General features: G+C 34.6%; 7 protein-coding genes across 14 annotated transcripts in view; 1 reads left to right on the top strand and 6 right to left on the bottom strand.

Moving 5' to 3' along the window:
- Window positions 1-10,043: 10,043 nt before the first annotated feature.
- Window positions 10,044-14,187, bottom strand: LOC113715514 (receptor-like protein EIX2). Its single transcript, XM_027239734.2, has 2 exons — window positions 11,204-14,187; window positions 10,044-10,258 (listed from the first exon to the last, which is right to left on the bottom strand). The coding sequence occupies exon 1, from the start codon at window positions 14,102-14,104 to the stop codon at window positions 11,204-11,206; it is 2,901 nt and encodes a 966-aa protein (XP_027095535.2). The 5' UTR covers window positions 14,105-14,187; the 3' UTR covers window positions 10,044-10,258.
- A 4,867-nt stretch (window positions 14,188-19,054) lies between these two features.
- Window positions 19,055-23,057, bottom strand: LOC113716386 (receptor-like protein EIX2). The gene is made up of 2 exons (XM_072070269.1): window positions 20,195-23,057; window positions 19,055-19,832 (listed from the first exon to the last, which is right to left on the bottom strand). Exon 1 carries the CDS (start codon window positions 23,027-23,029, stop codon window positions 20,195-20,197), a length of 2,835 nt encoding a protein of 944 aa, XP_071926370.1. The 5' UTR covers window positions 23,030-23,057; the 3' UTR covers window positions 19,055-19,832.
- Window positions 23,058-27,968: 4,911 nt separating this feature from the next.
- On the top strand, window positions 27,969-30,034 carry LOC113716995 (bi-functional coumaroyl CoA and feruloyl CoA ortho-hydroxylase F6H2-1-1-like). Its single transcript, XM_027241610.2, has 2 exons — window positions 27,969-28,592; window positions 29,289-30,034. The coding sequence occupies exons 1-2, from the start codon at window positions 28,096-28,098 to the stop codon at window positions 29,860-29,862; spliced, it is 1,071 nt and encodes a 356-aa protein (XP_027097411.1). The 5' UTR covers window positions 27,969-28,095; the 3' UTR covers window positions 29,863-30,034.
- A 258-nt stretch (window positions 30,035-30,292) lies between these two features.
- LOC113716993 (protein NRT1/ PTR FAMILY 5.5-like) lies at window positions 30,293-35,614 on the bottom strand. Of its 4 annotated transcripts, none has more exons than XR_011823305.1 (6): window positions 35,503-35,612; window positions 35,336-35,384; window positions 35,011-35,225; window positions 33,797-34,557; window positions 31,025-33,203; window positions 30,293-30,869 (listed from the first exon to the last, which is right to left on the bottom strand). XR_011823305.1 is itself a non-coding variant. In XM_072071361.1 (4 exons), the coding sequence occupies exons 1-4, from the start codon at window positions 35,355-35,357 to the stop codon at window positions 32,243-32,245; spliced, it is 1,959 nt and encodes a 652-aa protein (XP_071927462.1). In that variant the 5' UTR covers window positions 35,358-35,613; the 3' UTR covers window positions 30,293-32,242. The 4 variants fall into 4 exon arrangements, 1 of the variants encoding a protein (XP_071927462.1); XR_011823306.1 differs by having other exon boundaries at window positions 35,336-35,389; window positions 35,503-35,608; XR_011823307.1 differs by having other exon boundaries at window positions 33,797-34,374; window positions 35,336-35,614.
- Window positions 35,615-40,896: 5,282 nt separating this feature from the next.
- LOC113716994 (protein NRT1/ PTR FAMILY 5.5-like) lies at window positions 40,897-44,235 on the bottom strand. Its single transcript, XM_027241607.2, has 5 exons — window positions 44,058-44,235; window positions 43,889-43,945; window positions 43,539-43,753; window positions 42,348-43,138; window positions 40,897-41,850 (listed from the first exon to the last, which is right to left on the bottom strand). The coding sequence occupies exons 2-5, from the start codon at window positions 43,908-43,910 to the stop codon at window positions 40,947-40,949; spliced, it is 1,932 nt and encodes a 643-aa protein (XP_027097408.1). The 5' UTR covers window positions 43,911-43,945; window positions 44,058-44,235; the 3' UTR covers window positions 40,897-40,946.
- A 17,304-nt stretch (window positions 44,236-61,539) lies between these two features.
- Window positions 61,540-66,405, bottom strand: LOC113716546 (putative late blight resistance protein homolog R1B-16). Of its 2 annotated transcripts, none has more exons than XM_072070351.1 (3): window positions 65,822-66,405; window positions 62,930-65,120; window positions 61,540-61,807 (listed from the first exon to the last, which is right to left on the bottom strand). In XM_072070351.1, exons 1-2 carry the CDS (start codon window positions 66,272-66,274, stop codon window positions 62,961-62,963), a joined length of 2,613 nt encoding a protein of 870 aa, XP_071926452.1. In that variant the 5' UTR covers window positions 66,275-66,405; the 3' UTR covers window positions 61,540-61,807; window positions 62,930-62,960. The 2 variants fall into 2 exon arrangements, with proteins under 2 accessions (XP_071926452.1, XP_027096733.2); XM_027240932.2 differs by having other exon boundaries at window positions 61,540-61,810.
- A 4,889-nt stretch (window positions 66,406-71,294) lies between these two features.
- The window catches only part of LOC113715523 (putative late blight resistance protein homolog R1B-16), a 4,360-nt gene continuing 4,147 nt past the window's right edge, over window positions 71,295-71,507 (bottom strand). For all 4 annotated transcript variants that reach the window (XR_011823016.1, XR_003453996.2, XM_072070626.1 and 1 more), the window contains one exon: window positions 71,295-71,507. This exon is cut by the window's right edge and continues 88 nt beyond it. The gene's annotated coding sequence lies outside the window, so the exon portion shown is untranslated.

The following is a 71,507-nucleotide window of genomic DNA, read 5'->3' on the forward strand; positions in this document are numbered from 1 at the left end:
TAGACTAGCACTCACTGAAAGGCCTGATGTGAAGGTACTTAAAATGTTTTTTTGATATTTTTGCTAAAGCAAAAATAATCATGGAGTTTTTGAGAATGGCTTCTAGTGCATCACTAGACTACTGGCCATAGAAAAAATTAAAAAAATTACTTATGAGTAAATATACGCCTACACTATTTGGCAAAAATATATGGATGAGAAATTTTCTCATCGAAGATTAGTTCCATGTATTTGGACCACTAAGAGATTACTTGAAAAAATTCGAGAATATCATATCTTTGTTATTTTATTTGTGTTGAAAATATAAATCTCAAGCTTGAGTCAAGGATATGATACACATCGAGGGGGATAAGACAAAAGTTTAATATATGTTAAAAATCACCTATGAGGATACAACCACCTAGGGACTGGAGATCCCAAAAACTAGGTCGGAGACAAACGAATCATAGAGTGATTTGGTTGATTAATATGCACTACTTTGATTATGTTGTCCATCCCTATGATGTAAGTGCATTTGTGATCCTATAACGATAAGCGAGGTTGGGATTTTTATTCCCTTAATGAGTTCTATAGCCCTTATGGGTGGGATGTCTAAGTCACAGGAGCATCCTTGATAGACTCACCTATATGAGTGTGGAAGTAGGGCCGCTTCCTATAAGAATTTGGGCTGGTTCTCTAGAGCACTCATGAAAACCGGGATAAAGCACAAGGCCATAAATGTGCTGGTTTAGGAAACCTATTTGGGAACACTGAAAAGTTCATGTGTGTGATACGATTTCACGTGCCCTCAAATAGTCATCGTTTAAAGGCTAAGTCCACTTTGACTCTAGCACGGGAATTGTTGAGCACTAAGTGAAGGTTTAAAGGCATTGCCACCTTCATTATGCATGAATTTTTAATCTTTGCCCTATTAAGTGTTAAGTTTTGAATATTATTTTTTTATTAAAATAAGTGGGGGATTGTTGGATATTTTAATAAAAAATATCACATATTTATTTTGAATTCAAATAAAATAAATTACAAATTCTTTAAATAAATTTTCAGTTACAAATTGAAACATTTAAATGTGTAACTTATGAGATTTATGTCTTGTATTTGTAACTTATGTAATGATTAGGTTTTATGAATTCATTTAGTAATTTTTTACCGTTATACAATGAATCTAGACTTTTCAATTTGTAACTGAAATATGAGGTGTTAATTCGTATTAATGTTGGTATTTTAATATTCCTAATTTCTTAGCCTATATATAAGGCATCTATCAACTAAACCAAATAGATACTTTGCTCTCTCTGTACTACCTTATATTTTTCCTCCACTACTATAAGAGTTTATAGGGCAAAGAACAGTGTTAGTGTGAGGTTTCTGTCTTGCTCCAATAGTGTAGATTGTAGTAGACTACAGTGTGCAAAAGGGTAGGCTGTTGTATCCTGGAGGCGACGTGCTGAGACCTACTACATCGGAGGATACTCCGTAGAGGCGCGAATCGTCTTAAAGAGAGCGACCTAGTCCGCGCCTCAACCCATGCCAAATCAACATTTTTATGTTACAAATTATTTGCATTTTTTAATGCAAGATTAAGGTATGAATTTTTGTTAATTTATTTGTTAAATTTTATTAGAGAAATTATTGTGACTTATATGATTTATTTTTGGTTTAGAACCAACAGAAGTTCTCCAATAAACAACACTGGCTAAGGAGATTGCGGTAAGGTAATAAAATGATGCCTTGAGATTTGCCTGAATGAAACAATTAACCAAGCTTAGTTTATGAAGCCATTGAAAGATGTAGAGGCTTTCAATCATTAAGCAATTGGTGATGAAGACAATATGGAAATTTTGTGCTGCTACCATTTATTTTTTATTGCCTTTTAACAGTTGATAAATTTTATTTGAAATAAATATATCAAAGTTAAAAATATGTCAACACACTTTAATCAAAGTTTACAATAACTATCTTTTGTACTTTTTCAAAGTTAAAAAGTAAAAATGATATTTTAATCTTCTCAAAGCAAATAATTATTTGACTTGGTTGATCAAACCTGTAAACCTAGGAACCAGCTAGCCAACGGGCAAGTTGGATAAGTTGGTTTACAAATATTGAAGAAAAGTTCAACTACACTTTTTGCTCTGGAAGTTGACAAGAATCATGTTTATATGTAGAAGCATTTTGTAAATCCTAATGGTTAGAGTTGCATAATTTTCAAGCCTTGGAACCTCCACACACAACATTCAAAGCCTGTTAAATTAGGAAAATACTGATTCAACACATTATTGTGTTTATCGTTATGATAGAGTTGATTAAGCCAACATTGATATGTGTTTGGATCAAATTCAGTTGTGTCTTAATTTGTTACTATAGAATTATATCGCACAATTTATATGACTTTCCTGATGTTGATTATATTATCAATGTTTAATTGTTATGTGTACCCACGAACTATCACTAGTGCTTTTTATTTTTAGCTTTCGATGTATTATATATAATATAATACATTTATATATTTATTCATAAATATTTATAAATGTATTATAAATGCATAAATGTATATAAATATAAAAATATAAAAATTATAAATTATAAATTATAATATACATTTATATAAAATTCATTTATAATTTATACATTTATAATAATATACATTTATACATTTATAAATATATTTATATTATGTATTATATATAATATAATACATTTACATATTTTTATATAAATATATAAATATATTTATTTATAAATATTTATAAATGTATTATAAATGCATAAATGTATATAAATATAAAAATTAAAAATTAAAAATTATAATATACATTTATATAATATTCATTTATAATTTATACATTTATAATAATATACATTTATACATTTATAAATATATTTATATTATGTATTATATATAATATAATACATTTATATATTTTTATATAAATATATAAATATGTTTATTTATAAATGTATTACAAATGCATAAATGTATATAAATATAAAAATTATAAATTATAAATTATAATATACATTTATATAATATTCATTTATAATTTATACATTTGTAATAATATACATTTAAGCATTAAAGTATCTTACACCATCAGTTTGTAGCACATTGGTTATTTCAAATCTAACAAATTAGATAGATATTTTTTGCTTAAACGGACATAGTACCCATAAATGAATAAAAGTACTTCGATAAACAAAAGCAAATAAGGTGTGTTATAAAGGAAAAGTGATGGGTTGGATGGTTCAGAAGGAAGGAGTGCAAGTGAAAGGTCTCGAATTCGAGGCTTTCCACATATTTAAAAAATAAATGAAAAAAATAGGTTTCTTATTGTTGTTGCATTAAAAAACACTTAGAAAATTAAAATTGGCTCAACTTATTGATGTGGACAATTATGTGCCATGAATTGATAATTGTTAGGTCTGGCCCCAGGAAATTGACGAAAGGATTTTTGGCAACTCTAAAAGACAAATAACAAAGCAAAAATAAATAAAACAGGAACACAGGAATTTACGTGGTTCGATCCAATTGACCTACGTCTACCGGGCGAAGGGGTAACAGATTTACTATAATAGAAAGAGAGTACAAAAGAGAGAGTACAAAACCTTAGGAAATAATTCCCAGGTCCAAAAGGCATCTAAACTGAAAACACAAAAGAGCCTAAATAGCACTAAATGCTTAATGGTCCAAAGGCCCATGACTTGCTCTTTTGGTTTGATGCCAAACCAAAACTCCTCTCACATTGGGGCGCGGGCCCCCCCCCAAAACTCTCTTGCACTAGTGCACATCGCACTTGGGCTGGTGCCCTTAGCATACTTAAACTCACTTAAGTCCACTATATTTATAACTACCACAAGGAGAGATTTCTTTGTTAAACTCCCGATGTGGGATACAAAGACGCACTCAACAAATCTCCACCTTGGCGTGTATCCAATATCGACAAATAACAGACGAATAGCAAACAAGCTCCACTTTCTCCATAAAAGTTCCAATGGATCTCAATGAACCACAAAAAATCCCAACGAACCACAACGAGCCACCAACGAACCAATATGCAAAAGGCTCAACAGGTTCCAATGGGTTAAATCTCACAAAAGGTTCAACAGATCCCAGCGGGCTAAAAATCGCGAACATAGTAATCTTACTCCACCTTAATCTCAAAACCCTTAACGAGTTCCAACGGGTAAAATAACTCTTCTTCAAAATCCAACTGAACTCCAACGAAATTTTTTTCTTTCACTCTCTGTAGCATCCAAAATCTGTTATTGTCATCAAGAACCCAAAATCTGACCATGACCCAAAACTTGAAGCTGAATCTAGAATCTGAAGCTCTGATACCAGTTTGTTAGGTTTGGCCCCAGGAAATTGATGAAAGGATTTTTGGCAACCCCAAAAGACAAATAACAAAGCAAAAATAAATAAAACAAGAACGCATGAATTTACGTGGTTCAATCCAATTGACTTATGTCCACGGGCGAAGGGGTAGCAAATTTACTATAATAGAAAGAGAGTACAAAAGAGAGAGTACAAAACCTTAAGAAATAATTCCCAGGTCCAAAAGGCACCTAAACTGAAAATACAAAAGTGCCTAAATAGCACTAAATGCTTAATGGCCCAAAGGCCCATGACTTGCTCTTTTGATTTGATGCCAAACCAAAACTCCTCTCACATTGGGGCGCGGGCCCCCCAAAACTCTCTTGCACTGGTGCACATGGCATTTGGACTGGTGCCCTTAGCACACTTAAACTCACTTAAGTCCACTATATTTATAACTACCACAAGGAGAGATTTCTTTGTTAAACTCCAGATGTGGGATACGAAGACACTCAACAATAATTTAGAGAGAAAATTGCATGGTTTAAAGGTGCATATTGCAATTAGCCCTAACATTCAACCTGTCTTTTATATGGCTGTTATAAAATGCTGCAGAAAACTACACTAAAGGCTGTTAACCACGATGTATATAGTCTTCAAGGGAAATATATTAAATCAAATTGTCAAAACTAAATCCACAACCAGAAGGGATATAAGATCCTTCTTCGGCTCGTGGGTTGGAGTCAAACCCCAACTCCTACAGTAAAAAATAATCTAATGGGTGTGCTAATGTACCCGTTTGGTATATAATTTAATTGGATTCCCCAGCTCCCTACAGTAGGATGGAATAGATGTTGATTGTGGGGTTAGAAAATTAATGTCCTTCACATAACCTGGTTTAGTGTTCTAATACATTTTGTTAGGGTGCCAGAACCTGTAGTGATCTCCCAATCCGCTCATCAACTTGACAGCCTTCTCATCTTTCCGCATTTCGAGTCCCAAAAGAAGCAATTTAAAAGCATTGAAACCAGGAACCATAGCTGCTAAAAACCCTCCTTGATTACCAGAACTGTCAAAAATCATAATAAATTAAATTAAACGCCATTTCTATTCTCAAGCAAATAAGAATGGCTTCTTTTTCCCCCCCTCTACTTTGTTAGTACGTAAATTTAAATTACCTGAACACTGGCCAGAAAAGCATGAAAACTAGCCCCATGCTAATATGCAGAAGCTTCCCGTAAGTATTCTAGAAAGGAAAATTCCAAAGAATAATGAGAAAACATATCGTCTTGACACAAAAGAAATTTCCTTTGCTCTTTTCTCTTTTTCTCAATGCAAAAGTAGTACTTTAAAATGGCCCTTTCTTTATAAACTTTTGATACATTATAAGCTTTTCATCAGTTTAAAAATCTTTAATGTTCAATGATTGAAAGTGTGGCATGGATTCTCGTTTGTGAACAAGGCTTAGATTCTTGCCATTTCAATTCCTCCTCCTTCGCAACTCTTTTCAAAAATTAAAAATAAAAAGATTGCAATGCCCTGCGTACCCGATCAAGATGCCCCCTATTGTAAATCATTGTCCAGAATGGAGTGGTATAGAGGAGAATACAATTGGGTGCTCTGTAAACATGTTGACAGCCACCATGGCTGTGCTCATATTTTCATGGAAATTCTTGGACGTCTTTGATATATTCATGAAAGTATAGCTGAATTTATAACAGACACGTACCGGGCGAAGTAAAGAGTTGGCCATATGAACAGGGAAGTTGAGGTTGAGTGGTTTGGTGGCCGCCCCATATGAGTGGAGAATTGACCGTACGCTTATCCTTTTTTATTTTTTTAGTGAAAAACCCTACAAATTAAAAGGCAATGGCTGCCTAAAAATTGTTGAGTTCCTCTCCTTTTTTTCAAAGAAAATATAGACAATGATTCAAAGAAAATATACTAGAGAGGACAGTTCAGTTGAGTGGTAAGATGAAATGAATTGTAAGTAGGAGTCAAGCTAGGACCTCCACTAAAAAATAGGTTCAAAAAAAAAATACCATTGGCTTCTAGGGATAATTTGGAAACCTTTCCTTAGAATTCTCATAATACACCTAGACCCCTGAGATTTCCAAAATCTTACCTATTTCCCTGGTTAGTTTGATAAGAGAACATGGCCCAATTAAAGGTTACAAATTGACAATAGTATACTTGCAATCTTAATTAACTAATTAACCATAAAGCCCAAATATTTTCAACCAAAATATCTAATATTATGAAAGTCAAATTGAACACTCTTATCATATTATAAAAATTAGAGATTTATCATACTTTAGAAGATGTAGATCCATATATTTTAACACTAAACCGACCAATTCCAAAAATATATATTTTAGCAAATATACTTTAAATTGTATTCAAAGCAAAATAATCTTTTGATACATGTAGTTTGCATATAGCCTACACTTATGAAAAAAGGAAAGTTATAACTCACTCAATATTAAAAAGATTAATCTACAAATAATCTCTCAGAAAAACATTTAGAAACTACCTAAACTATCGATTGGTTTATGTATCCTAGTGCCCCCGGAGCTCAACCCACCCCTCTGTTTTTCTTTTTATTTTTTTAAAAACCATGCAGGTTTTGTGTGATAGTTGAACTTTGAAGTATTATGACCCTCATCAATGGTGTGTACAATTAGTGAATTTTAATGACGAAATTTGTGGTAATTGAGCAAATTACTTTAGTTTATAAAGTTGGAGGTAAATCATTTTTATCGTCAAACATAATTTTATTTGCAGAAGAGTTATTTGATATCGCCTCATAAGATTTTCTCCAGGAGGTAGTACAATTCGCATTACCAGGCTGTAAAATCGTGACTTTCAGCAATACAAATCTAAATTCATTGGTACATTTATTTCGTCTCACAAAGATAAATTCTTGAAACAAAGAAAATTGTTTCATGGTAATTATTAAGTAGATATACAACATCCCATCAAAAAAGGTGGGAAACACTTCTATGCTTTTACCATCACAAATAACAATAATATTCGTAAAATCAAAATAGCATAAACTCATTCCAACATCTTTTGCTTTGTACTTTTATTTGGGGTGGTAAGGTGCAAAATTCCACATTTGAATAGATACGTTTTTTAATTTTTATTTGCATAAGCAAAGCAACATCCCATAAACATAAATATAAATATAAAGCACTAATATGAAATAGAAACATGATAAACGAAAAAGGGAAGTGGAAAAAACAATTGCAGGTAACAGCGTAAGTATTCTCGTGATAAAAAAAGCCATAAAATACATGGAATAATTAGTTTTCTGTTAGAAAAATCCACTATTAAAATGCAAGTGATTCTCATGATATATATATATATATATACACACACGCACACATATATATATAGTTAGGATATTTTTAGTCTATCATTATAGAGAAGAAGGACATATTGTTAATTAGTTTCCACAGAATAATGTCCACATGCAATAAGGGTCTTTTTGTTTATGTGCTTGTGTGCGTTTTGTCCAGGTTGGTAGAGGGAAAGAGAGAAGATAGGTCAGTTGCCAAAGTCGTTGATGAAGATTGTGGAACACTAAAGAAGTTATTAAGTTATTCTATTTTTTTTAAAGGATTTATTACTGCACTTAAATCATATTCAACCTACCATGTGTATGTATTATAATCGCTAACAATTATTGTCTTATCTTGCATTTATAATTTTTTTCTATATAATTTTACTTTTTCATAATATTAATATGTGAACCCCAACATAGTAGAGCACTCCTTAGACAGATCCTATGTTATTTTCTCATTTGGTATATTCCTACATTACTTTTTCCAATTGATCATTGTTAGAATTGGGATCATGTTAATATTTATGAATATTACTTCTCAACACCAACTCCAGTATCATCCATTCTGGGTTCTTTGACTTTGATTTACAGACAGAATTTGTGTGAGCCACATAAGCCTCCAAATATCATGGATGAAGATTCTGAGCACATGAAAGAAAATGCCTGTTCAATAATTTATGAATCATTGATGAAGAATCTTGCTTCACTTTCCAATTTAGTATTTCAGCTGTAAGCACATGGTCATTAATAAATTGGCTCATGATCGCCAGTGGAAATAACTAAATCTTACTATTTTATTAAGTTATTAAGTTATTTTTTTACATAAGTTTGGGTTTGTCTATTAAGTAACCATTGTTAAAATTTACTATTTTAAAATAAATGCCACTTAGTGCTATCCACAAACTTCCAACATGATAACTGCTACTATTAAATTTTAATTTGGACCATATCTTTAACAAGATATTCATGCATTGTTATTCCCACCATCATAGTCTTGCTTTAATTAAATAGAACTTTTAGTACAATGACATTTTAACATTACCTAATTTGACACAGTTGACGCTTAATCTAATAAAACAAAGATTAGTGTCACTTAATGTCGTTGGTATTAGTTATGCAGGATTATCGGAAAATCTTCTTAAATTGTATGTATTGGCTATTGGTTTGTAACGAAATTAAAAATATTTTTGCAAAATAAGGTTAAATTTGAAAAATAAAAATCTTCCCGTTTTATATGTGTTAGTAAAAAAAATAAAATAAAATATGTGTTTTTTTTTTTGTTGGTTTGTAAAATTCAACGAACAAAAATAAAAAAAAAATGTTTGTTAATGACATTTGTGTTTTATAGAAAAAATTGGTTTATGAACATGAATCTTCTTTTCTGAAACACTAAAACTGTTGTATTCAATTGTTCAAACAACACTTATTAAACCGTGTTAAGGCTATCATTTGGACTCAGCTAGCTGGGCTTTGGTAAGTTTAACCCCAAAACAAGAACACAAAATCATTTTCAGGCCAAAATTGGTCCTATCCAAAACTCTTATTTGCACAGGCTCATGTCTACCCATATATCAAAATGGGCATCAGGCTGGGATTAGATAACCTTGAATTTTTTTTTTTTGGGTAAAATCATAGATATTTATATTTCTAAAATGTTTATATTTACCAATCAAACAAAAAATTATAAGCTAAAATAGTTATTATATGTATTCATTTTTAAATATATATTATACAACTAAAAGATTTAAATATATGTATTTGAATTTGATATTATCATTTCGGTTGGGCCTACTTTAGGTTGACTCTGACTTGCCCAGGTCCTAGCAATTCTCAATTGTGCCCCATTAGTCATTTATTTCTGATTTCACAGAACAAATGGTGTGTTTTTTTGGTCTCAAATGGTGTGGTTCAACCAAATGTTTTCCAAACTAATCATTAATATGTTTTCGACATTTTGGAGGTCACCTATGGGTGCAAAACTGAGATCCTGCCATCTCTAATTGGGCCAAAATTTCCTAATTGGTGAGATCGCATTAATTGCAATCTCCCAGACGACCTTGGCGGGGTCATGATAATGCAAATGAGAGTAATAGAAAATTAAAAAAAAAAGTAAATAGAAGAATGGGTATAATGGCAAGAAAATGATAAAAAAAAAAGGGATCTAAAATAAGAAAAATGCATGAAAATATCATGAACATAGGTGATGGATGAAACTTGCGCAAAAAGTGCCTAATTGACTAGCGTTGGATTTTTCTCTTCTAAACTACGTTGCTAGCGTTGGACTAGCAAGGAAAAACAAGAAGTGTCCACAACTAGCGTTTATCTAATCTTGGAGGCACATGACATGCATCTTTGCATTGGACAAGAGCATTAGACGAGAATGAGAGATGGTAAAACAAAATTCCAAAAGTTGTTTTAGCAAACAATTGAAACTTTGGTTTGACATAGAATTCACAGCTGTAGAAAGAGGACTAATCCTCAGATTACATCTTGAGATGCAAAACAAAACAGAAAAACACCTACTGAATACTCGAAGCTTAAATACACGAAAACACAACAAAACTACTATTGCTTCTCGAGGCACTCTGGACAACAACAGCAGCCTACCAAATTGAAAGATAACAGAGTACCAACGTTAATAAATTTTCTCTAGAGAAGTGCCAATTTCAAAAAAAAAAAATTAAAGTTCAAGATTTATAACAGTCTAGTCTGAAATACACAAATTGTCAAATCTTTACTCCTTGCAGTGGTGGAGGAGGTAGAAAACTAATCTAGTATGGAACTGTTCTAAAGCATATAAAACTATTGATGGACATTAGATCAATGAGCTATTATCTTTGTAATCAGGTGTAAATCAAAAAATTCAATAAAATTCATAACATGGAATTTAATGAAACATAGGAAACAAAATGTAAATATGAATAATAGAAGAGAATTATTAGAATTCAAAATTTTGAGACAGTTGAAACAATTGCCAATAGAAAGGTAGAACCTAGATAAAGCACAAAAAGTTTTGTTATCAAGTTTTTTGGGATCGAAAATTTCAAAAGTTAAGGAAATGAAAATTTTGGTCTCCAATCATGTAATAGGTTATTGGGAAAAAAAATTTCTTTGAAAGCTACCAATTTGATGTTAGAATCTTGTTGTTAAGCTATTCGGTATCAGGCATCTACTACTTTATACTCCTATCTATTAAAATTGGTATGTTATTCTTTTGTTGATTTAACTTATTAAGATTCTTTGTTTGAAAAAAAAAACTTATGGAGCTATAATTTTCTTATATTGGACAAACGCATAAAATAAATCCTTAGAAATATTTGGAAAAACAAATTACAAATCACAATAGGTTGCAAATTATGAATGTTAAGTTCTAATTAGTTCTCTACGATCAGCCTATAAAAGTAAAAAGAATAAGATAGATGAAGGAATGTCTACAAAAATGTGAAATTTTCAAAGAGCAAATTATCAAAGATAGTATGCTACGGATATTGTGGCTCCTTAGTGTGTGATATGAAAAACAGAGTATAAGTGTTTTTATAGGAACTTACTCAACGGAAATTCCTCCTCAGGCGAGTAGTCTTTACCCAGATTTTGTCACAAGCACTTTCTATAAACTTGAAGTATGCATAGCGCCATGACTTCTTGAAGAGAAGGATTCCCAGAACTCCCAAGAGCCCGGCAGCAAAACCCGGTCCTATTCCAGCATAAAACCAAGACCAATCAGATTCGCTGTGGCCTTCATCCTCATCAGTAGGCCCATTTTTGGTAGGCAATTTGTGTTCCGAGCAGTTGTTTGGGAGCGGTTTGCCGCAGAGTCCACTGTTTCCTTCATAGATGGATGGATCGGTCAAGGTTTGAAGCTGATTTCCTGATGGTATTGGCCCTGAAAGTTTATTGTATGACAAATTCAGAGAGTTCAATGAGTACAAATCAGATAAGCTTTCAGGGATTGCACCGAAGAGTTCATTCATTGATAGATCGAGTGTTTCAATTTGCTTCAAGTTGCCAATCTTCTTGGGGATCCTTCCAGTCAAATGATTTTGTGAAAGATTCAAAACTTGCAATTGAACCAGTTCCATTATCTCATCAGGGATCTCACCAACTAAATTATTTGCTGAGAGGCTTACGGAATTAACAAGCAAAAGGTTCAATGCGTAATACTCAACTTCTCTTCCTCCCTTAATGTCTTGAAGGCTTTCTTGTGGATCAATGCCGTAATCTCCATCTAGCCCTGATACCATGGCAGTAATGTTGTTAAAGCAGTGAGGAATAAATCCACTCAAGTTATTATGTGCTAAGTTTAGCACTCGAAGAAATGAGAGTTGGCAGAGTGTATGGGAAATAGGTCCATGGAAGTTATTTGACTGAAATCTTAGAAACCTTAAATTTGATAACCTCTCCCCAATCCAAGCTGGTATAATATCCTTCAGTCCATTGTCACCGAGATCAAGAGCTTGCAAATATCTCAGATGCTGCATTGAGGTAGGGAGCTTCCCAACCAATTTATTTCCATTCAAATGCAGCTTAGAAAGTCTCCGCAAGTTACCCAGTGAACTCGGAATTTGACTGGATAGACTGTTATTTGCCAAGTTTAGGATCCGCAGGTCTCGCAAGTTTCCTAGACACAGAGGAACTCTTCCGGACAGAAGATTGTTGGATAGATCCAGAATATATAAATATTCCCACTTGCACAAGTTTTTAGGGATAGTACCTGTGAAACGGTTATCATTTAGTAAGAGAGACCTCATCCCAGGTACAACCGTTTGACCAACTTCAAGCTGCGGAATATGTCCAGTAAGAAAATTGTGTGAAAGATCTAAATCTGAAATATCCAACGGCAACGATTTGAGAGATCCATCAAATTTGTTGGAGCTTAGAAATATACGTCGAGAACGATAACGACTTGGTCTATGCTGTTTGAACTCCAAAGGATTTCCAGTTAGGCTGTTGCTGGAGAGATCTACTGACGTAATATTACGACAAAGCACTCGAAACCAGCTGGGTATGGCATCTGAAATGCTCGCGTTCCGCATGTCTAACTCCTCAACCTCCTTCTGCGTCCGAAGCCAAGCTGGAAACCTGGGTCCCACAATGATGAATCCCATCCGAATTTCATGGAGTTGAAAAGGAGGAACCCACGAGGAGCTCACGTTCAGAGCGAGCGAGTTTCCGGTTAGCCTCAGTGACTTTAGCTCTCGGAGTTTCGCAAAATGGTCTTCAGATAGGACACCAGTTAATGAATTGTAACCAACGTCAAGTGCTTGTAGCTTCGTCAGCTGCCAAAGATTGGTCGGTATGGTACCATTTAATTTGTTAAAGGCCAATACTAGGTTTGTTAGTTTTGGAAGCTGACCTATTTCACTTGGTATTGACCCTTGCAAATCATTACTACTCAGATCCAAATAAGTAAGATTTACAAGTTGACCTATTTCACTTGGTATTGACCCTTGCACATTATTATCACTCAGATCCAAATAAGTAAGATCTCTTGCTTTACAAAGTGATTTCAACGTTGAAGCATCAAAGCGGTTTGAAGATAGATCTAGATGAACTAGAGAGGTCTTTTGGTCAAACAGGGCATGAATTGGATCAGAAAGATTATTTTGACCAAGACGAAGATCATGGAGGCCAGTAAGATTACGGAGCCACGGAGGGACCGTGTAGTTGTTGAAATTATTTTCACCGAGATCAAGGAAAGCAAGAGACGTGAAATTGACCTGCGAAAGATGAGGATGGATGAAGAGATCACAGCTATCCAATTCTAGTGTTGTTAGTGAAGGAAGCATGTTAATTGACCGTAACCCATCTTGAGCGGTTGTAAGGTTCACCATGGACAGGACTAGGCCTTCTAGAGAAGAGAGCCCAACAACCCATCCGAGATCCTTAGTACTCAATGAGAAACCTGAATCCCCAAGATCTAAATACCGTAAATGTGAGAGGTTTCCTAAATGGTGGGGAATTTCACCATCAAATCCTGCACTTGAGAGATTGAGGTATCTCAAGTTTTTCAACAATCCAAGGAATGCGGGAACTTGGATTCCTGAAAAACTATTTGAGCTCAGGTCCAAGTACCGCAAATTGGTCAAATTGACCAAAGATGGAGTTAATTGGCCTCCCAAGCAATTTGTGCAGTGATAATCCTCATCAGAATAGAGTGGCACCGTATTGCGAAGATCAAGTTTCAAAATACTGCCAGTGATTTTGTGGCAACCAACTCCTTCCCATGAACAACAAGCTTCTCCAATCCAAGATGACAGACGATTTGATTCATCTTTCAACTCATGCTTGAATAGAAGAAGAGCATATCGTTCACTTTCAATACAGGTGACATTTGAATGATGATAAGCTTGTTTGCTGCTACCAAATGGGAATTGGCTAGTGATAGGAACAGAACTGAATAAGAAGAGTAGTAGTAAAGATGAAGAAGTACAAAGAAGAAGATGCTCCATTGGATTTCTTTGGTACTGTTGGTTTATTTGATATGGGAAGTTCAGATGGCCAGGTGGCCTTATTTATACACTTACAAAAAGCATCACTTCAATGTTTTGTGTTTGTAGGAAGTAGGATAGAACCATACAAAGGTGATAAAGGACGACGACTTGAAGTCTTCGTGGAAAAAAATTTATAAACGTGGTGGAGGGGAAGGACGGTGTGGAAAGTCCTTGCGTGCTTGTGGGGAAAATCCTTGGTGACATACAAATGGAAATATTAATTCATTTTATATTTGGATTTTAATTTAATTCGGATACCTTCGTTACCACAAAAAATTCGATCCTAACCTATGTTTTGTTATTCATATGAACTAGTGATCGGAGCACACTATATGTATGCGTAAATAATTCAAGTCATATTTAATTGTAAAAATTAGTTTTCTGGAATTTAGTTTTACATTTTGAGAATAAATGTTTTTTGAACTTTTGTGTGAAAAACAACAATATACATTAGCAGTTATTTTTGTTAGTTATCATTAATTGTAAGCATTAGCAATACAACTAAAAATTCCACATAAAATGAAAAAAAGTAAATTTTTCGAGAATTTCAAATGCACATTTAAAATTATAAGAAGCAAAGAATACCTAAATAAACAACTTTCAAGATCATGGAAATTGGGCAGCATATAAAGTTCCAAGTTGGGTAGAAAAAATTGGCGGATGTGCAGGGTCTAAGTCCACTCGTCAATGGAAGTCGTGACCCACCGTGGAAAATTTTTATTTTCTTGTGGACAAAATCCTTAGAGACATATTTTGTACTGACTTGATGGAAAATTTGATTCTCTATCAGTTGGTTGTGGAATTGATTTTCTGATTTATGACCCTCACGTTTGCAATCTAAATTAATTTAAAAATGTTTGACTTAAAATCACCAAAGCTATTGAAAATTTGTCACACATCCTAAATTTGATAGGTTTACAGTAAAGAAGCAAGTAAATAAGGTTTCCATGAGATGAGAGCAACAATATCTAAAGCACGAAGGACAGTAGTCCGCATCTCATGTTGGATAGTTAACAAAAAAAAAGGTGCATATTTATCAAAAAGTTTTGTATAGATTTTGAATTTTTCTTTTAATGTAATTGTTCATTATCAAAATTTGATCTTTCAAAAGTTTATATTGTTGAATATGAGGTTTGAGCATTCAAAAAGCATTTATACGTAAAGTGAATTATATATAGTGCGACAAACACCTTAATTGGATGACCTCTATTAGTTTCTCTTGAAGGACATGTAAGTATAGAACTCCTTTTTTTTTTTTTTGGTCTTCTTTGAGCTAATCTATATTTCTTTCTCTGAGGAAGACATTCTTTGACATTAATGTGGCATTATAAAGTTTTTCATAAGTAAAACATTTTAGTGGCTTTTAAATTATAAAGAAGATGAAACTCAAAAAAAAAAAAAAAAAAAAAAAGAATACCTCAACAAACTAGAATGCAAATATCAAACCAAGAAAAACAAAGAAAAATTCCTAAATGCATGGCCTCCAAGATCAAGACGTCCACATATAGCGTTTCAAAGGGGTTAGAATAATAGGTTTGGTGATCCAACACTTTCACTTATTGTAGGGGCCTCAACCAAATTATATGATCCGTTCATGTCGGCAATTATATGGGTCATTTTAGAAGGAAAACAACTCCTAGCATCGAGCCACCCTATTGGGCAATGACGTTAAATTCAAAATTCTATCCAAAAAGTCAATCCATGTCTGGTTGACTGGAAAAATTCCCAATGACGTGTCAATTGTATACATGCAGTTAGGGAAAAGTCTTCAATTGGGTGAAGATTCTCTGCAATTGCATAATGCAATTCATCTAATTCATGGAAGTTAACCACAAGACTTTGAAAAGTTTACGAGTATAAATGGACACCATTTTGATGGACACATAATTAGCTTCAAAAATTGACCTAAGCTGATGATATCTTGTCATCCAATCTGCATATCAAATTTATTTGTGGTGAAAATTAAACAAAGAAAAAGCCAGTAAAACCAACATGTTTAGTGGGGATTTAATACTTTTTTTTCTTTTTTTTTCGAAACGTTAGCTTTTTAATGGGGATTTAATTCGATCAACTAAAACTTGGCCTTTATATGCCACATAGATAAGCCATCAAGAGTTGATCTTCAGTAGCATAATCATATTACAAGGTGATCAGTAGACTGATTGATATTACATTTAAGGGGAGTTCTACAGTTCCCTTTAAGGTAAAGTACCAATGAAATTAAATTCACCGTTGGATATAAGATAAGAGTTATTAACACTTATCTTATTTCAAGAGTTTAAATCACTAAACGATGTGGTAAGATATAACTCAATTAGAATCACAGGTATTGTACCGAAAAGGGACCATACTTTTTTTTTGAAAGAAATCTTTTTCATACTTAACCAAAGCAAATTATACATCTTTTCCCACATTATTGAAGGCATACTATACACAAAGAAAAGTCGTGGAGTCACCATAATAATTAATGAGTGGCTAATATGATGCAACATATAGGTTTTAACCTGCTATCACAGGTTTCACTAGGGGCAAAATTGTAATAGCAAAATTTGGTATGAATATTAGTAAGTTTTTGCGGTTTGTTGAAAAAAAATAGTAAGTTTTTGCACAAAACAAATAAATTTTATTATTTATTGTAACTTGCTATTTAAATATCAAATCTTACTAGATTTTTTTAGCAAAAATTACCATTTTTTCCCCAAAACTTGGCATTTTTTTTTATATAAACATACTATTTTTCAAGAAAAACTTATGACTTCATTAATAAATCTTGCCACTTTTTTAGCAAAATTTACTATATCATTAACAAGACCTTTCTATTGTTCAAACGAAACTTCCTATTTTTTGTGCAAAACTTCCTACTTTTTCGAACAAAATTTATGACTTTGTTTATAAATTTTAACATTTTTTCAAGTACAGTATACAAGTAAAGATCTAAATAATGATAAGATTGGTTACTGCTGCCAAATGGGAATTGGCTGGAGACTTGAATAAAGCTGAACAAGAATAGTAGCAGTAAAGATGAAGAAATACCAAGAAGATGCCCCATTGGACGTTTTTGGGTACTGATATTTGAGTAGTTGATCTATACTGGTTGACGAGCATCAATTACGGTTCTAAATGCTAGCAGGAATTGCTGATAAAAATGACTACCTAAAAGTCTTCATGCAAAGTTGACCACTCAATTAATGGTTGGTTGTATTAGTCAGTCTCTAACAATCAATCAACCATAAATTGATGACTACGAAAATCCAATCAATCTACCTTTTGTTTAATACTCCATCTATGAAGGAGTATATTGAATACTAAGTTAAGGATTAACCTTGCATAAATTGACAATTTATATACTAACTAATAATTATTGATGCATACTATATAATTTGATTCGAATCTGAACTTCAATTCTTGTGTACGTGGTATGTATTCATACCTATTAATGTATAAATTGTTAGTGTATATAAAATTACTTATAAAAAAAAAAAAACAATCAGTACATTTTTGTTAAGCAAAATGATCTCTAGATTGTTCTTCATAGAGATTAAAGATAATAAGTTTTCTTTGGTTCATAAGAACACTTCAGAATAATTGTGTGCATCTGTATTTCTTTCTCTGGTGATGAAAGCATTCTTCAACACATTCAACGAGACTTCATCACCCGTTTCATAAGCTGTTTAGAAAACTAGCCAAGGTACGTGCAGGGTCCACTCGTGAATGGAAGTCCCGATACGCTGTGGAAAATCTGTATGTTCTTGTGGAAAAAACAATCCTTGGAGGCATATTCTACATTCAAGTAGTGGGAATGCTCATTCCCTATCAGTTGACTACTAGCGGAAATGCTCATTCCCTATTAGTGGAAATACATTCAATTAGGGAACAATCTTCAGAATCTTGATAATGCATATTTAGCGTTTCAAAGGGGTTAGATAGTAAGAATGAAAATAATACTGAGGGAAGAATTGGCTATCCTTTGCGTCCTTGACGTGTCTGGCTGTGAGTCCTGACTCAGCATCGGAAATCCTTACATCGGACACATGCTTATTAAACAAAGATTTGGCTTTTCCAAGAGTCTCCCACTACTTAAGTGATTGTGCTAATCAATTTGAATCTCAGCTATAGGGTCAGCTAGAAACATTTCTAAGGGGATGGCTCAGGTAGTTCAAGATTGAGAAGTTTTTTCTTTGATTTTTGTTTTGGAGATTGAAATGTAGAGAACTATCAAAAGTATGACAGCATGAGCGAGTGGATTGTTCTATTCTCACATTGGGTTGAGGAATTGGAAAGACTCATTGCTGGGCAGCAATGATCAATAACTTTGAATGCATTGTTGATTTACATAAATTTTTTGTTATTGTTCTAGATCTCTTATTTCGAGTGTACGATAATTACCTGTTAATATTCATCTTGAGTTATTTTCATTATACTCGATCTGCAGAAGAAACTTGAGAAAGTAGATCATTTCGAAAGTTGTTCTTGAGTTAGTTATATACGGTTCAATGGGGCCTTATGCTCAGCATTTGAGCACTTAGATTTTTATAGTATTAAGATTATGGGCATCTTTTGTTTCTGCGTTATGAAAATAAAAACAAGACAATTTTGATTGGCATTGACAATTTCGATTAAAGATTAGGAATTAAATTAATAAATTCTAGCTACTAACACATGAATTGATCATACCTAATGAATTGTGAAATTAAAGATGTCAATTCAAGATTGATTTTCTGTATTGCCACTAATTTACTTAGACAAATGCATAATCCAAAATATAAACACCTACTTCTTACACCTCTAAGAAAACCAAACCAACAACGGCTCAACACCTCGTAAGGAATTTACTCACTGAACTTAGTCGCAAAGCCAACAACTAAATCATAACAGGTACCTTATTATCATTAAATGAAGCCAAGTATATACAGTTTAACTATTCTTCATAACTTTTTCAGGCAGACTATTATACTTACATTTTATTTACATATAATTAATAGCATATAAAAGGAGGTCTAATCCTCAGCTTACATCAGGAGATGCCAAGAAAAACTGAAAAAAATATAGAGTACTCAAAAAATAATGGGTAAATTACATTTACCGCCCTGTGATTTACCCTTTTTTTACGTAACCCCCCTATGGTTTCAAAAGTTATACATAACCCCCTCATGGTTTGGATTAAAGTGTCAAAGTGACGGAAATAGTCACTCGTAACTGAACTTCTAAAAATATCGAAATTTCCCTTATAAATACGTGACACATTAACTCCGTATGATTTTTATATTTTACCATATAACCCTCCTATGGTTTAATACTTTACCATATAACCCCCTTATGATTTTCAAAATATACACATAACCCCCCTTGATTAATACATAATTTTCTATTTTACATAAGGGTAATTTTGACATTTTAGGTGACGCCGTTACCAGTGACTATTTCCGTCACTTTGACACTTTAATCCAAACCATAAGGGGATTATATATAGCTTTTGAAATCATAGGGGGGTTATGTAAAAAAGAGGTAAACCACAGGGGAGTAAAATATAATTTACCCAAAAATAATCATACAACAATAGAGTAAATTAAACAACTACTGCTTCTCAAATGACCTGGAAGAAATTCCTCATTCTGACTGACTCAACAACAGCAACAAGCACTTTCATAGGTGTAGACCTGGCAGATTGAAATGTTTCCCTAGCTAACTGCCAATTCAAAAAAAAAATAAAATTAAAGTTGATATTTTACGAAAAGAAAAGATATGTGAAAAGTCAAGATTGGCTAGTCTAAAATATACCAATTGTCAAATCTTTACTCCTTGACAGTGGTGGAGGAGGTAGAAAACTAATCAAGGAAGGGCAACATGTCAACTTTAGATGATTATACTATAAACAACGGTTCAAAAATACATAATAAATCATTAAGTGCTTAATTCTCTACAGTCAAATTTGTATTCGGTAAAGAAAAAACAATTACGATAATAAATGTTATATGCTCAACGTGAATTGTAGTGCCTTAGTGCATGATAAGGAAAACTAGAACAAAACGCGCTTTTCTGTGTACTTACTCAATGGAAGTTCCTCGCACGCCGAGTAGTCTTCCATGCTATCATTGCGGCAATTCTGTCACTTGCACTTTCGAGAAACTCGAAGTATGCATAGCGCCAAGACCTCTTGAAGAAAAGGATTGCCAAGAATCCCACGAGGCCGAGAGCAAAACCAGGTCCTATACCAGCATAAAACCATAACCAATCGAACTCACCATGATCTTTGTCATCAAGGATAGGATCATTTTCGGCTGGCGACTTGTTCTCCGGGCAGCTCCTTGGGAGTGGCTTGCCACAAAGTCCACTATTTCCTTCATAGATGGATGGATCGGTTAAGGTCTGAAGTTGATTTCCTGATGGTATTTCCCCTGAAAGGCTATTGTGTGACAAATTTAAGAAGCTCAATGAGTTTATTGTTGATAAGCTGTTAGGTATTGCACCGAAGAATTCATTCATTGATAGATCAAGCGTTTCAAGTCGCTTTAAGTTGCCAATCTTCTCAGAGATCCTTCCAGTCAAATGGTTGTGAGAAAGGTTCAAAGTTTGTAAACCAGCCAGATCCATTATCCCATCTGGGATCTCACCCACTAAATTATTTGTTGAGAGGCTTATGGATTTAATGAGCACAAGGTTCCCAAAGGAGTACTCAAGTTCATTTCCTCCCTTATAGTTTTGAAGGTTGGTGGTATCGTAAGTTATCGTGAGAATGCTTCCATGTTCACTTGATACCATCATTGAGAAGTTGTTAAAACAATGAGGAATATATCCTGTTAAGTTATTATGTGCCAGGTTCAGCACTTGAAGACTTGAGAGTAGGCAGAGCTTGTCAGAAATACCTCCATAGAAGTTATTTGACTGAAATCTTAGAAACATTAAATTTGATGACATTCCCCCAATCCAAGCTGGTATGGTATCCCTTAGTCCATTGTCGCCAATATCAAAAATTACCAAATTGCTCAGATGCTGCATTGATGACGGAAGCCTTCCAATGAATTTATTTCCATTCAAATGCAGAATCTCAAGTGCCCCCAAGTTACCCAGTGAACTTGGAATTTGACCGCACAGATTGTTATTTGCCAAGTTTAGGACCCACAAGAATTGCAAGCTGCCGAAGCACAGAGGAACTTTTCCGGAGAGAAGATTGTTGGATAGATCCAATTCTGATAAACTTTTCAACTTGCACAAGTCTTCTGGGATACTTCCTGTGAAACGATTACCACTGAGTTTGAGAAAATAAGTAGATGCATCCATTTGGCCAACATAAGGCGGTGGAATCTCTCCAGTAAGAAAATTTTGTGAGAGATCTAAACTTGAAATATCCGAAGGAAATGATTTGAGAGATCCCTCCAATTTGTTGGAACTTAGAGATACAAATCGATAATTATTATTCTTCAGTTCTTTGAACTCCAACGGATTGCCAGTTAGGTTGTTGTTGGAGAGATCTAATGAGCTAATATCATAACAAAGCACTCGAAACCAACTGGGTATGGCATCTGAAATACCCGCATTGCTCATGTCTAACTCTTCAAACTTCTGCGTCCGAAGCCAACCTGGAAACTGGGGGCCTACTTTGATGGATGCCATTTCAAGTTGTTGGAGCTGAAAAGGAGGCACCCATGTGGAGCTCAAATTCAGAGTGAGGAAGCTATGAGATAGGAACAATGCCTGTAGCTCTCCAAGTTTCCCAAGCTGGTCTTCAGATAATACACCAGTTAATGAAGTGTAACTAATGTCCAATACTTGTAGCTTTGTTAGCCGCCCAAGACTGACTGGTATGGAACCATATAAGTTAAATCCGAACAAAGATAGTGCAGCTAGTCTTGAAAGCTGGCCTATTTCACTTGGTATTGACAATTGCAAATCATTACTACTCAGATCCAAATAAGTAAGATTGCTCAAGTTGCAAAGTGATTTGAAGAATGAAACATCAAAGCGGTTTCCCCATAGATCGAGGCGAAGAAGAGAGGTCATTTGCTCAAATAAGCCATGAACTGGATTAGACAAATTATTATCACCAAGACGAAGATCAAGGAGGCCTGTGAGATTACCAAGCCAAGCAGGGATCATGTGGTTGCTGAAATTATTTTCACCAAGGTCAAAGGAAGAAAGAGATGTGAAATTGGCTGGTGAAAGATGAGGATGGATAAAAAGATGACAACCAAACAAGTCTAGTGCTGTTAGTGAAGGAAGCATGCTAATTGCCCGTAATCCATCTTGAGCGGCACTAAGATTCACCAAGGATAGGACTAGGACTTCTAGAGAAGAGAGCCTAGCAACCCATCCGAGATCCTTAATCGTGGATCCACTTGATGATAATCCAATATCTAAATACCGTAAATGCGAGAGATTTCCCAAATGGTGAGGAATCTCACCATCAAATTTTGCATTGGAGAGATTGAGGTATCTCAAGTTTTTCAACAATCCAAGAAATGTGGGAACTTGGAATGTTGAAAAATTATTCACACTCAAATCCAAGTATCGTAAATTGGTCAAATTGACCAACGATGGAGTTAATTGGCCTCCCAAGCAATTTGTGCAGTGATAATCATCATCAGAATAGAGTGGCACCGTATTGCGCAGATCAAGTTTCAAAACACTGCCAGTGATTTTGTGGCAACCAACTCCTTCCCATGAACAACAGCCTTCTCCAATCCAAGATAACAGACGATTTGATTCATCTTTCAACTCATGTTTGAGTTGAAGAAGGGCACGTCGTTCACTTTCAATACAGGTGACATTTGAATGATCGGAAGCTTGCTTGCTGCTACCAAATGTGAACTGGCTAGTGATAGGAATAGAACTGAATAAGAAGAGTAGTAGGAAAGATGAAGAAGTACAAAGAAGATGATGCTCCATTGGATTTCTTTGGTATTACTGGTTTATTTGATATGGGAAGCTCAGATGGCCGGGTGGCCTTATTTATACATTTGCAAAAAGCATCACTTCAATGTTCTGTGTTTGTAGGGAGTAGGATGGAACTATACAAAGGTGATAAAATGACAACGACTTCAAGTCTTCGTGGGAAAAGTTGAAAATCTTGCGTGATTGTGGGAAAAATCATTGGTGACATACAAATGGAAATATTGATAGACTTTTATTTGGGTTGTAATTTGATTTGGACAGAATTAGTCTTTGGGGAAGAGTTGATAGTCATATTAGTCACAGCTGTATGCATGACTGAATGGCAATTATCCCTTAAACAAATAAAGTCAATAACTTCGCTTATATGTCATATGGTTTAGTTTCTAAATTATTTTCACACCTCCCTGAGTTTGTGTCCATTTGAATTAGATGATTGGGGAATATATACCAATGGAGAAAGAGAAAATACAGCATTTGGTAATATCTGAATTCTTACATCTACAACAACATGTATAAGCATGTCCCAAAAAAAAAAACTAAATACTCTGTCTGATGGGAGTTGCCCTATTTATTCCGTTGTAATATTCCCCTAATAAAAATCCTTTTGTCCCCTAAAAATACTCTGATAAATCACTCTATATAATTCAGATGTTATAGCACAATTGACAACGTGGCATACAGTCAAATGAAAAGAAATGTAATTAGCTAGAAACATTAGTGGAGTAACTTATATTACCAAGAAACTTGCAGATCGGTAGCCTGTCTCCAAAATATTGGATGGGTAAACCAACTCCTTTAAGGAGATAATATTACATACTACTCGAATTGTTTATACCTTCTGTAAGTGATATAAGATGCAATATTAGACAAGGATTGGATTGGATAGTAAATTCAAAAAGATTGTAAATAAGTTTTAGATTTAAAACTTCTCATTTATAAAAAAAAAATTAAAGCAATATATGTATATATCAATTAATCTTCATATTCTGACAGTGTATACATTATCAATTGTAGATAACTGATAAGTATGCAAATTTTGAAACTGAAATCCAACTTTTATACATGTATCATCAATCTAACGATAATAACATATACACTATCAGTATATATAAAATTTATTATATATATATATATATATGTATAGACACGATGCGTGGTCTTGATAAGGCGGTTGACATTTGCGAGGCATGGCCCGCAATTGTGCGGTAGGAAAAGCACGATGACTTGAAGTCTCTGTGGAGCACCCAACGATGGCTTCAGTGACCCTAAACGATACATCCATCACCATCTAAATTGGTAGTTGAAGCACCGAACGATGCAAAATCATATATGATAGATATAAATATTAAAACAAAATATGTAGATGGTACGATAATAACATGAGAAAACATAATAAATTTTATCACCGAATTAAAATATGTATCATCCATTTAATCTATCTTTCTAATTTTGAACTAACTCGTTAGCCACCACCATATATTAACTATACTATGCGATCACTATTACGTATGATTGCGTAGAATCTAAACCCCTTTTTTAGCGGTAGTATAGATTAGTTGGATGTTTAATATTATATGATACCGTTATTCAACAAGAAATAATTGCGAATTACACCTCAATAATAAGCAGATAATTCACTTTGAATACAAATGACACTTCAACAATAAGCTTTTTCAGTCAATTCAATGGAATTTCCAACAACTACGGTTATAAATGTTTGTCAAAAATTGCTGGTAAGACGATATTGATGACTTATGGAATGTCTCTTTGAGTGATGCATTCCTTCATCCATTTGTATTAGAATTGTTGGCATGGTTGGCTTAGTCCACCACCAAGAACTAGTCAAATACTGATGACTCACAAAATATGATCCACAAACTCTATTAAGCAGATAATCTTGCAATTTTTCTTCATAGAAGTGGACGAGTACAAAAAAAAAAAAAAAAAAAAAAAACAAACTTTGTTTCATGAAAACTCTTTACAATATTTACATGGATCTATAGTTCTTTCATTGGTGAAAACCTCGTTTAATATATTAAACGAGACTTGATAAACTCTTTTTTTTTTTACTTGTAAGCAAAAAAACATTTTGGTGGTTTTCAATCTGTAAAAAGCTTGAAGCTAAAAGAAGAAAAATGATACATCAAGAATTTCAAATGCACGTTCAAATTTAGGAGAAGCAAAAAATTCCTGAATAAATTGCTTTCATGATCTTGACGTGCACCATTCCAAATTGGGTAGAAAATTCGCCGGCGTTCTGAGTCTGGCATCTTCAAGTCCACCCGTCAATTAAAGCCATGACCCACCACGGAAATCCTTATTTCCTTGTGGACAAAGTCGTTGGGGAAATATTTTGTGTTGAATTAACGGAAGTTTTAATTCCCTATCAGTTGGTTGTGAAATTGATTTGTCCATTTACGTTACCACATAAATTGCCTTTGATTCTCTCTTTTGCGATCTAAATTAATTATTTAAAAAAACATGTTTGACAGGAAATTACCAAACCAATTGAAAATTTGTCCCAAACTAGACGGGTTGAGGTTAAAGAAGTAAGCAAGTAAACTAGTTTTCCACAGAATAACAAAATGTAAAGCATGAGGAACAAAATTAATGTTGCTTTGATGAGCATAGTTTTATTTAGTTAAGTATGGACAATCAAATAGCCTTCAAGATTTTATAATATTTTTAACAGCGTTAAAATATTAGAACTCCATCTCTAAAATTTTAGGAATTTCTAAGCTTTAACAAAGTGACGATACAACATTTCTACTTTCTCTTCGTCTAATTGTCTTGCCGTGTTGCAAAAATAACACAAAGGGGCCATATGTCTAAAGTTCGACATTCTTTCAATATCTTTTTTTTTTTATATTTTCTTTTCATTTTTTTTTATCTTTTTCACTCTCTTATATCTGGACTAGCCCTCAAACTCATTTGTGATCTTAGCAGGAGATTTTTTTTTTTTTATTGATCGGCACTTGTTTACTCTAGACCTACTCCTACTCGGGCCATTGAGGAACCTCAGCAGGAGATTGGCTTTCAATATTTTCGTACGCCAACTGTGGAGAGCAAGAAATTTGGCTATATTTCAGCCTAGGCATGTCTCCATCGGAGAAAGAGCCATTTGCGTTTTAACTCATGATTGTTTGTGTACTTAAACAGTGGTTGGTTGGATTTAACTGGAATTTATACGTTCCTGTGTGTAAGCTTCATTTCCATAATCAATAAAAGTATATTTTGGCTATGAGATTATATATGTGAGCCGCATTTTGCGTTAAAGGCTATATAAAAATTTTCTTGCTAATTAAGATCATAGCTATTGAATGAAGGACCAAGGAAAGGTTGAATTGATACATGAACGACCAAAGAGGTTATTGATATATTTTGCAGTTTATTTTTGAGGTGGAAGTATTGAATTTTTAGCATCTGCTAGGACCATGGCCATGTATCTAACAATGACCATTCAAAAGTTGCCGCCTACCTATCCAACTGGGAGTCTGACAATGGACCAAAGTCTACTGACAAGTAGCAACTTTTATGACAAAATGCATCATACAAAAGGTCAAAAAGAAAGTAATACTACAAGACAATTCTGAATTAATCATACATAGAAGGGTCGGCACTATTGATGATTAAAATAATTATAACAACATGATATCAACAAGCGGAGGTTGTTTGTATTTTATTGGATTTATTGTACCAATCAAACTTTTGTTGGAAACTTCTTGTTTGTCCTTGAAAAATTGTTTCTATAAGCACATAGTATGTCTTCTGGATGAATATTACTAATTTGACATGATATAATTTTCAACTTGCCTCAGAATTTGTAAACATTAAAATCTAGAGCTGCAATTGAAGGTTCTTAGGATAGTACTTCCGACATTTTAAATCACTTGTGAAAGTCCGACATAAAATGATTGTACTTTTCTAAGTTACTAGTACTGTAATAGTGAGTGTACGCATATTTGTTTAGTCAATTTATGGATTTTTTCTTATTAAGAATGAATATTCTCCTAGATTAGACTAAGAAATTGAAGAATTACTGAATCTAGAAAATTTAAGAAAATATGGCACCTATATATATATGTGTGTGTGTGTGTGTGTGTGCGCGCGCGCGCATGCGTGTGTGGTTCTATTGTTGTTTATCTCTTTACTTCTTTGAATCTAATTTTAAAATCTTAGCATCTAGTGCATCTTTTGACCATTTCAACCTGATAGAGTTTTTTCTGAAATGATAAAAAAAAAATGGATGCATAAAACATAGAGGTTTCAAGGAGATGAGGCTCATGTCCATTGTTTTAGTTCTTCAAATTCTTGATTTTTTCTTTTGAGTTATTTGAATTCTTATTTTGCTCCATATACCAGATTATACCTCGTTTGTACAAGTACAAATGAGTTGTTTGTAGTTCTTGATAATATGGTTTTATAAATGCATAAAATGGTTTGGTGATTAAAAATTTATATTAATGGATTACATATATATATATATATATATCTTGTTGCTTTGATGCATATAGACATGTTGCTACTGTTTATGAACTTCATTAGTTGCTAGAATAGCACACAAGGTAGTTTTTGTTGGATCCATCCTTTATATTTAGGATCAGAAAAATATTAGCAAGATAAACTTAGAAGATAGTTGCCATATGAGGTTACTTACCCTTCCATAGATTGATTGAATCCTTATATGTAGTTGGCCTTTTAATTTTCAAATGAGCAAACTTTACTTGATTCTAAACTGTAAACATGGTTACGTTTGGTTTCAGAACACCTGTAAGCTATTCCAATCTTTTAACTTTGTAATTGCATTTTTGACATTATGTGCTGCAGAAGCATATTGAAGTTTTCAATTCCTAGGAATAGCTCAAGCCGGCCAGAAATTAAGGCGACGGTCTATATAAAACTAGCTAATCAAATTGCAATACTTAATTCCCTCAGCCAAATTACTGATCTGAACTGCATTAAATAGCCTTGCGCTGTTCCATTGGCCATTGCCAAATCTACAAACCGAACATTCAGATTCTCTTTCATCAGAGGGCTCTACAGCTTTTACTGGTTCTGAAATGTCATCATCATCCCCCTTTGATCATAATGATCTCATGGACTTTGTTGTAAAACAAGGCAATGGGGTCAAGGGCCTTTCAGAAATGGACCTCAAAACCGTTCCTAGGCAATACATCCAACACCCAGAAGAAAGACTGGACAAGAATCAAGTAGCGCATGATGAGTCAATACCAGTGATTGATGTATCCAACTGGGATGACCCAGATGTTGCAGCATCCATCTGTGAGGCTGCATCCAAGTGGGGTTTCTTCCAAATCGTCAATCATGGGATCCCACTTGAGGTTCTTGACAATGTCAAGGAGGCTGCTCACAAGTTCTTTGAGTTGCCAACTGAGGATAGGAGGAAGTATCTCAAGGAAAATTCTCCTACTCCCACAGTGCAGTTGAGCACTAGCCATAGTCCTTCAGTAGAAAAGGTTCTGGAGTGGAAAGATGTTCTGATGCATTTTTATGTGCCAGGAGATGAGAGTACAAATTTATGGCCTCCAGTTTCCAAGTAAGCAAATAAGTTAGGAGTTTTTCTCATATCTATTTTTGGCTTTTCTTCATTAGCCAAGTGGTGAGCAAATGAATGTGATTAGTCCAACTACATCTTTTGAAAAAAAAAAAATCAATGGGATAAGAAATTTTACTGGAAAAGTGAAATAGAACAATAGTTGAATCACCGAAGCTCAAATTTTCAAAATCACAAAGACAACGTAAAAGCCTGATATTTTTGAAAAATAGAGAGAGTGTTCACTTTTTCAGGGACAGGTATACCTAAAATTTAGATATAAGATCCTAAAATTTAGATATAAGATTAAGATTATATTGAGATTGATTTACATCAGAAACGCTGTCAATGATTTGTAGACGTCTGTAACTTACAGCATTGGTTTGTTTGGATTGCTTCATATTTCCCCAATTTTATTTGCTTACATCATCTTTACAATTTTCAATACACCTTTTTATCTTCCCAATATCTTTTTATCTCACATACATCACATCACAAAAAGTGCTACAGTAAAAATATCCCAAATAACTTACAATCCAAACAGACCATAAGATATTTTCCTTGTAAAATTAGCCATCTAGACCACCTCTGTTTGATTCGACTCTTCTGTTTCTGTTTGATTTGACTCTTCTGATTTATTGACACATAGAATCTTGTCCTGTAATTCGGTCTAAACACACACTCTAATTTATTTCATAGAGATCAAGTTTTGGAACACATAAAGTGGGCTAAACCCGTAATCAGAAAGCTAATGGAAGTGCTGCTGAAGGGACTGAATGTGAAGGAGTTTGATGAAGAAAAAGAATCTCTCCTGACGGGAGCCTGTACACTCAGCCTCAATCACTACTCTATCTGTCCGAACCCAGAATTGAGTTATGGAGTTGGCCCTCATTCTGATATTTCGAGCATCACTATCCTTCTTCAAGATGACGTGGGAGGTCTCTACGTTCGAGCAACAAGAGCTGGTCAATGGATCCATGTTACACCAATCCAAGGGGCACTCGTAGTTAACATAGGCGACACGTTGCAGATTGCGAGCAACGATCGATATAAGAGCATCGAGCATTGTGTGATTCCTAATGCAGCGGAAAACAGGGTTTCTGTGCCTATCTTTGCTTCTCCTAAAGTTGGAGGAGTTGTTGGTCCTTTGCCAGAAGTCCTGAAGAATGGAGAGAAGCCGATATACAAAGACGTTCCCTGGTCAGCGTACATGAAACACTTCTATAGCAAAGGACATGATGGAAAGAAGACAATAGAATTTGCTAAAATATGAAGTTCATCCCATAATTTGTAAAATAAAATAAAATAAAATCTCTCTGAAAGCATGAGTGAGTGAGTGTGTGCGCGTGTGTATGAGTATACAAGACATCTCTAAATATGGTGCACACTATGCAGTGCTGAAATTTTGTGTTGGTCAACTTAATTGCAAGCTGTGCAGTGAAAAATTATGGATACTTCAGTCATCTCTGAAAAAGTTATAGAAGATTTAGTCAAGCATTGGATTAGTTTCTTGATGTTCACTACTAGAATTTCAGAATAAAAGAGGATTTTCAGTCATTGCTCAAAATTAGGATATTAGAATAATTACATAGATTTATTATCTGGACAAATGTTATGCAACATATAATTCTTGAACAATGAGTGCTTTTTTTTTTTTTTTTTTTTTTGGAACAGGACATCAAGAATCTTTAACACCCCTGAAATATCACAAACTCCATTTCTATAACATTTTAGGAATATCAGTCCTTTGAAAGCAAATTTAAAGTATCAGAATCCAAATTTAGACTTCTTAAAGTATTACATTTAGGAATGTTCCCATTCAGAGTTGCGCCAACACTCATGATCTGGTCCTGATAGCAGAGCTGGTTGAGCTAAGGTACTTGGCTGCCCGGTTTTGTACAAAAGAAATCCCATCAGAAATTGCTAATCTCTGCAATCTGGAAAGTTTAATTGTGAAAGGAGGCTATTTGGCATATGGAAAGATTGAGGCATATTCATATCATCGGTGCTTTTTTCCGTTTCCCGCACTACAGTCAGGAATCTTTTGATAAATTGGAATGAGTAATTTGAAAACCATTTCTACTCTTTTTCTAAATCATGGAAGTAATGTTTCAACGATCATGTTGGGTAGGCTATCTGGGCTGCAGAAACTCAGATGCATATTTACAAAATGTTGGGATGATTGCAACAGCTTTCCAGAATTGAGCTGTTTGAGTCGACTTGAATCTCTTAAAGTTTGCTTCTCTGGTAAGGTTCACAGTCCTTCCAAGTTTAGCTTTCCTGCAAATCTCAAAAAGTTGATGCTATCAAGTTTTCAACTACCATGGAATGAGATCTCAGCCATTGGAAGATTTCCCAATCTTGAAGTTCTCAAATTATTAGACAGAGCATTTGAAGAGCAACAGTGGGAAATGAATGAGGGAGAATTGCAAAACCTGAAGTTCTTGAAATTGGATTTGCTGAACATTACAACATGGATTGTATCTAGTGAGCATCTTCGCAGTCTTGAGCAAATTGTATTGCACAGATGTAAACATCTTCAAGAAATCCCTTCAGGTTTAGGAGAAATTCCAACACTAGAGATTATTGAGATGAGGGGGTGCAGTCCCTCTGCCAAGAATTCTGTCAAGCTGATTCAGAAAGAACAGAGTGATTTAGAAAATGATCAGCCTGAAGTCCACATCTAAAAATTCACATTGGTCTTTCATATCTTCATTGAAGGTAAACTAGAGGCGCAATTGCATCTAAACATCTTCTCTCTCTCTCTCTCTCTCTCTCTCTCTCTCTCTCAAAATCTGTTGCTGCTATGCACACCATTGAATATTCTCTCAAATTTGTGTTTTTTGTTGTTGCAGGTTCTGTTGCTAAACCTGCTGTTCTCAGGTTTATCCATGCATAATTTGTATCAGAGATCATTCACATGCTTTTATCCAGCCTTGAGAAATTTCTTCAGTTGTAATACTAAAGCTCGACTCAATTAACATTCATCAAATACTCCTTGAACACAATTTCTAAGCTCCTTTTTGTTTCTGTTGTAAATCCTTCTGCAATGTAGTGTCATCTTCTCCTGGACAGTGATCCCTTCATCCCTCCAAAATGCTCAACATAATGGAAAAGAGCCAGTTTGTTCTGGCTCGGTTCTGATATGATAGTGCAACCCTCAGCCCCATTAAGGTGGATCAAACTTACTTCAAGCTTAACACAAAACACTTCCAAGTGTTAATCCATCACAGATCACAATCAGAACACAAATCACAATCCACACATAGCGAAGCCTAGCGGTTGGGCAATTGCATCAAAGTAAGACAAATGTTGGTACTGCTTCAAACTCGAGCTGCAGATGACCAAATTAAGTGAAAATAATTGCTGACACGAGACAAAATTAAGATAGATAATCTTTCTCTCTTCTCTGGTAGACACAAAAGTTGTACATCAGGTCACAATAAGGTAACTTTGCCTCTAATAGGATGATGGAGTGAAATCAATATGAACAACAAAAATCCTTCAACTAATCTAAAAAGGAATTTCTGCATAATTATCCTCTATAGAAGAAAAAAATAAAAATAAAAGGTATGAACCATGTACAAGACCTATGAAGCTTGAGTGGGAAACACTTTCTTGAGACAAAGTTAATGTTGCTCTCAAGCCATATATCAACGTGTAATGTTATCAGCCAATAGATCGTTAACAAAATTCAGAGAAGGGTCAACCCATTCTCTATTTCCAATAGGTTCCTCTTTTTCTTGATTTCGAGTCTGTTCCTCATTTCCATCATTATTTCCAGCCTTTTCTTCATCATTTGAATCTGGTTCTCTAAGAGGGAACAATACAGCCCAGAATACAAACCAAATGAAATTTCCAGCACTCAGGGCAGCAAGCACCCAATAATAGCGATCCAGGCGACTCTGGTTTAATGTGTACTGAAACCAATTCCTTTTTCCCCCTTTTTCACTAACTTTACCTACAACATAAACTGATAAAACACTTCCAACGATTCCTAGCCCAGATAATCCAGGACTGAGGTATACAAGGTACTTTTTCATCGAAGGAGGACTCTGATCAGTCAAGAAAGGGGTAACACTGTTTTCATAGAACGAGTCCAGACCAGCTAGAAGAAAGTATTGTGGAAGAAGCACAAACACACTCAAAGGGATCTTATCTTCCGGTTTATCTAGCAGTCCATGACTTCTGATCACATGTATTCTTCGAGTTTCAATTCCAGAAGCAGTTATGCAACATAACAATGAGAAGATTGTAGCAAGCGCAATGCCAATTGAGGGAGCATACTTTTCTTTGCATGCTCCTCTTAAGTACCTTCCAATAGCAGTGTAAATTAACTTAATCCGTGTCTTTGATATTTCATAGAACACCAGAATGACTGAGTTAGGCAACTTTAGTTTTCCAATCTTGTAATTCATGTGGTTTGCTTGCTCTACGAAGTATGTGTTTCCAACAGAAGTAATGACACCACAAATTACAAAGGTGATCCAAATTGGAATCATGCGGATTATGATTTTTGTCTCCTCTACTTCTGTCCGAGTGCACAGTCTCCACCTATGCCTTTCTGGTTTTTCAATTTCAGTCGTCAATTGGATGGCAGCCTTGTCTAAGAAACTGAGTGAAGTGCATAAAAGATAGAAATGAGCTAGAGCCAAAGTTAAGGAAATTAAATGCATCATGCTTTCTAAGTATAGAACAGGATATAATAAACTCAGATTTTTGGCTAATTGTGCTTAGAGAATCTAAAATTATAAATCTTACGAAGTTTTCAAACTCTAAAACCTTTCCACTGGCAATGTATATATTTGATTGGAAAGCATGTGAACTATTAGATTTTAGCAAACTATTACAACCCATTGGTACTATTTAGAATGAGAAACTAGAGTTCCATGAATTTAGAGGTTGGCGGTAGTTACAGCATGGATATGCTTCTTACTAAATTTGACATTCAACCATACAACTTGTTGCACCACTATCAAGACCCAGTGTACGTGAACAAAATTCACAACTAAAACATGACTGCACATCGGATTTTGTAAAAAATGCACCAATTATGACAAACCTTAACCGTACCTTGCCTCATCTCAGGATTTTAATGGATCATTGACCGGAACAAAGTTTTTATAATTAAGCGAACAAGTTAATCTATCTTGGGAAGATAAATAATGTATAGAGAACAAAATACTAGTGGAACAGTTGTGTCAAACCTGAGTAGTCCCTTGGTATGAGGCAATTTTGGAGTGTTGGTGTCTTGATTCTCATAAAGCTCTGAATATTGCTTAGGATCTTCAAACATTTTGCATGTGGAGGCCACAAAGACTCTTAAAACATTGGTTACTGGACTTCCTTCTGGTTTACTTTCCCCTTTGTATGAACGTGTACCTTGCAGGAATGCAAGGGTTGCCACCAATGTACATATTGCTGGGATACCAAACCGAAGTGACCATGGTTTTATATATGGTAGAGCAATTAAACCAATAACAGGGACAAGGATTATACAAGCAGCGCCAAGGAGTTTCACTCGCTCTTTTTGCACAAGGGCCAGCATTGCTTCTATTGGTTGGAATTGAAGTTGTGATATATCAACTTCAGTTTTTGGAGTACTCTCAGCTTGCTGCTGCTGCTTCTTTTTCTTCTGATAATTGACCATGAAAGATGGGGTTCGTAAGTTTGGCATATATTTCAATTTTCCATCAGGCCCTCTCCTTAACTTGTATAGGAAGGACTTTGAACTTCGTTCAAACTTCGGCTCGTTGACTTTAGGTTCATCTGGCTTCTTTTCAATCTGATTGTCAGCGAATGCAACCAGTGAGACAACATGTCCACTTAATCCAACTGCTATCAATGCCAAAGCTGTGTAAAAGAGGGCATTTTGTGTATGACCAAGGCAATTTGGCTCGTAACCTTTACAGGTCCCTGTGGCCTTGTGTAGAACTGGTGGGGTTGACATTGATAGAAATCCCAAACCCTGTCAATAATTGCAGGCATGATATATTCAAGAAAGGCTAATCATCATCTTTAGCTAATGTTCTTGAATAACAATTTCACAATGGCCTTAAAATAAAGTTTGCGCATACTTCAAAAGGGACAAAATTAGCATTGGGACGGAAGATTCCTATCTAATCCCAGCAATTGATCACGGCAAAAGACATTTTCTTTTTAAGAGATTGCACCAGCTGGATTAATTTAAGTTCTTGCATCAATAGGCAGAACTGACTTTTGTATTTTCAGTTTGTTACAGGCGAATATTCAGCTATTAAGGGTTATAGAAGTTAAATCATGGAACTCTAACCAGCGAATATCGAGCTAACCAAGGGCTATAAAGGCTAAATCATGAACTCTAACAGTAGATTAGCAAGTATATTCAGTTCAATTGAAGAAGAAAGTAGATAATATATAGTTGCCCAGCAGAAGAACTTACAATTGAAAAGGCTGTACTTGAGAGGAGCAGATTCCAGTAGTTACCAAGGCCAGCATCCACAAAGATGAAAAGCACTAATGGCAGAAATTTAGTTAGGCCAGTGTAAATATTCATGATTCCAGCAGCATGAGTAAATCCAAGTTTCCAAACATTTGTTAAGTATGTCTGCATTATCCACATCACATATGTTGCAAGCATATCTGCCCATAACAGAACTGCCAACAGAGCAAGAAATCAGCAATATCTTTTGCAGAAGGGCCAAAAGCACCTATGAACAAATCAATAAGCAGAAAAGTACTGAATAATCAGGGATGAGAAGAATTACCCATTATTCTGAGAAATGCCATTTTCTTTGTGATCCTTATGGATTCTCCCTGTTCTTCGGCAGAGCAAAAGATGAAGAAAAAACAGAAATAGGACAAGGAGAAGTTCAAGAATTCCACGTTCTAGCCACAGAAAGCTGCATTGATGTTGAATTTAGTTATTCTTTACCTCAAATTCCGGTCTGTCCTTGCTTCCTAGAGCCCGGAGGAGGAGAGATTGAGAGAATTTCTCTGCAAGAAGTCAACTACTGTGTTCTTTCACTTGCTAACTCAGCTGGACGAAAACTACCTGGAAATGTATTTAAATAGTCCAGTACAGACTGCAGAGAGGACAAGTTGATGCCGTGCCATGCCGTGCCAATTATGGGTAATGGGCCAATGTGACTTCGATCAAAACAAGATTAGCGTAATGATTACAATGTGGTAATTAGTAATTACCTGGAAGCTCTCAGAATTTTAGCAGCTTTCCATTTTTATTTTCCCATTTCCTTAGTTTCTCTGTTTTTGAAGGTTTGACTGGCTTTTGGAGATTTCTTATTGCTAATCGTAGAAAAGCTTATTTTTGTTTTGGTTATCTATGATTTAGTTGTGATTTTCTGTTTTTTTTTTTTGGCAAATCATTTATCACATCGTACCTTTTTTGTTTTACAATTCAATTTTTCTAAAATTTTGAAAGTTTATGATGCTTGTGTCTTTAGTATTTGCATTTTAAGTAAATCAAGGGGAGGGGGGAGAGTGGTAAATAATGTTCATTAATTTTGAGGTAATACTGCCATTTTAAGTAAAATTTTGTCCTTAGTGTCAGAGTTTGGTTGGATAGGAGTTATTTTTGGATGATTTATTTGACATAATTACAGTAGCACTTTTTGTGATATGATGCATGTGAGATAAAAATGTGATTGGGAAGATAAAAAGATTATTGAAATTTGTGAAGTAAATTATTTTATTTGAAATCAAGTCAATCCAAACAAACCCGTTGTTTTGTTAGCTTATTATTTGAAAATAAAAAAATTTATCACAAATATTTTTTTATTTGTTTTCACATGCATTATATCACAGAAAATATTACAGTATTATTCTTTTAAAAAATTCAAATAATTTTTTATCCAAGCAACCTTGAGCTAGACTAAGAATATAACAATGTCAAGAAAAAAAAAAATGGATGTGTCTAATGGTGTCCAATCAAGATATATTTTAAGTGCAATATTTTAGAAAAAAAAAATTTTCTAATGGTTACTCTTAAGGCACTCATTAAACCATTTAATATTCGCCTAACCTACCATATATATAAACATACTACCAATTATCATTCTCTCTTGCATTTATATACTTTTCTTATTTAATCTTGCTTACCTTCTCTTGTATTTATTTACTTTTCCTAATTAATCTTATATTTTCAAAACGGTTTGTCTAACGGATGCTTATAAGGTATTCGTTAAAATATATTTCAAGTGTTATATTTTTAAAAATATAATTTCAAAACAATTTGTCTAACGGATGCTTATAAGGTACTCGTTAAAATATATTTCAAGTGTTATATTTTTAAAAATATAAGATTAATTAGAAAAAGTAAACAAATACCAGGGAGGTCAGGTAAGATTAAATAGAGAAAATATATAATGCAAAGAAAAATAATAATTGTTAATATGTGTATATACATGATAGGTTAGGTGAATTTTAGATGTGTTAATGAGTGTCTAATGAGCACATGTTCAAAAAATTCAAACTTATATCACCACCATATCAATTTTGGATGTCTTATTCTAATATCACAAGAGTATTAATTAAAGAAGAATATTTAAAATCAGAAAAACAACTATAAGGAGATAGTAAAAAACATGTTAATGCACTCATATGGGTATTATCTGCAATATTTTTGGTAGAGAAACTTTTTAGGAATTCAAACTTTCTACTTGAGAAAAGTCAGCATACTTGTACAATTTCCACAAATGGAACTATATATGTCCTTTTCCATCAACTAAGAACCAAAAAAAGAAAATAAATAAAAGAAAGAAAAACCCGTGTTAGAAATTTTATCTGGGGAGGTACAACCATGTCATGCCTTTTCTTTCTTTTTTTTTTTTTCAAGTGTAAGTGCTAGAGTTTGAATTCGAAATTTTTCACCTATATTTGTTTCTCTCAAACTATTCAACCCATTCTTCCCTCCCCACCATGCTCCGTTGAAAATAGGTCTAGAAGAAACAACTCGTATATTTAAACATGGCAATGCCACTTGAGATAAAGTAAGTTATCTTATCAATGAAACATGAAATAAAATAATAGTAATATTGTTTCAATTATTGCAATATTTTTTGCATGGAGGCCTTAACAAGTTGAACGAAGTTTTGGAAAAGAATGATTAGTGGACATTGCTCCAATTTGTCAATTAAATTAAGAGTTCACATCATGATTAACAAGGTTATCTACCATCTTTCATGACATGGATTTAATTTCTAGTGGTTGCCGAGGCTCATTAATAGTATAACTTGTACTTCATTAATGATTGAAACGTTAAGTAAAACCAGCAGTACAATCCAGTGAGAGGAAAGAATCTTTGGTTAAAACAGATGGTTAAATGGAGCTAATGCAATGAATTAAAAAAGCTCGGAATTCCCTCACGGTTGATTTATTGCCTAATCCAGATAATTGAACTGATGCATTCTTTTTTTGGAATGCCAGTCCAATTTCAGTTAACTTAAGAAGCCAAAACTTAAAATAAGTTTTTTTTATGACTAAGAGAGAACACTGAGGGGTTTGTCCCAAAAAAAAATAAAAAATAGTGTTAATTGAGATTGGTAAATAGAGAGTATTGAGCAAACAAATGTTCTGCTTCATCTAAAATCATATAATAAAAAAAAGGAAGTCAAAACCTCACTGAAGTAGCCTCAAGAAAAGAAGATTTTATTAGAGGGACACATGCCAAATACACATGCCAAGCTTTGTTTGGATTGGGCTTTATTTCTCAAAATTTATTTGCTTACATCATCATTACAATTTTCAATACACCTTTTTACCTTCTCAATTACCTTTTTATCTCACATACATCACATCACAAAAAGTGCTACAGTAAAAATATCTCTAATAATTCACAATCCAAACAGACCATGGATTTTTTTCTTCATCGTCAATTTTTTAATATGGTAATTGATTTGAGATTTAAAATTCATCGAAGTACACTATTGAACTACAATCGTACAATGATGGGAAAATGCATGCCAAATAGGTTTCCCACTTTCTAGAACCCAACGCTTTAACAAACTACTACAGTTGATTGAGGCAAGACCCAGACAAAAGTTTTTCAAAGAGGCTGGCTATGTAATTCAAACGCCCATTTCCGAGAAAGCGAAGGGTTTCCTTTTGCAGCCTAATGATTGCACTTGAGGACAGAAATTTTCTATGATTGGTTCAAGTGTAAATGCAGAATTTTGTAGGTGTGGACGGATTTAGAATAACTTGCATTTTTGTCAGGGACGCGAGGTACGACTTGCCAAAGAAAAAGTTTGACTCTAATTTTTTATAGTAGCAGAATTGCGGCACGTCTTTTGCGAATAAGAATTCTTTAATCTTAGAATGGGTTGGATAAAATTGAAATTCAAAAATTAAAATCTTAAATTCGAACCCATTAAATTATTAAATTGTTAAGTATAAAATTTGATATATTTAAATATATATTACATTAAGTGATAAATGAATGGCTTATTATTTATTTTTTAGAGCAAGTTTTGTTTAGAAAATTTAATGTCACTTAATTAATTCAGATTTTTTATTATTATCAAATACTTTTAAACATGTTAAGATCTGAATTCATTAAATTAAAGTATTCAATTGGACTATCAAACAAGGTCTAAGCCATTTTAAATTGAAGTAAAACCATTGTCGTTGACATGGCCTAATCAAAGACCTTCTTTTGGTTCACTAACAATCAGAAGTCTTTTTTAGTTCACTAAATAAATTGGTCTAACATATACTGATATTTTATACATTATTAAGTTGGATGTATGATATATATATATACAAAATTTGGATTTTAAATTTAGATTTAAATTAATTATGATATATCTAATGGTTACACACTCTCAAATATATACACTATTTGTATATAGGAGATTAATTTAAACAATAATTATACAAAAAACTTGTCCCTTTATCAATCAATGAGCCAAGTAGAATGGCTAATTAAATATGCACGGTCTTCGTCAAAAAGCACCAATCACAGTCAAAGCGATTTAGCAAATAACCATGAGAAGACAAAGCGAACACTCATCCCACCCCCACTGATCACTCTCGCTGCGGACATTTGCCCCGTTGCTATCCCTAATTGTGAGGAGTATGTTCAAAATTCATACTTGTTAAGTTAGGAAAATTCCACCTCTAACTTCTTCCCTATTTTTTAAATCTCACTTTTTTCCTATTACAAAAAAATATTTTAAAAAAGGTAAAATTCTAACACATTAGAACAATAATTTTTTTTAAAAAAATAACAAAGATAGTTCGTAAATAAAATTGCCCTGCTCTTACGATAGAGAAAGCTCCTATTAGAATTTTGCTACTAGTAGCTCCCCTTGATAATAAGGTGATTACTAAGAATTCATTCGTGTAAGCGATAAAAAATGCTCCGGGAGTATCTTCTATGATTCTATCCCTATCCATCAATTTGATAATTTTTTTCTTCTTCCTAAACTTTTTTTTAATCCCCAAAAATAATTAAGAAAAAAAAACGAAAATCCTTGGATGCTGACAATCAATTCTCAAATACGCCCCACACATAATGTGGCCATTAGAAATGGTCCACGGCCCATGTCCATGTCATGGGCTCACCCGACAGAGTCTTATAGGCGTACTTGATGCATCAGTTTCTATCACTTTGCCGCCATGCATGTCAATTGTCAATCTGAGCCTGCCTCTTTTTTTTTTTTTTTTTTCAAATATAAATGAAAAAAAAAAAAAAAAAGTGCTGTGTTTGAGTGGTTTACTGAGGTTTGTATGGTTGGAAAGCTTATGAAGGACAATTAGTTTCTGATGCTGTACATTTGGTTTTCTTCTTGCATGTTGATTTTATCCTCTTTTTAAACTAAATTGCAGAACATATGTTTGGTATCTAACTAAAAGAGTAACTTAGTAATTGGTCTTCTATATTTACCTTGTTCCCTTATAACAAGGTAATAAGTTCATCACTTTTGTGATTTATGATTTAGTTGTACTAATATGGTTAGGTTGATGCCCCAAAAATTAATGGTTCTAGATTTTAACTCCCCGTCTTTTTTTTGCTTCTCAAATCTCACCCTTTTCCTATTAAAAATTATATATATATATAGAATGATATAGTTTACGATTTAATCTGAGGTGGAGGGCGGGCAAATAGTGTTTGTTGAGGGAGTGTGCCATTTAATTACTCCTTGAAAAGGGTTGTTACCTTTTAATAGTTACCACCACAAGCTTAATACATAATATAGGGCTGTTAATCTTGCTATATGAGCCAGGTTTTGGTAACCCGAAGCTCACTCATACGGTAAACAAAAAAAAGAAAAAAAGAAAATTGGACTGCTTTAAGTTGTTGTGAGGCTTATACTCGACTCATAAAGAAATCCATTAATACTGATTAATGATGATATATCAAGCCTTGTCTGACTGTGTGAAATTAGCCGTCAATAAATCTGTAACAAAACCCGCAGCTTCTTCCTGAACTCCTTCATTTCCTGCTTCTTTCTTGTCATTTGAACCTGGTTCTCTAAGAGGGAACAATACAGCCCAGAATACAAACCACAGGAAATTTGCAGCACTCAGGACAGCAAGCACCCAATAGTAGCGATCCAAGCGACTCTGATTTAATGTGTACTGAAACCAATTCGGTTTTCCTCTCCTTTCACTAATTTTACCTACAACATAAACTGATAAAACACTTCCGACTGTTCCTAGCCCGGATAATCCTGGACTGAGATAGACAAGGTGCTTCTTCATCGACGGAGGACTCTGATCAGTCAAGAAAGGGGTAACACTGTTTTCAAAGAACGAGTCCAGACCTGCAAGGAAAAAATACTGTGGAAGAAGCACAAGCGCACTTAAAGGGATCTTGTCATCCGGTTTATCTAGCAATCCATGACTTCTGATCACATGTATCCTTCGAGTTTCGATTCCGGCAGCAGTTATGCAGCATAACACTGAGAAGATCGTAGCAAACGCAATGCCAATTGAGGGGGCATACTTTTTTCTTGAGAACTTTCCAATGGCGTCGTACATTGACTTAATCTGTAACTTTGATATTCCATAGAACACCAGAATGACAGAATCGGGCAACTTTAGTTTTCCAATCTTGTAATTCATGTGGCTTGCTTGCTCTACGAAGTATGTGTTTCCAACAGAAGTAATGACACCACAAATTACAAAGGTGATCCAAATTGGAATCATGCGGATTATGATTTTTGTCTCCTCTACTTCTGTCCGAGTGCACAGGCTCCACCTGTATTTTTTTGGTTCTTCAATTTCAGTCTTCAATCGGATGGCAGCCTTGTCTAAGAAACTGAGCCAAATGCACAAAAGATAAAAATGAGCTAGAGCCAGAGTTGAGAAAATTAAGTGCATCATGCTTTCTGAGTATAGAACAGGATATAATAAATTCACATTTGGACTAAATGAGCTCAGATAATCTAAATTTATAAATCTGCTGGAAATTTCACAACTCTAAAACCGTTCCACTGGCAATGTAGATATTTGATTGGAAAGCATATGCACTATTAGAGTTTAGCAAACTACCATAAGCCATTGGTACTAGTTAGAATGAGAAAATAGAGTTCCATGGAATTTGGAAGCAGGGGGCGCCCACAGCATTGATGCGTTTCTTACTAAATTTGGCATAAAATCATACAAATGGTTGCACCACTATCAGGAGCCAGTATTTCTGGATTTTAATGGATGATTGACTAGAATTCAGTTTTTATAAACGAACAAGTCAATCAATCTTGGGAAGTTATATAATGTATAGTAAACAAAATACCAGTGGGAAAAAATTTGTCACACCTGAGTAGCCCCTTGGTATGAGGCAATTTTGGAGTGTCAGTATCCTGTTTCTCATAAAGCTCTGAATGTGGCTTGGGATGTTCAAGCATTTTGCGTGTGGAGGCCACAAAGACTCTGAAAACATTTGTCACTGTACTTCCTTCTGCGGGTCTGTTTTCCTCTTTGTTGCACGAACGTGTACCTTGCACAAATGCAAGTGTTGCCACCAATGTACAGATTGCTGGGATTCCAAACCGAATTGACCATGGTTTTATATATGGTAGAGCAATTAAACCAACAACAGGAACAAGCAATATACAACAAGCACCAGGGAGTTTTCCGCTGTCTTTTTGCGCAAGGGCTAGCATAGCTTCTAGTGGTTGGAATTGAAGTTGTGATAGATCAACTTCAGCCTTTTTAGTACTCTCAGTTTGCTGCTGCTGCTCTGTCTCCTGATTCTTGACCATGAATGATGGGAGTCGTAAGCTCGGCTTCTTGGCCTTGAATGATGGGAGTCGTAAGCTCGGCCTATTTATCAATTTTCCATCAGGACCTTTGCGATCCAAGGACATTGAGCTACTTTTACAAGTTGGCTCGTTCTCTTTAGGTTCATCTGGATCCTTTTCGATCTGATTCTCTGCGAATGCAACCAGTGAGACAACACGTCCACTTAATCCAGCTGCTATCAATGCTAAAGCTGTGTAGAATAGGGCCTTTTGTGTATGACCAAGGCAGTTTGGCTCATAATCTTTACAGGTCCCTGTGACCTTGTGTAGAACTGGTGGTGTTGACATTGACAGAAATCCCATACCCTGTCAGCCAATGGAGGTGTAAAATTCAAGAGAGACCAATCATCATTTTTAGCTAATGTTCTTGAGTTACAAATTCACAATGGCCTCAAACTAATGGGGTCACACATTCAAAAGGGACAAAACTAGTATTGGGACTGATGATTGATGTCCAATCCCAGCAATCATTCATACCTGAAGACAATTCCTTTTCAACAGTTAACACCAACTGGATTAATACAAGTTCTTGAATCAAGGGACACAATTGACATCGACATTCTCAGTTTGTTAGGGGCTAATTTCCAGCTAATTAAGAGTCATTAGAGTTAAATCATGGGTCTCTAACAGTGGAGTGGAAGTATAATCATGGTTCAATTAAATGAAGTAACTAGATGAAAAGGAGTTGACCAGCAGAAGAACTTACAATAGAAAAGGCTATACTTGAGAGAAGCAGACTCCAGTAGTTACTAAGGCCAGCATCCACAAAGATGAAAAAGACTAACGGGAGAAATTTAGAGAGGCCGGTGTAGACATTCATGATTCCAGCAGCATGAGTAACTCCCAGCTTCCAAACATCTGTTAAGTATTTCTGCATTATCCACATCACATATGTTGCAAGCATATCCGCCCACAACAGAACTGCCAACAGAGCAAGAAAATCAGCATCAGTACCATCCAGAGATCGGACTAATCCAGCAGCAGGGCAAATTCGGAACAGATGAACAAGTCAAATAAGCAGAAATATGTGGATGAATCAGAGGTAAGAAGAATTACCCATTATTCTGAGAAATGCCATTTTCTTCTTGAACCTTATGGATTCACCTTTTTCTTCTGCAGGGCAAAAGATGAAGGAAACCAATATTATTAGTACAAGAAAAGCTCAAGAAGAACACATTTTAGCCATACAAAGCTAAAATGGTGTTGAGAGTTTAGTTTTCTTTACCTCAAATTCCTGTCTGTCCTGGTCCCCTAGAGCCCAGAGGGGGAGAAATTGAGAGAACTCTACTAGAAGTCAAGTCAACTCCTGTGTTCTTTCACCTGCTAACTCAGCTGGAAGACAGCCGCCTGGAAACCAGGTGTTTAAATAGGCCAGTGGAGAGAAGACAAGTCGATGCCAGTGCCAATGGACCAATGTGATTTCGGTTAGATTAAGATCAATGTAATGATTAAAACGTGGTAATTATCTGAAGGCCATAAGAATTTTAGCAGCTTTCTATTTTTGTTCTTCTATTTCTTATTAGTTTCTCCGCTTTTTAGGCTTGACTGCCTTTTTGAGAATTCTTATTGCTAATTGCACGAAAACTCTATTCTGTTTTTGGCTTATCTATTTTGGTATTTTGTGTGTGTGTGTATGTGTTTTTAGGCTAATTACTCAGAATATCGTTGTAAAAAAGAAAAGTCGGACGTTTATGACTCTGACAAGGGATGCTGCAAATTTATGGTTACCGGGCTGTGTCAGCCCGGCAACCAAAAAGGTAAATTTTTTTTTTTAAGTTCTGACACAGCCCGGCAGCGGAAATTTTTTTTTTTTTTTTAAAAGTGCCTGGCTGCTGGGCTGACAAGGCCCGGCAGCCAGGGACTTTATAAAAAAAATTTGCACAAAACCTGCTAGATCGATTCTTAAGGGAAAAGGGGTTGAAAATATTCAATTACTACTTACTACTACTAGTATTTCATCCATTGATTTTATCTCACTAATATTTCAGCACCTTTCCATATAGTGAATTGCTCTACTAGCTGGTGAAGGCACCGGTTTTCCCTGGCCAAGTTTGCATTCTCATTTGCCAGTCTTGATTTTTCAGCACCACCATAAACTAATTATCAACTTTATTTCACCACCACCATAATTATCAACTAACTTGCATAATAAAGTGAATTGCATTAAACTAATATCACTAGTTTCAAAATTAAGCTATGCTAATTACATTAATTTTATGTATTTAATTTATTACATGCAGCTAGTATTTCAAATATTTAAATTGCCCTGACTAAATGGCTATCTTAATCAAAACTCAATATATGCCTCGTCAAATACATCTAAATTCATTTAATCGAACCTCTTAAAATTAATTCGTTCAACTAATTAAATCACTAAACTAATTAAACTAATCATATACTAAATAACATAAACTAATTATCAACTAACTTGCGTAATAAAGTAAATTGCATTAAACAAATAACACTAATTTCGTTAATTAAGTTGTGCTAATTACATCAATTTTATGTATTGAATTTATTAAATATGCCAATTTTAACGGATCAATTGCAATTAAACAATTGCAATTAGAATAACGGATCAATTGCAATTAAAATAACGTATCAATTGCAATTAAAAAAATTTAATTGCAAAGCACTAGGATTTCCTTTTTTTTTGGGTTATTGAAGTTGGGAAGATTTGGGATGAACATAGTAATAGCGGATAAGCATGGTAATAACAGTTATGCAATGGTGGATGAGTATAGTAATAGCAGTTAAGTAAATATGAGAGTATGGAATATAAGATGATTGTATATTATTTTATCATACAGAGGGTCAAATTAAAATAATGACATTTTTTTAACATCAAACCCATTGTCCACACATTGTATATAGAAAGACGTGGTCACGTTAAAAATGAAAAAAAATTGGTTGATTTCTCTCCTTTTTTTTTCCTTTTCTTTTGGGGTGTGTACATAAGTTGATTCTTTTCTTCTTTTTTTAATAATTTTTTTTTTTAGTTTCTCCTTTTTGTACTTGAGGTGTGAAAATATCTAAATTATTTTAATTCTAAAGTTTCCAGATGGTACAAAGGAGTGGGAAGAAATTCATGCAAGTGATATCATCATCATGTGCAACGAGAATAATTAAACCACAAGCTGTGGAATCTTTAATTGGGCATAGAAGTGAGTTAGTAAGAGGCAAAGTAGGAATTAATTAAAGAATGAAGAGATTCACTATATGGAAAGGTGCTGAAATATTAGAGAGATAAAATCAATGGATCAAATACTAGTAGTAGTAAGTAGAAATTGAATATTTTCAACCCCTTCCTTTAAGAATCGATCTAGCAGGTTTTGTGCAGATTTTTTTTATAAAGTCCCTGGCTGCCGGGCCTTGTCAGCCCAGCAGCCAGGGACTTTAAAAAAAAAAAAAAAAAATTTTCTGCTGCCGGGCTGTGTCAAAGCTTAAAAAAAATTTTTGCCTTTTTGGTTGCCGGGCTAACACCGCCCGGTAGCCATAGATTTGCAGCAACCCTTGTCAGAGCCATAAACGTCCGACTTTTCTTTTTTACAACGATATTCTGAGTAATTAGCCGTGTTGTTAGCGCTTTGTCACATATATTTTTTGTTTTATAATTTTATTTTTCTAAAATTTTGATTGTTTATGATATTTTTGTCTTTAGTACTTCCAAATTAAGTGAATCAGGGGGAAGGGCTGAGAAAATATTCATAGACCTTAGGTAATATTGCCATTTTAAATATATTTTTGTCTTTAGTGCCATTGCATGTTCTTTATTCACTTTTGTATCTCACGTGCATTGCATCATAAAAATTATTACAATAATTTTTTTCTATCTCGACACACTTGAGCTGGACGAAGAATATAACAACATTGGGATTGTTTGGATTGTAAATTATTTGTATATTTTTTTTTGCTTATATCAACAACATATTTTTCAATTACCTTTATATTTCATCTACATCACATCAAAAAAGTGCTACAATTTTTTTTATTCAAAAAATTATTCCAAATAATTCACTACCCCACGACCTGTACTATGATTTAGAACTCATATCACCTCCATCCCAATTTCGAGGACAACTTCCACAGATGGAATGATTTCTTTTTCCATCAACTAAGCACCAAAATAGCTGGCCATGTTTGTATAGAAAGAAATAAATAAAAGAAAGAAAAACCTGTATTAGAAAATTTATTTAGGGAGGTACAACTCTGCCATGCCTGGTGACACTAGCAGGTCTGAGGTGAAACAATTCATGTATTTAAAGATGGCATTGCAACTTGAGACAAAATAAGTTATCCTACCAATAAAACGTGCAATAAAATAATAATAATACTGTTTCAATCATCACAATAATATTTTGTGGGTGAGACCTTCACCAGTTGAACAAGTTTTTGCAAAAGAATGATTAGCGGACGTTGATCCAATTTGCTAATTAAATTAAGAGTTCACACCATGATTAACAAGGTAATCTACCATCTTTCATCACATGGATTAATTAATTTCTATTGGTTGCGGAGGATCACAAATATAGCTCGTACTTCATTAGTGATTGAAACGTCAGAACTAATTCTTTGTATAATCTTGCTTGTGGAATTGAGCAATTAAGCCAAGCTGTGCAATTAAGTGAGTGGAATGAAATTTGATTGAACAGATGGTTAAATGGATCCAATGCAATGAATGCATTCAAACGGCTGGGAATTCCCTCGAGCTTGAATTATCTGATTCTTTTACTGCATTATTGCCTAATCCTGTTAATCAAATTGATGTATAATATTTCTTTGTTTTCGCATTCCCTTTCTCCTGGTCCAAAAGTTTTCATCAAGGTTTTTCTAAATTACTTTGGATTGGTCTAAACTAGAACCATATGAGAAATGAAGTCAGAAACTCAGTACTGAAGTAGCCTTAATTAACAAAAGAAGAGTTTATACAAGCCCTTTAATGCAGACGTATTAATAGGGATACAAGACTATTTGGTTCATGATCATTTTTTTTAGTATGGTAATTGACTTTCAGATTTAAAATTTGTCGAAGTACAATCGTACTCTGTTGGAAAAATTCCATAGCATATGGCTTGGTTTAACATCTCAAATTCAAGAAGAGTAAAATGAAGTTTTCATGCCCAAACTTTGACCTTTGTGTGGTTCTAATGTCCAAACTTTAAATGAAAATAAATCGAATACCCAATGTTATAATAGTTAATCATAGTTGGTACACTTGATGGATTTTTCCAAATTTTCACTGAAAAAAGTCACCAATAGTCGCATGCCCAACAACAAAATTGTAAAAAAAATTTGGAAAATAACCTACCAACTTGGTGGCTGGTTTAAGGAATAATAGAATGTGGATGACTCATTTAAAAAGAAAATAAATTAACCTAAGAAAATACCGAATCGAGAAAATCATATACGCTCAAAGCTCTCTTTTCCCTCTTCAAACACTTTTTGATAAACAAACACATAACAATTTTTTTTTTATATTCTTATTTTAATCTAACATTTATGGAAATCCTCTGAAAATTTTGTGAAACTAACAAACATGAAAAATTCCTCATTCTTTTGTTTATTCAAAAAGAGTTTGAAGCAGCAATTTTTCAAAATTCTTCAAATAGGCCCAAACATGGAATTTTTTTACAATTTCATTACCGGACATGTGACAGCACGTGACTTTTTCTAGTAGAAATTTGAAAAAATCGGTCACGTATATTAAATGTGGCTAAACGTTATAACATAAGGTACCAAATTACTCTAGTCCAAAGTTTGGATACCATAATTGCTCGAGGATTAAAGGCTAGTTACCAAAACTCCATTTCACTCAATTATACACCGATAAATTATACTCTAACCAACTAATTTTCAATATTTTTAGAGAAGTATCAGACAAAATTTTTCAAAGCTGGCTGTCATGTTATTCTAACCCCCATTTCTGAGAAAAACAAAGAAAGTGCCCTTTCGAAGTCTAATGGGTCCACGTGATGATCTAATTTTATATAATTGGTTCAAGTGTAAACGAAGAAATTTTTTGGTTCAAGTGTAAACGAAGAAATTTTAGGTGCGGACAGAACAAGCGTTTTGGTCAAGGAGACGAGATACTACTAGCCAAAAACATACTCCAATTATTTAAGGTAGCAGAATTGTGGCACGTTTTTTGCCAGTAAGGATTCTTAATCTTGGTCAGTCAATTTAAAATGAAGTCAACGATCCTCTTTAACATGATATAAGAAAGGCCTTCTTTGGTTCACTAAATATAGATTGTACATAAAATTAACCCCAACGAAGGGTCCGTTTCGTTGGACTGAAAATTTTTTCCTAGAAAAAATATTTTCCATCGAAGTCATATTCCTAGAAAATCACTTTCTCCCCCATAATTTTCCAGTGTTTGGTTATTAAGTGAAAATCTGATGAAGAGGGCGAGAAGAAGAGTACTAATGAGAACAATGCTGAAGATAGAAGAAAATGTTAGTCCTGGATCTGATATTGCTCGTCTTGCGTCTGTATTTATTCCCTCACTTCTACTATTTAAATGGCTTATTTATTTCTTTGCATTTCAGGATAAGGTTGGCTCATGGTACAGCAATTCAGGGACTGTAACTTCAGGGAGTCAAGGTTTGGGTGGTGGTGTAGGGAAGTACTTGAAAGCAAGGAATTCGCAGGTTAAGTCTACTACTGCTGTTGACAGCAGTCTACTCGCTGTTTCTGTGACAAAGAAAAGAAAAGCAGGTGTCTCAACAGGAGAATATAAAGATATTTCTTCGTGGTAAGAGTTGCAATAAATGCTAACCTCCCTAGACAACTGAATTTGCTTGATGGGTTTAGCCAACGTTGATACAGTTTAGCTGCAAGGAGGATAATGGATGACTTGAACCCTGTAAATGCAGAAAGTCTGTATTTTATGGTGTATAAATGATGCAATTGAGAGTATTTGTACAGAATCTATAGTAGCAAAGTTTATAAAGACCTTGGTACTTGAGGCGTTTATTTTAGTTTGATGTTCCCAGTTTTGATGGGTTTTAGGAACTTTTGGGTGGAGTCCTGATAATGTATTTCTTGCTTCCCATTTTTAGTTGCTGAGGTTGATTTAATTGGATGGGAAGTATAAATGGGGGATCTGTGGAAACAGTTGTGTGTTTAGTAGCTTGGATCTGGAGTATCTTGAAAAATGTAGCGGCGGTCTGGCCATCATGGAGCTGGAAGCATCATGAAGCACACAGCGAAAAATAACTTCACAATGATAGATAAGGAAGTTATTTTCCTCCCATGGGTGTAAATTATTTTCTGTCAGAAATTATTTTTCTAAATAAATTGACAACCAAACAACAAAAAATATAGAAAATCTTTTCCACCCAAACAAAATGACCCGAAATGTGCACGGTCTTCTCGAGAAAGCAAAGACCCACACAAAAGTTTTTCAAAGAGGCTGGCCACGTCCACTTCCGAGAAAGCAAAGAGTTTCCTCGCACCTGAGGACAGAAATTTCCAAGATTGGTTCAAGTGTAAATGCAGAATTTTGTAGGTGTGGACGGATTTAGACTCTAATTTTTAGACTCTAATTTTTTATAGTAGCAGAATTGCGGCACTTCTTTTGCGAATAAGAATTCTTAATCTTAGAATGGGTTGGATAAAATTGAAATTCAAAAATTAAAATCTTAAATCTGAACTCATTAAATTATTAAATTGTTAAATACTAAATCTGATACATTTGAATATATATTACATTAAATGACAAATGAATGATTTATTACTTATTTTTTAGAGCAAGTTTTATCTAAAAAATTTAATGACACTTAATTAATTCAGATTTTTTTATTATCAAATATTTCTGAACATGTTAAGATCTAAATCCATTAAATTAAAGTATTCAATTGGATTATCAAACAAGGTCTAAGCTATTTTAAATTGAAGTAAAACCATTGTCGTTGACATGGCATAATCAAAGACCTTCTTTTAGGTCACTAAATGGCACAATCAGAAGCCTTCTTTAGTTCACTAAACAAATTGAGTTAATCTTATATGTACTGATATTTTATACATTATTAAGTTGGATGTATGATATATATACAAAATTTGAATTTTAAATTTAGATTTAAATTAATTATCATATATCTAATGGTGATAATGTGCACACTCTCAAATATATACACTATTTGTATATTGGAGATTAATTTAAACAATAATTATACAAAAAATATATTCTTGGCAAAGGAGAGTCTTGAGATTAAGAGCCCCAAAAAACTTGTCCCTGTGTCAATCAGCTAAGTAGCATTTTTTTTTTATTTTATCGACATGGATGTCTGGAACCATTAGGCCGACTAATTTCCTGCGGCTGTGAGAGCCCCGCCCAAAGTTCACAGCGCGTTAGCTCTCCCAGGATCGATCCAGTGACTTGTCCTAAAGAAAGGACTGCGGAAACCAGTCGATCTGTTTGGGAGGGGATGAACTAATTAGCATGGCTAATTAAATATGCACGGTCTTCGTAAAAAAGGTACCAATCACAGTCAAAGCGAAGACAAAGCGATTTAGCAAAAAACTATGAGAAGACAAAGCGAAGACTCAGGAGGAAGCAAGTCTTGTTCACTTTGGTGACCCGCAGCAAAAGGCTGCCAAATTTACGAGTGAAACAATACGCGAGAGATGTACCCTGTAGCCTAATTTAAAAAATCCCTTCATAAAAGTTAGATTTGGAAAAAGTTTAGAGTGAATGGCCCAAAAAGTCATTCAACTATTAAAAATGACACCCTCCGGTCACTAAACTTTTTTTGTGACCAAAAAGGTCACTAAACTCGCAAAAACTTTCCAACAAAGTCATTTTATCGAATTTCAGCGGTTTCTCATCCGGTAACAGGGTCAATATGGAGGGGAGGAATATAGTAAATGGGCAAAAATGTCAAACAAAATATGGTCAACCTTTTTCCTTCGTTGAATCTTGATAACCAGGAATCTGCTCTAAAATCAACACAATTACCTTTATGACACCCTCTCTCACAAACATGCCTCCCACAGCCAAGCAACTTCTGGCATGGATTTTCACACCTAAAAATCCTCTCACAACACTCTCTTTCCAGCTCCACCTTCCCGCATTGGCACTTATAAACCCCTTTTTTGCGACACATCGGACAGTCACCATCATGGCAAATTTCACCACACCTATGGCTTCCACAAGCTAATGTCTTTCTACAAACGCCTTTACAAGAAAAATCCTTAAACCCGCAACGTCTCACGTCCTCTTTAGCCCCACAATAACACTTGGTTTTAACCAATTTCGGGCACGAAGGGCAGGGCCCTGGGTGACACAACAACAAGCATTCGTGCCCACAATTGTATGTCAACGGCCTACCACAGATTTCTCCACAAGAATGAGGTAAAATCCAGGGATCATGAGGTGGGTTTTCGAGTTTTCCACAAAAACAATAGTAATACTTGGGGGTCTGCGATTTGGGATACTCGATCCGGCATTTGGGGCAATGCCAGCGGAGGGTGTCATCGTTAAGAGTGGCGGCGCGTGAGGCAGCCCGTGCAGCTGCAAGATTTGAGGATTGGTGGGCCCAGGATTGGATACAGAGGAGGTGGAAGACTGCGAAGCAGCGGGAGGAGCAGGACCAGGTGGGATCGGTGGGTTTGATCCGTTCAAGGCATATGAGGCATGAGAGAGCCCCAGAGCGAGAGGAAGTAAGGAACGATTGGATCTTTATCAGGTCTTGATGTTGAGGGGAGGATTGGTGACCGGTGAGTTCGAGGTAGGATTTAAAGATGGTGGAGGAGAGGTCAGTGTGTTGGTGCTGGCGGGAACTGGTGCCGGAGTCGGAATCTGAGTCGGAGGACGGTGGAGAAAGTGGCGGTAGGAGGGTAGTGTTAGAGGTCGCCATTACGGGCCTTCCTGCGGAATGAGGGTTTGGGATTGAGACAATCTATGGCTTCACCTATTCCAATAATCTTTCGGACATTTTTGCCCCTTTACTATATTCCTCCGCTCCATATTGACCCTGTTATCGGATGAGGAACCGCTGAAATTCGGTAAAATGACTTCGCTGGAGAGTTTTTGCGAGTTTAGTGACCTTTTCGGCCACAAAAAAAGTTTAGTAACCAGAGGGTGTCATTTTTAATAGTTTAGTGACCTTTTAGGCCATTCACTCAAAAGTTTACACATAGTCGAGGTTAGTAGTGCAAGTAAGGATGACATCGGGACGAGTTTGAAACGAGAATCCTCCGCTCCCCCCACAGTGCTCCTGGAGACACTTTTTTTCTCCCTTCTTAGCACTATTATTATTTTCTTCTTTCTTAGCATCTTTATTATTAGCAAAGACTAATATTACCACCACTATTACTACTAATAGTATTTGGGTCCGTTTTGATTTTTTGTTTTTGCCTCTATTTTTGAAAAATTGTTTTTCACATTCCAAATGCTACAGTAAATGTGTATTTCAAAAACAATTCAAAAAACGCATCCAAACATTATATAAAAAACAACTCCAAATATACATATTTAATATGTATATTTCAATTATGTATATTATATATTATTAATATAAATTGAAATATACAAATTGAAAATTATATATTTATATATTATATATTATATATTATATAAATATTGATATATATTAATATTATACATAATATTGTATAATATACATAATATGTAATATTGTATACATAAATGTATAAATATTGTATACATAATATATTATGTACATTACATTATAATATATACATTATTAATGTACTTTCATTATTATCTACATTATTGTGTATAATAATGTTACGTATAATATATAATATACATAATATGTAATAATGTATAAATGTATATTATGTATAATATATTATATTATGTATATTATATTATATATATACAATATTATGTATATTATACAAATTGAAAATTTTATATTATATATTATATAAATATTTATCTAATGAAATATACAATAAATATTACAAATTGAAATATTATATAAACACCATATTCATAATATTATAATACTTATAATTAATATTAATTATATTATATATATTTATATATTAAATATTTATTTATTTATTTATTCATATTATAAATATTTCAGTTTATTTAAAATATATTTTTATATATTTATAATATATTTATATAAATATTATATATTATATAATATATATTATATATTATATATTATACATTTATATAAATGTACATTTATACAAAATATATATTTATGTATATTTATAATATACATTTATATTAATATACATAATATTAATTTTACATTTATGCATTTATATTAGTTATATTAATACATTTATACATAATATTAATATATATTTATAATATATTAATTTATTCATTTATATAATATTCATTTATAATTTATACATTTATAATAATATACACTTATACATTTATACATAATATAAATACATTTATATATTTTTATATAAATATATAAATATATTTATTTATAAATATTTATAAATGTATTATAAATGCATAAATGCATATAAATATAAAATTATAAAAATACTCAAAAAATATGTTTTAAAAATACCTCTAAAATGATCCAAAAAAATCTACAGTAAAAGTTTTTCATATAGTTTTTGAAAAACAACCCCAAAAACAACTAATCCAAACGGACTTGTATTTCAAAAATGAAATGCTACAGTATTATTTTTGAAAAATAACTCCAAAAACAGCTAATCCAAACGGACCCACTATTATTAGGAAAACCTAATATTATTGCTGCTAATAATAATTTAACCGAACATAACATGAAAAAAATAGATGTATTAATCATATTATTTATATTTGATTAATTAATACGGGGGACAAGACGGAGGATGGGGCAAAAGTATTCTCCGCCGCCCCGTTTAAGAGTGGGTGGAAGAAAACCCCCCCATCCCACCCTATCTCCTGCCCCACCCCCACTCCATCACTCTCGCTACGGACATTTGCCCCATTACTATCCCTAATTGTGAGGAGTATTTTCAAAATTCATACTTGTTAAGTTAGGAAAATTCCACATCTAACTTCTTCCCTATTTCTTAAATCTCAATTTTTTCCTATTACAAAAAAATATTTTAAAAAAGGTAAAATTCTAACACATTAGAACAATAATTTTTTTTAAAAAAATAACCAAGATAGTTCGTAAATAAAATTGCCCTGCTCTTACGATAGAGGAAGCTTCTATTAGGATTTTGCTACTAGTAGCTCCCCTTGATTAGGTGATCACTAAGAATTCATTCGTGTAAGCGACGAAAAATGCTCTGGTCGTATCTTCTATCTATCAATTTGATAATTTTTTTCTTTTTCCAAAACTTTTTTTATCCAAGAAAATAATTAAGAAAAAAAAAAGAAAATCCTTGGATGCTGACAATCAATTCTCAAATACGCCCTACACATAATGTGGCCTTTAGAAATGGTCCACGGCCCATGTCCATGTCATGGGCTCACCCGACAGAGTCTTATAGGCGTACTTCATGCTTCAGTTTCTATCACTTTGCCGCCATGCATGTCAAGTCAATCTCAGCCTGCTTTTTTTTTTTTTTTTTTTTAAATTATTATTATTATATATAAATATAAATAAAAAAAAAGTGCTGTGTTTGACTGGTTTACTAAGGTTTGTATGGTTGGAAAGCTTATGAAGGACAATTAGTTTCTGATGCTGTACATTTGGTTTTCTCTTTGCATGTTGATTTTATCTTTTTTTTTTTAAACTACATTGCAGAACATATGTTTGGTATCTAACTAAAAGAGTAACTTAGTAATTGGTCTTCTATATTTACCTTCTTCCCCTATAATAAGGTAATAAGTTCATCACTTTTGTGATTTATGATTTAGTTGTAGTAATATGGTTAGGTTGATGCCCCAAAAATTAATGGTTCTACATTTTAACTCTCCGTCTCTTTTTTGCTTTTCAAATCTCACCCTTTTCCTATTAGAAATTATATATATATATATATATATATATATATATATAATTGACATATAGTTTATGATTTAATCTAAGGTGGAGGGCGGGCAAACAGCGTTTGTTGAGAGCGATTTAATTACTCGTTGAACATGTTTGTTACCTTTTAACAGCTATCACTACAAACTTAATACATAATATAGGGCTGTTAATCTGGCTTTATGAGCCAGGTTTTGGCAACCCGAAGCTCACTCATACGGAAAAAAAAAGAAAGAAAATTGGACTACTTTAAGTTGTTTTGAGGCTTATACTCGACTCATAAAGAAATCCATTAATACTGATTAATGATGATATATCAAGCCTTGTCTGAGTGTGTAATATTAGCCATCAATACATCTGTAAGAAAACCCGCAGTAGTTTCAGTCAATTCTCCATTTCCAGCAGGGATGGCAGGAGGAGGGGATATAGGAGGTCAAAAGGACAACAGGGGGGGAAGGAGGGCAGAAGCAGAAGCAGAAGCAGCCCTTGAGGAGGAAACAGTAGAGGAGCTAAATGACCTGATGTGGATTGATGGAGAAAAGGGTGAGGGCAGGGAGATGTTGGATGGCAAGGAGAGTGAGGTAGTACATGAGGCAGTGGAAGATAAAAAGAAACTAGAGAAACAGGGGGATAGAGGTAAAGGAACTCAAAAGGCAAATAAAAAGTGGAAAAGGTTGGTTCTGGAGGTGTCGAGCTCAAAATTCCTTTCTACACCTCTTCTGTTCCTAACTGTCGAGCGAGATCCTGTCATAGATATGTAGATATATTTGGAAAATGGTTAAATATAGTCGAGATTAAGAGTGTCAAAAGTATTTTCAGAGTTCATCTTGTCAAGTTATGGAAATTCTGACACATTATAATAATATGGTTAAATTTAAAGGGGAGGATTGGGTTGAATGATAAAATGAAAAGAATTGTAAGTACAGAGGAAGCTCGCATTGAAATTTTGCTACTAGTAGCTTCCCATGAATGCGTGATTCCTAAGAATTCATTCGTGTAAGCAACTGAAAAATGCGCTTGTAACATCTTCTATTTTTTAGTGTAGTGATTTTTTCTTTTTCCTAAACTTTCTTCATCCAAAATAATAAACGAGAAAAAAAAAAACAGAATTATTGGATGCGGACAATCAATTTTCAGATCGGATGCACTGATAATAATCGAGGCAGTCACATTTAGTGGTCTGGTTTGACCATTCACCATGCAGATTTGACCGTTTTCTAATTGAAATTTAGTGATTTAGTGCTGGGGTTTTACCCTTTATCATATGCTCACTTTTCCCAATAATTTTGAGGCTTTTGAAATTGGTTTGTGAAATTTTGTCCATTGTTCTCAATTAACAGAATAATAAGCTACAAGGTACCTACTACCTATGAGGTTTGGCATCTTGTTCCACCTCAATTTGCCAATTCTCTTGAGGATGATGCCAAGGTAAGTTCAGCAGCTGATCACGATGATCAATTGCCATCTTCTCAAGGGCAACTGCATTTTCTGGATCACTTTGACGACCATAACATCCCCAGCTCCCAGCACTTGGCAAAAACTTGCGATGTTTTAAGAAAGACATGATATGATCAAATTCTTTTTTGGTTAGTTGAAAAGATTATGCATCAAATTATTTTTTGCCAAGTAGAATCTCGAAAGAGTCCCAAAAACTTATGGCTGCATCAGTGAGCTAATCCCAATGAAATGTGCACGGTCTTCGTCCCAATGAAATTACAGTCTATTCGTTCAAAATGTGTTACTTATAGGTGCCCCTCACTGATGCCGGTGCGGGTTTCTGAGAAGCCCAACAATCACAGCTCAAATCATCCAACAGGGATTTTCGGCCTTTCGAAATTGTTTGCTGCCCATATCAATTTCAAGGTCATTTGCAGCTGGATAAGCTTGAATTCGGGCTGCCTAGGGAAATGATAGGGTATTATTTGTTAGCAATTTTATTATTAATTTTTTTTATTCCTGTCAAATGTTATGTTAATCGTCGATATCTGCTTATACTTGGTATCTGGAATTAATTTCAGGAATTGGAGTAAAAAGTTACAAAAAAGGGGACTTACTCCACAAGCGGGAGACTTCAAAAAAGTCCCATGGACCTGGCCCACAAGGGAGAAAGAAACGGATTAGGCTGAAGAAGTGACAGGGGATTGGAGCGGCAGAACGTTCTTTTGGAGAATTTGGCCCCCTAATTCGTAGGGCCCACCTTGTGCACCCAGCTTCCTCAATCCCGCGGGAGACCACGGACAAGGAAAAGTGAGCAGTGAGCACTAGTCATTCGACTAAAAAAAGAAAGTAACGCACGGAGGCTTGAAAACAAGAAGAATTCGGCGGGCTTGTGGCTAATTTGTGGGGACCACGGAAGATAGGAAAGGCGTTAGTCATCTTTGGCTTTAAAAAGAAACAGACGAATAGGCGGCTCTTATCACTAGCTCTTAGGATAGTTTTAGTTTTAGTTTTTCCTTTCCTTCCCTTTGTCAACTACGCGCCAACTGTTCGAGAATATTTTTCAACGGAAAAAACATCTTTTATTCCTTACTTTCTAGTAAAAAACGTAATGCCTTTACAATCCATTAATTTGCATAGAGATTTATTTATGCGTCATGGCTAAGCCTTTCATTTAGTCAAGGATCAACTCAACGGTGCAGTCCCGAAAATCTGTGAGATCTAATTAGTTTTCACGCGTTCTTTAATTTATTAATATTTACACGTTGTCTACTTGAATTTTCATGAGATTATTTTATTAATTGGATGTCAATGGCCCGATGTTCAATGTGATTTATTAATCTCATGCCAATTTAGTCAATTAAATCCGTAATTATTGGATTGATTAATATTAGTGGCAACTGGTGTGTTTACACATTAGGGGAACGTGCAATGTAATTTAAATAACCCTCGTAGCGTGTTATTGATTAAGGTTAGGTTTTTCTAGTTATTAATGTAATTGGGAAATTAATTCCTACAGTCATACCTAGGAGTTTTTTCTGATTAGGGGTGATCAATGGTCGTACCTTGGTTATCAATAAATTAAGGAAAAATTGATCGTTAGAGTTCATCGGCGACTATAACTAATCTATTAATAAATTAAGTGAACCTCTCTTGCATCAATGATCGGATAAATGGACTGTGCCTGAGTAGTGTATCCTTGGCTAGAATTTAACTATTCTTGATTTAATTCCTGCTATATTCGTGCTAATTAATTATTTATTTTTAGTTGAATTGTTTAATTGTTTTCTAGTTTTATTCTGGTGAAATTCCCCCTTACCCATTGGAATTTAAAAGAGACAAATATTTCCAGTCCCCGAGGAGACGACCCTACTTGTCACTGTCTACTAATTAGTAATTTTTGTCAACTAATTAATTCTAGTATATCGGATTAAGCAAACTCTTCGGAAACAGGGTGAATCAAGTAACCCATTGCACACTTAGAGTCCCTGCTCCAGTACCTAAAATTAATTATTGACTATTTTTAGTAGTATTTAGGTTATTATTATTATTATTATTGAACAGGTTCGACGACCTGTCAGGAAAGCTGCTTTTCATATTGATTAATCAATGGCCTATGAGTCCAGCAACAATCTAAAAGGTCGCACGTAGATGTCTGAGGATTGACCATGAAGACTTGGACAATTTTCTAACTGCAAATTGAGTGATTTAGTCCTCGGATTTTACCTTCCATCAGAGAAATATGCTTATTTTTCCCAATGATTTTCAAAATGACTTGAACCTGATTCGACTGCTTCTACTTGAAATTAGTGATAATAGTCCAGGGATTTTACCCTTTATCGGGAAGCAAATGCTCAGCTTTCCCACAAATTTGAATGATGGATTGGCCTGATTTTCACATGCATGCTGTGAAATATGCAGTACTACTGTGAGGTTGACATTCATCCAGGTCAATGCAAGTGGAAATTGTAAATTAACATGTTTACGGGGTACAATGTAAAGTAGTTAGTTAACGAGCACCGGATAAAGGATAGGAACGGTTGTCTCAAATAATAAATTGCCTAAAATGGGCCAACACTGCTTAATTTCAAATTGTACGGATGAGATAACATCTATATTTTTGACACAACAAACATATGAGACCCGCGCGAAAAGCATATGACTATAGCATCTCTATTGTAAAATGGGCCAACACTGCATTTTCTAGGAAGTACCTAACAAGTTCGAGACCACTTTGACGACCATAACATCCCCCACTTTAGGATGTTGGAACGGACAACCGACACCTTTCTTGAATTTCTGATTGAGTTTTCTTACAATATCCGGGTTCCATTTTACCTTCAGCTCAAACTTCTCCACGTTTGGTGATGTCCTGATCAAAGACGTAAATCCAATGAAGCTAACATCTTCTGATGCTTGATTAGTTAGTAAGGTTGCTTGCTTAGGTAGGCGAGGAAGTTCATGGAGCTTTAATTTTTCATAAGACAAGTAGGTGGATAAGGTAAGAACCTCCAGGTTCAACAGGCAGAGCAGGAAAGCCAAGAAACAGCATCCTTCGCTAAGTAGCCCGGGGGCATTATCAAGCACTAGAGACTAGAGAGTGCGCTTGAGTAATTGCAGTGAGACTAGATTTGTATCCCAGAAAATGACCGATTTTAATTTGGTACAATAAACTATCTCCAGATGTTGCAACATTGCAAGAGATGGACCTGAGACTTGAAGATTTATCAAATCGTAACAGCCTTGCACTACTAGTCACACAAACAAGCAATGGGTAGTTTGTGCAAGTAGAATTTCAAGAATTTTGCCGGACACATTTCACGCCCATCAAACTCAGGGTTCTGAGGGAATTGAACTCAACAGATTCACCAGCATGACCGCTCAGGCCAATGGAGTCAAGTGAAAAAGTATACGCGTTAAAGTAACAACGAAACAGCTCGTCAAACTCTTAACAAGTCCAATTCTAGCCAATCAACTCGCCATGCAAAGGCATACTGAAGCCACTGGTCAATGTTCATGGGAATGTCTGTCCAAATCAAAACAAACCCTGAATTCATCAAGCAATGTCAAGGATTTGTGTGATATATAGCAGCACATTGTTCACCCGCTTAATATACTTGAGCCTTACCCTTTTGCAAATTTGCTATGCTTTTTCACTGATATGGCTTGTATTCCTGCCATCTTGTCTAACGCTTTGGACGCATCAACATCAAGCACTTACTCTCGCTGCAGCTTTAAGCGGCAGAAACGATATAATTCAACGAAGAATATCATCCGGTAGTTCACTGATCACATCCACGACTTGTTGCTCTCTGTTTTTGCACTTCTTCAGGCCATTCATCGATCTAGAATCAGATGCAAGTTTCACCCTTCGGGGCCCCCTCCAGTGACCCTTCGCCCCATCAAGATTAATGCTTTCCCAAAAATATTCTAACCATCAAATCTATATGATTCTTGCTTCCATTTATGTAATTAAGAGAATTCCTAAAAGAATAAAATAGGAATTTAACTAGCTTTGATGCTTCATGTTAGGAGATAATTTTGTGGAAGTTAGTTTCCTTTTACAATGGAAATGTTTATCAGAATATGCGTTGTTCTTAGGATAGGCTTCAGAAATTATGACAACAAAAGGAAAGAAAATTTTAAGTGGTGAATTTAGAAATTAATCAAGTGTTGGTGAGAGAATTTCTTGGAGAATAGTTATTGTATAAACCCATGAATCTAATATTATGAAAAGAGAAGTTATGGAAAAGTAGTAGGCCTCATCAATTCAAGGAATGAAATCTTATTGTCCGTAATTTCATTGATCGCATATATGATGGGATTATCTTATGCAAGTCGCTGATGAAGAGGACCTTAAAAACAGATATTATGGAATGAATTTGCAAATTAGCCAGGGAGCATTATTAATCGTCACAACCAAAAGAGAAAAAAGGAAAAATATAAGAAAGAAACCCCAAAATTTATACACGGGCAGAAGTCGAATTTTATGACCGCAATCCTTAGAAAATAGACAGATTATATATATCCAGGCACTGAGAAAACTACCACCAATTTGTCTTAATTGCTTCTGAATCTTTCACATGGCATGATGGCTCTTTGGCCTTGTTTCTTCAAGATAGACCTGCTGAAAATGAAAAGGGAAACACAAAGCATCAATGCTTGCACATGAGTTATTTACGCAAAAAGCTTTATAGTTAAAGTGCTGATAAATTCGCATGCAGAATTAAAGTCAAAGGGTATCTACGAGATATTAATTTAGGAAGTAAGCAATAGCGGAACCAAGATTTGATAAGAGGGGGAGGGGTGGAGGAATTTAGCATATAAGAAAATCTTTATATGAGTTATCTAGGTAATATATAACAAGTTTTATTTTCATGCTTATATTTAATATATATATATATATTTTTTTTTTAAAAGATAATTTGTACTCCAAATGAAACTTAACATGAATTGACCCTTTTCTTGCTTGCCATATGGTTTTCAAATAGAAAAAAGTAATTATTTGTAAATAATATGGTATTATTCAAACTACATTTTAGATGTTATAAGGTTCAAATTATGATGACGTTAAAAACATTCTTCAAATATGCCTTTTCCTTTCCTGTTTTATTCCCATAAAATGGAAAAAAATCATAAATAAATTTATTTGATTATAGTTTTCCTACTAACATTTTACTGAAAAAGTTTGAAAGTGTACAGTTTTATTTGTTCTTAAAGGAAGTTGATGGAGCAAAAATGTATTTAAAGAGGAGAGAGAATAGAAATATGTTTAAAATGAAACTTTGTTTTTGGCACCCGGGGGTGAAGATATTCAACAAAAGTTTTGAGGGGTAAAAGGAGTTAAAATAAATTATATAGGTCCAAATGAATTGTTTCAAAGGTTTAGCGGGGTGACAGCCCCTGTTGGTGTTCCTGGCTCTGCCTCTAGAAGTATGTTCTTTTTTTTTTTCCCCTTTTTATCCTCCCACCCCTCCTTACATCTTTTCCTACTTCCAACTGCAAGATTTAGATTTCAAACTCTGAACCTGGCAATGGAGAAAACATCAAAAGCTCCTCCTTGATCATTGGGCCAATCTCAGTGGTTAAGTTTATTACTGTACAGTTGGATGAAAATGCAAAACAAAATTGAAAAAAAGTTGCATACAACCAAAATGATGAAGAAACGAGATTTATGTGCACATAAGGAAATCAAAAACACATGGGAGGTAAATGCAATGAGTAGAGGGCAAAATGTTTTGCTAACCAATTAAGGAAGCTAGTTGTTGTGGAGATCCCTATTCTGGAGGATAAAAGAGGAGCTTAAGGTCAGAGCCAAAATTCTGCTGAATTTCCCTTGCTGAGGTAACCAACTTGGAACTGGTACAATACAGCTCAATTTCTTGGAGAGTGGATATTTCTCCAAATTCAGGTGGGAGAGCCTCAAGGACAGTGCAGTGCCGTAGGAAAAGGCTTTCCAGCTTTGGAAAATGATCAGCTGAAGTCTCCCATACCTTCAAATCTGTATGACCTATATGCAATACTTTCAGATTTGGAAAACCCTCATCTTCTGTTTTCCATCTTTCTCCCTTGAATGCATTGTCTTTCAATTTGATCACCTCAAGCATCTCCAATTTCCCCAGTGTAGACATATGTACCCAATCAAGCGAGGTGTTTAGTAGGGTCAACTTTTTCAGCCTTCTTGGAAACTTGGTTGGTGAAGGAAGTTGTTGTAACTCGAATGTTTGATCAGAATTCAATAGCTTCAGATTTTCAAGCTCTTGCAATCTGGAAAGACTATCAAACAAGCTAGATTCACCTCTGGCATTGAAAAGACCAGCTAATTTCCCACGGATACCCAATTTCTTGAGCTTAGGAGTCCTGTCAAACACTTCTTTCGTGCAACTTTCTGGTGAGATTGTAGAAAGGGTTCGAAGGTTTGAACTGCTCATGGCCTCGTCCTTGGACTTCTGCACACATGCCGATGCATTAGTGTGCAGATGCCTTAGATGAGTCATTTTCCAAATATCTGCTTTTATATCAAGGATAAGAGATGATGTTTCAATGATAACAGTCTGCAAGTTCCAAAGATCCAACATTTTCTCAGGAAGGACCTTGAAATGACAACAGATGGCAATATACTTCAGAAGAATAAGCTGAAATAGGCCCGAAGGAAAACGAGTGAGAATTATTGATCTGATTTCCAGAACTCTAAGCAATTTGAAGGCCCTAGGGATGGATGAGACATATTCTACAGGCATAGGGATTTCTTCCTTGGCAAAGCAGAGAAAAGAGCGGACATGTGGACCAAATGGTCTTGATCCTATGTAATCTAAAACAGAATCATTAACACATATGCGGCGGAAAGCATCCGAAGAAGAGCTTACAGATTGGGAAAACTCTTTCATTTCATGGAAAAGATTTTCTTTTCTTGCCTCCATCTTGCAAAAGTCACGCAATGTGTCATGAATTCGACAAGTTTTAATACGACCATCCGAACTTCTGCGTCCCACCATCACTAAATTCTTGTCAACTAGGTCCATCAAGTAATACTCCGCTAGATCTTCTAAGCTAATACTTTGATGGCTTCCTATAAAACCTTCAGCAATCCATAATCGCAGCAATCTCCAGACAGGGATATCATAGTCTTCTCGAAAGACCCCCATGTAGAGAAAGCATGGTTTTAAGTGGTGAGGCAAGTTATTGTAACTCAATTTGATTACATCAAACATTTGCGACATATCCCTTGCAATATATTCTGTCATACCTTCAGATACCCTCTCCCACCAGCGAAGGTTGTGTCTATGATTCAACAGTATACCTGCTAGTACGACAATAGCTAACGGCAATCCGCCGCATCGCTGCAGAATGCGTACTTCATGTTCCTCGAGCTCTTCTGGGAGTTCACTCTGACCGAAAACCTTATGCCGTAGTAACATTCGACTTTCCTCTGGATGCAGAAATCGCATATAATAGGGTCCAATCTCTGCATTAGCATGAAGTGCTACAGATTTGTTTTGGCTAGTTATAACCACTCTGCTGCCGTTACCATCGTCAGGAAAAGCACGCTTGAGATCATCCCATGCTTCCGTGGTCCAAACATCATCCAGCACAATCAAGTACCTCATCTTCTTTAATTGCATATTAATTAGTTGCGCCAAGTCTTCGTCTGGCATTTTTTTCCTTTCTTCAGTGACATGGCCAAAGCTGTTGAGAATTCTCAGGAGCACTTCCCTTCTATTGTATTCTTGAGAAACATTAACAAATGCTCGAAGATGGAAATTATATGCAACTTTTGAATCATTGAATATCTTTCTAGCTAGTGTTGTCTTCCCCAGCCCAAACATTCCAACAATTGAGATTACCTGTAGCCGCCGTGGTCCCCGAGTGAGAAGGTCGATCATTTTTTGTGACTCATCCTCAAGGCCAATGACATTTTCTTCCTCCACCATAACGATCTATTACATGAGGAGAAAAGTCATCAAAAAGAGTTGATGCCAGTTCAGGATGAAACAAGATTAATCAGGTACATGCAAACACAATTGAATGGTGAAATGATCAAATACGAATAAAACAGAACTAGAAATTACTAGTCTTCCACCATAACCATAAAAAGAAATTGATTGGTTGCAATGGGTCTTGACGCTATTAGGTATAGCAATGATATTGGGAGGGGCCAACTCTTGTCGGAAAACCCAAATGTTGCAAATTTTCAGGTAATCGAAATCTTAGTCAATATCTAATTAAATCAATCAGTTTGAATTTTTAAGTTGCAGTCACCAACCTTTTTTGCCCTCTGCTTTAATTGTTTAGGTTGACAAACCATATAGGTAACAAAGTAACATCTTATACCATCAACAGAGTCAGATCTAAATGGTAGTTCTTGCTCAGAAGAGTACAAGAGGATTCACTAGTACAAATAAATGAACAGCTCGCACCCATATACGTATGTCGCCATTTCTGATTCTAGGAAAGCAGTGACAAAAAGGATAAATTTTCTTGCAAAGAATTTCTGGATTTTGGTAGGAGTGAAAAGTTGGACAAAAATTTAAAAAAAAAATGCTGTATTCATTTCTTTTATTGGCGTATTTTCCTTTTCTGTTTCCATCCCAAAATTCATAATCCATACTTACAGAAAATGAAGCAAGCTGTCATTTACCTTTTCCCTCTTTGGACCCGTGCTGGAGGCTTCAACAATTTGCATAGATTCAATCCCAAGAGGCACCATGTTCTTGTAGATGTCCCGCACATACTTGGTCACTTTCTCGATCTGTTTCCTCCCACGTCGAAGTTCTGATGCATCATCAACGGCGTGGAGAGCCCTACTGATTGAACTCCTACGTTTTTGCAAGGAAACACGAACTATGTATGTCTCTATCGCATCCTCAGCATCATAAACCACAGACTTGATCTCGCCGACCACGTTTTCAAGGACTGCGCTGTTGGTTTGCTTCTGTGTACAGTCCTTGATGAAGGCTTTCAGAAGCTCAAGATCTTTGCCAAGCACTTCAACGTTGTCCTTCACTCCACTGATCAAATCAGATTGGTATTGGATTAACTCCTTGAGATTTCCTAACAGAAATTCCACTGCACTATCTGGAACATTAGCCATATTTCTTCTTTCTTTCTCTCGGGAGGTTTGGGAGTGAACAATTTGAGAGTACTATTCTTTCAACTTTTTCTGAACCTTGAAGTGGTTACATGAATAATGTGCATTGAACTGGAAAGTTGACTCGGCCTTGGAGATGGTATAATAAAGGGCAAATTATCTGATTGGCCCTTGAACTCTTTGTCTAGATAAAAATAAGCCCCTCATCTATTTTTTGTTGACTTTAAGCCCTCGAACTTGATAAATTGGGTACCCGTGACCCTTTTAGCCAGTTTCTTTGATTTTATAAGTGGAAGGCCTATTCACACGAATGCCAGTGTGCTTTTTCAAAGGGTATTTTTGTCCGCATCTTCTAAGCAAAAAGGGAACCACCCATCCCCGCCCCTCCCGCCCCTTTCTCTTCTGTTGCTTCTCCTCCTTCTCCACCACCTCTCCTGCCTCCTCCCTCTCCCTGATATCTTTGCCACTATCACCTCCCCCTCCAACTATTTTAGCCCCCAAGAGACAACGCCGCCCCAGTGTTCGATTAGGTGAAATCGGCCACCAATCTTTCGAAAATCATTCCTACCATCCTCGTCGCCCCTCCAAAACTTGGCACTTCCATAGAGACCATTCTCTCGCTGCCAAAACCTCCAAGTCCCGACCTTTAACCAACCTCGTCAACTGTGCTGCCCCCTGCCCCCGACCGCAGCTACCACCACGATAACACCAATAGTTACGCCTTCGACTTCTGCACTAAAAGGACCAAGACCAAGAAGCCCGCCACCAAGCAGGTCAGGTCTAATTGGGCTTCCGCTCCCAAATTCGAAGCTGTCGTACCCAACGGAGGTTTAATGCTTCCCCAAAACGAATAGGGATTTACGAATAATCAACATTTGATTAAAAGTTAGAACTTTTTTATTGTTTAACTTGGATTTGGGTATTACATTAGAGTTTGACTTGTTTGGATGAAAAGGGGTAAGGAAAATGCAGTGTGGTTTGACTTATAGGGGGGATGATATCGGAAGGCTGGAGGTCAGCCATGTGAGATGTTTCAAACAAGTGAGTGAGAGAATAGTAGAAAAAAGCATAGTGGAAGGAGGAGGAGAAGGACAGGTGGGAGAGGTGGAGAAGAGAGCAGAAGTTTGCGGGAGGGAATCTAGTGGCGTGACTACTTCAGTTCTACTACCACTACCTGGGCACCGTGTTGTGCTATTGAAAGTGGTTCTCCAGTCCGGTTGTCCTTCTAACCCTTTTACCCCCTTTCCTATCGTAGTTCGACTTGTTTGGGCGGTGTGTTTCAACTTGTTTGGGCAGGTAAAATATCGTAGTTCGACTTGTTTGGGCGGTGTGTTTCAACTTGTTTGGGCAGGTAAAATGGAAGGAAGAATGAGGAGTTGTTTTCTTTTTGCTTAGAATATGTGGACAAAAATGCCCTTTGAAGAAACACATTGGCATTCGTGTGAATTTGCCTTAGGCTTGCAAAATCGGAGAAACTGGCTAAAAGGGTCATGGGTGCCCAATTTATCAAGTTCGAGGGCTTAAAGTCAGTGAAAAATAGATGAGAAACTTATTTTTACCTAGATAAAGAGTTCAAGGGCCAATCAAATAATTTGCCCTATAATAAATGTTTCTTTACACAGCAGGTTTTAGATCAGGACGAATACGTGTGAGTAAAAATTTGATGGCATCAGCCATCAGGCCATTAGGCGGGCCTTCCCCAGTCCTGGACGCCACTAGCTGATAATTAGTACATTTTCCAATTTTTTAATGGATTAGTTTAAGTTAATTGTTACCCTACATTAGCTCCAATGACGGAGCTAGGGAGGCATGGCATCTTGTAAGTTTTGAAAATTTTAATTCAAAATATGTAAATATATGTATAAAATAAAGTTAGCTCCCTCTAATTTTTTTTATAATTTTAATTTGTATTATGAAAGTTTATATATATATATATATATATGTATGTATATATGAATTAGCCACCTTTGAATTAATTTTTGTCTTCAAAAAAAGTTATTTATTTTTATTGTGACAATTATTTAACTCTCAAAAAAAATTAATCATAAAATTTGATGATCCATAGTATATTGATCCAATTTGACATATTATAATAAAAAAAACCCAATTCATAATTATCAATGGGTTACATCAGAAACAATTACTGTGTTGGCTAGTATACAAATATACAATTTAGCTCAATTGATTAGACTTGCTTATCTTCTTCTTCATCCAATTACAGAACAGGCATTTTCAATTATGAAAATAATCAAGACAAAGTTTCGAAACAAGATGAAAGATAATTTCTTAAATGATATATTGCCTAATTGTGTACATAGAAAAGGAAGTTGCTGGAAAATTTAGCACTGATTCAATCATAAATGAATTTAGTTATATGAAAGAACGTAAAACTCATTTTATTTTTAAGAAAAAGGTTAAAATTTCAAAGTATGTTTTATCTTTTTTTTTAATTAAAAAAGTTACTTTTATATCACATAGTTATATATGTGTGTGTGTGTGTCTATATATATATATATATATATATATATATATATATATATATATATATATATATATATATATATATATATATTGCATAGGCGACATATTGGAGTACGTTCTCATAATGTGCAACTTGGATGGTTTGTGATGTTATAAAATATTTAATCAAAGGTTATTTCTTATCTTAATTTTCATTATGACTGTGTTGCATATTTATAAAATAAACATACCTTTATAATTAAAGTTGATATTTGATATTTTTAGATGTCATATATTTAAATAGATGAAAATTATTTTGAACATAATTTATTAAAATAATTTTGTTAGGGAAAATTTTGACTCCCTAAGAAAAAGTCCCTGGCTCTGTCACCGATTAGCTCAGACCATGTTAACTTTGTGACAATCAAATTGGATTAGTTTTAAAGATGAATAGTTTGGTTTACTCTTAATCTTGCACTTTTATTTAATAATCTTTGCCGTACGAAAAGCATAGTACGCTGTGTTTATCAAAGAGAAAAAAAAATTGAAAAATATAAGTGTCACAGATCATGTTTTAATTTTTTTTTTCCCCTTAGTAGGGGAGGGGCGAGAATAGTGAGAAAAAAATTTGAAAAACTAGTGAGAGCGTACTTTGGATGTTGTAAAGACATTTCTTCGTAGAATTTGTACCATTTTCAATATACGAGTCGAAGGTGTTTCATATTTGTGTGATTAATAGTAATCTCATCTTCTCTCACACACAAATATTTGTCAATGTCCAAAGAGGCAGCTGCGGACTCCCGTAGAAAAGCCGTCTTGGCTTTTGTCAAAAAACTTTTTCGTCAATCTAACTTTGTTGTTTGATTTCCAGTAATTTCGATTATTGAAAAAAAAAAAAACTTTTTCGTCAAAGGGGCACTTGACTCACATATGATTTCATGTGCTAACACACAGTTTTTACGAAGTGGAGTCAAAGATCAAAGTCATGATTTCATTCTAGAATTTGTTTAACGGATTTATAGAAACTTGGATTAAAATTGACAATAATATCTACCTGAATCATCATATTAGAATCTTAATGCCAAAGGATAATTATAAAATAAGGAACAAAAATGAGGACAACAATAATTAAACATTTTTGTTAATTTGTACCCTTTCATTAACTAAACTAATACTCATAAGTTTGTAAATAAGTCATATTGAAAAAAATTGTGCATATATTAAAATTAAGAAAGACTGCATTATTATAAGTTATATTGAACAAATTAACCAAAATACTAACAAATTCAACTCACATGACATGAAAAATAATAATCTTGTAAATAACATTTATGCAAAAATTTTTTAAAAAAATTGGCATGATAATTCAGGCCACCAGAAAGCAAATCAAAATCCAAATCTAACAATCTCAAATCCAATTCACATGGCATGGAAAATAAAAATCTCGTTTTTCTTGGCATGGCAATTCATGCCAACCAAAATCCACATAAAAAACAAAAAGGGTAATCCCATTCAGTTATAGTTTTGAATTTTTTCGCACTTAGGAAAAAAATTAGTAACAACAAATAAAAAAGCAATAAGAGTACCATTCAAAATTTTGACACTTATAGCGAAGTCTTTAGTTTTTGGTCATATTTTATATTTTCAATTATGAATTTTACTTTCAGTTGGAAGAAGACACGTCACGACAAAGTAACCTAGAATGACCCTCCTATGGTTTTGCCATATGACCCCTCTAACGTTTCAAAATGTCCACTTCACTCACTTATAGTTTTATATAAAGTGAAAATTTGATCAAAAATAATTATGTAACGTCGTTAGTTGATATATCAATAGTGCCCTTACTTAAATGCTAAATTAATCAACGGCCTAACCACCATGTATAAAAATATAAGGGGATTATGTGAATAAATGCAAAAATCAGAGAGGCTATAGTGAATATTTATACAAATCATAAATGGATTATATGGATATTAAGGTTTTATTACACGCGCTTTTAAAGAGCATTTGGTATAAACATCGTAACTGATTGTGTGTTCCATCAATTTTTTCACTTTACATAAAATCACAAGGGGGTTATGTGATTATTTTAAAACCATAGAGGAGTTATCTAACATTCTGTAAAATCACAAGGGGGTAATGAGTAATTTGCCCCTAAATTTACTAACAAATCACAAGGTTAAATTGTAAGTTTTCAAATCATAATAGTTGATATATACAATCGCTCAGGCATAGAACGGTTTCCATATTTCACAAAAGATTTTCACTAATGCCCTCCCTGTATTCACATTTAATTGAGTGGATGAGACAGATGAAGCTAAAATACCGAGAATACAATTTTCATGCGATCAAGTGTCATCTGGAGACCAAAAAACAGAACATTAACTTGAAATTACTGAGCCAGGTGAAAGACAGTACTAATCTTGCATACACTATTAGTGTATCAACTATTAGTTTTGAATAAATAACAACTATATCAAATTTTAATTTAAAATTTAACCTTTATACATATGTTATGATTCAACAGTAGGTCAGTGTACATATAAGACTTACTCGTGAAAGATGTCCAAAAAAGAGAATTTAGATCACCGGAAAAAGAAACAAAAGAGATAAAAATTTACACCAAGCAGGAGTGGCTTGCATATTTACAATCTGAAATTTTGTGAATGCAAGACTAGCTCTCCATGACAATCAAATAGTTGAGAGAATGAAAAAGATTTTGATCTTTTGCACAAATTATGCTCAGCTGAGATTTTTTAATTTCCAGGTCAGCTTG

The sequence above is a fragment of the Coffea arabica genome, chromosome 11c (assembly GCF_036785885.1).
Source record: "Coffea arabica cultivar ET-39 chromosome 11c, Coffea Arabica ET-39 HiFi, whole genome shotgun sequence".
NCBI classification, from domain to species: Eukaryota; Viridiplantae; Streptophyta; class Magnoliopsida; order Gentianales; family Rubiaceae; genus Coffea; species Coffea arabica.

Excerpts from the sequence above, each read along its gene's own strand:
- LOC113716995 (XM_027241610.2), top strand. The coding sequence starts at position 28,096 with ATGTCATCATCATCCCCCTTTGATCATAATGATCTCATGGACTTTGTT. Across the intron at positions 28,593-29,288 it reads TTATGGCCTCCAGTTTCCAA|AGATCAAGTTTTGGAACACA; the intron begins GTAAGCAAATAA and ends TTTATTTCATAG.
- LOC113716386 (XM_072070269.1), bottom strand. The coding sequence starts at position 23,029 with ATGGAGCATCATCTTCTTTGTACTTCTTCATCTTTCCTACTACTCTTC.
- LOC113715514 (XM_027239734.2), bottom strand. The coding sequence starts at position 14,104 with ATGGAGCATCTTCTTCTTTGTACTTCTTCATCTTTACTACTACTCTTC.
- LOC113716994 (XM_027241607.2), bottom strand. The coding sequence starts at position 43,910 with ATGGCATTTCTCAGAATAATGG. Across the intron at positions 43,754-43,888 it reads GGCATTTCTCAGAATAATGG|TTCTGTTGTGGGCGGATATG; the intron begins GTAATTCTTCTT and ends CTCTGTTGGCAG. Across the intron at positions 41,851-42,347 it reads CATACCAAGGGGCTACTCAG|TTTCTTAGACAAGGCTGCCA; the intron begins GTGTGACAAATT and ends CATTTGGCTCAG.
- LOC113716993 (XM_072071361.1), bottom strand. The coding sequence starts at position 35,357 with ATGGCATTTCTCAGAATAATGG. Across the intron at positions 34,558-35,010 it reads CAAGTACAGCCTTTTCAATT|GGTTTGGGATTTCTATCAAT; the intron begins GTAAGTTCTTCT and ends AATTATTGACAG. Across the intron at positions 33,204-33,796 it reads CATACCAAGGGACTACTCAG|TTTCTTAGACAAGGCTGCCA; the intron begins GTTTGACACAAC and ends CACTTCACTCAG.
- LOC113716546 (XM_072070351.1), bottom strand. The coding sequence starts at position 66,274 with ATGGCTAATGTTCCAGATAGTGCAGTGGAATTTCTGTTAGGAAATCTC. Across the intron at positions 65,121-65,821 it reads CGGGTCCAAAGAGGGAAAAG|ATCGTTATGGTGGAGGAAGA; the intron begins GTAAATGACAGC and ends CTCATGTAATAG.